Source organism: Lemur catta, chromosome 9 (genome assembly GCF_020740605.2).
Source record: "Lemur catta isolate mLemCat1 chromosome 9, mLemCat1.pri, whole genome shotgun sequence".
NCBI classification, from domain to species: domain Eukaryota; kingdom Metazoa; phylum Chordata; class Mammalia; order Primates; family Lemuridae; genus Lemur; species Lemur catta.
The window spans coordinates 19912683-19971071 of record NC_059136.1 but is presented as its reverse complement, the minus strand read 5'-3'; the positions used below and the strand labels follow the sequence as shown (position 1 = coordinate 19971071).

General features: G+C 39.2%; 16 non-coding genes across 16 annotated transcripts; all 16 read right to left on the bottom strand.

The window, feature by feature from the left end:
* Positions 1-3296: 3296 nt before the first annotated feature.
* Positions 3297-3362, bottom strand: LOC123645556. Its single transcript, XR_006737670.1, has one exon. It is a non-coding gene; the product is annotated as a small nucleolar RNA SNORD109A (small nucleolar RNA).
* A 3571-nt stretch (positions 3363-6933) lies between these two features.
* Positions 6934-6999, bottom strand: LOC123645555. The gene has a single exon (XR_006737669.1). It is a non-coding gene; the product is annotated as a small nucleolar RNA SNORD109A (small nucleolar RNA).
* Positions 7000-10568: 3569 nt separating this feature from the next.
* Positions 10569-10634, bottom strand: LOC123645554. Its single transcript, XR_006737668.1, has one exon. It is a non-coding gene; the product is annotated as a small nucleolar RNA SNORD109A (small nucleolar RNA).
* Positions 10635-14204: 3570 nt separating this feature from the next.
* LOC123645553 lies at positions 14205-14270 on the bottom strand. Its single transcript, XR_006737666.1, has one exon. It is a non-coding gene; the product is annotated as a small nucleolar RNA SNORD109A (small nucleolar RNA).
* A 3570-nt stretch (positions 14271-17840) lies between these two features.
* Positions 17841-17906, bottom strand: LOC123645552. The gene has a single exon (XR_006737665.1). It is a non-coding gene; the product is annotated as a small nucleolar RNA SNORD109A (small nucleolar RNA).
* Positions 17907-21477: 3571 nt separating this feature from the next.
* On the bottom strand, positions 21478-21543 carry LOC123645551. Its single transcript, XR_006737664.1, has one exon. It is a non-coding gene; the product is annotated as a small nucleolar RNA SNORD109A (small nucleolar RNA).
* Positions 21544-25112: 3569 nt separating this feature from the next.
* Positions 25113-25178, bottom strand: LOC123645550. Its single transcript, XR_006737663.1, has one exon. It is a non-coding gene; the product is annotated as a small nucleolar RNA SNORD109A (small nucleolar RNA).
* A 3572-nt stretch (positions 25179-28750) lies between these two features.
* On the bottom strand, positions 28751-28816 carry LOC123645549. The gene has a single exon (XR_006737662.1). It is a non-coding gene; the product is annotated as a small nucleolar RNA SNORD109A (small nucleolar RNA).
* Positions 28817-32388: 3572 nt separating this feature from the next.
* Positions 32389-32454, bottom strand: LOC123645548. Its single transcript, XR_006737660.1, has one exon. It is a non-coding gene; the product is annotated as a small nucleolar RNA SNORD109A (small nucleolar RNA).
* A 3572-nt stretch (positions 32455-36026) lies between these two features.
* On the bottom strand, positions 36027-36092 carry LOC123645547. The gene has a single exon (XR_006737659.1). It is a non-coding gene; the product is annotated as a small nucleolar RNA SNORD109A (small nucleolar RNA).
* A 3572-nt stretch (positions 36093-39664) lies between these two features.
* LOC123645546 lies at positions 39665-39730 on the bottom strand. The gene has a single exon (XR_006737658.1). It is a non-coding gene; the product is annotated as a small nucleolar RNA SNORD109A (small nucleolar RNA).
* A 3572-nt stretch (positions 39731-43302) lies between these two features.
* On the bottom strand, positions 43303-43368 carry LOC123645545. The gene has a single exon (XR_006737657.1). It is a non-coding gene; the product is annotated as a small nucleolar RNA SNORD109A (small nucleolar RNA).
* Positions 43369-46940: 3572 nt separating this feature from the next.
* LOC123645544 lies at positions 46941-47006 on the bottom strand. The gene has a single exon (XR_006737656.1). It is a non-coding gene; the product is annotated as a small nucleolar RNA SNORD109A (small nucleolar RNA).
* A 3572-nt stretch (positions 47007-50578) lies between these two features.
* Positions 50579-50644, bottom strand: LOC123645543. Its single transcript, XR_006737654.1, has one exon. It is a non-coding gene; the product is annotated as a small nucleolar RNA SNORD109A (small nucleolar RNA).
* A 3572-nt stretch (positions 50645-54216) lies between these two features.
* LOC123645542 lies at positions 54217-54282 on the bottom strand. Its single transcript, XR_006737653.1, has one exon. It is a non-coding gene; the product is annotated as a small nucleolar RNA SNORD109A (small nucleolar RNA).
* Positions 54283-57854: 3572 nt separating this feature from the next.
* Positions 57855-57920, bottom strand: LOC123645541. Its single transcript, XR_006737652.1, has one exon. It is a non-coding gene; the product is annotated as a small nucleolar RNA SNORD109A (small nucleolar RNA).
* Between the last annotated feature and the right edge of the window lie 469 nt (positions 57921-58389).

Below are 58389 nucleotides of genomic sequence, written 5' to 3'. Positions count from 1 at the left end.
ACCGAACAAAGATGAACAAAAACCTCTATCTTGGGAAGGTGCCAGATAAATATTAAAAAATTTAATATTCAGTACACGAGAAATCCATTGCAAGATTATTCTCCCTCTTCAGAAAATGGTCAAAAAGAGAAATACGTAAGTCATTCCCCAAAATCTTGTTGGTTACTTCAAAAAGATATCGAAAGAAAAGGGAAGAAACAAAAAAAGAAGATTCCTTGGACAGGGAAGACACATCCACGGGCAAATATATGTACTGTAAAAAGAATCTCCTTTAAGCCGCCGAAGGAATGAACACATAGATCTTGAAGTTTTGACTTCACCAGCCCCAGACACACAGAAGAATGGCAAAAGTAACAAAGTGGTTGCTCACCTCTCTTCCCTGACGTACAACAACATGTTCTCATTCTTAACCTGTAACAAAGCATCACATGAAAATATATATCAGGTCAGAAATGCGCCAAATTATTTAGAAACAAAGTGCCACACTAGGTCTTCTTTAATTACTTATCATACAGGCATCCGAGGATCCTAGTCCTTCTGATAAACATCAGAGTGGATCCTTTGTCACCTTTGTCATTGCATTTATTCACTTGCTTCCTCCCTGAATTCTTAACCTGCAGTTTCCACGATACCAAGCTATCTGGGTTAGTGACACAGCAGATTTTGCTGGAACGCAAAGTTCTAAAGCTGTATTCAACCAAAAAGATTTTATGAGAATACCCTGTGGTGCGAAAAATGGAAGGTACAGGGTCATGGCAGTGTGAGATCTTTGAGGAGAAGATCAATTGGGCCAGTGCAGAAGGAGTTATTTGTCCTGTTCTAGTAGAATAAATGGCCACTCGGCTGCACCTCAACATCCTCAGGTACTTGTGCTTATCCTGGATCCAGACAAGTCCACTTCCAGTAAATAAGGATTCCTCACACCACACCAACGCCCCAAAACCTTTATCCCTTACATTCAGCTCATAGCGGATTACACCACAGGTGGGCCTTTCAGTTGACTTTAGTGAAGCTTGCCCTAATGGCAACAGCAGAAGTATCTCAGGACCCTTTGGTCTGGAGCAGTACTTGAAGTGATACTGCAGTGGGACAGTTGTCAATGATGATGTAGTACTCAATAAAACAGAATCCTGGAGTTCACTGTGAACTTGGATTGTATCATTTCAAAGACTATTAATATTTGCCAGGACGTCTGTGACATAAGTATCCAGTGTGGGAATTTTCCTGTCAGATTGGTTTCTAGTCCCTAACCAAACAATATACATGCGTTCGTGTTACACGCATAGGAAAATTCCCCACGTGACTCTATTTAAGGACTAGGAGTAACATGATTTCAACATAATCCAAATCCAGGCTAGCCAATTCTCCTTCAGGAATCCTTGGCTTCCATAACCAATAAATACAGCAAAATACCTCAGTATTTTCTTATTCGGTCCTCATTAGTATTGTGCAATATACATTTCCTTTCAGAAGCTGTGTAAAATCTCCCGGTCAAAGAAAACTTTACTTATTTTCCTGATTTGGCCCACTTTTCAACATCTTGTCAGTTTCGTTTAATGCTCTATTATTGGCAAGCGCAAGAAATATTAATGGCAAATGACTGAAAATCATAAGTAGATAAGTATAGTATGTGCAAGAACAATACACGCAGACTACTAAGCACTACAGCGAACTCACAATCAACAGCTCTTATTGAAGATTCTATCTACATTAATTAAGATCTTATAAATACATATTGAATTGAAATCTCTCACCCAGGAAGAGAGGTGAGGAGTTTAGGTTCTATTTTGATATATACAACATACACCCAGCAGAACAGACACTTCAATACGTGTAGATGGCATAATGTTAACTGTATGATTCCATTTCACCACGACTTGACTTATGGGAAAGTTAAAGGATCATTTCTTTCTCACTACCCTCCAAGTTCTGTCTGAAACCAAAAAAGAAGCCGAGAGAAAATCAGCCTTCACTCTCATTCCACTCGAAACGTCTGATACACAGAAAAATAGAAGTAAGACAAGATGAAGCAAGAAAATGGAATCCAGAATCCTGATAAACTAACAGGCGGATGACCCATTTTCAGAAAGAGCAGAGAAATAATAAAAACTCTGTCATAAACAATGAAAAGAAGACAATGGCAGGAATGTGTTAATAGATGGTAGATTCATAAGGAAAATGGAAATTATGAAAGGGAACCAAGTGGGAATTCCAGGACATAAAGTAATATCTTCAATAAAAAGATTTCACATGAGCTGATACATGCTGACAACATGGATGAACTTCAAAGAATTTAGGCTAAGTAAAACAAACAACAACCAAAGTACTACATATGGTATGATGCCAGGTATATAAAATTTCTGGATAAGGCAAATCCATATAGACAGAAAGCTGCATAGCGGTTACCTGGGGCTAGGGAACAAAGTATACATTGATTATAAGTGAGGATGGGGCAACTTTTAGGGATGATGCACAGTTTCTAAATGTGAATTGTGGAGATGGGCACACAACTCTGTCGACTTAGTAAAAAATCATTGACTTGTACACTGAATGTGTCCTTGTTTGGGAAGGGGTAATGAAGAGTTGTTGGTGAAGGGGTAACTCTGTTCAAAGGAAGGAAAAATTCTAGTGTTCAATAGTGAAATAGGGCAAGTAGAGTTAACAATAATTTATCATATTTCAGAAGAGCTAGAATTTTTCAAATGTTCCCAACAGAGAGCGATGATAAAGGTTTCAGGTCAATCATGACCCAATTACCCAGGTCATGACACATAATGATGCGTCATCTGCCCGTATTAAAATATAACGTGTACTCCTTGAATATGTACAATTACTACGCTTCAACAAAAGTTATTTTAAACAGTCACAAGTTTAGCTACTCACCCCATTCTCTGACGTGGAGGACCACATGGCAGGCTTTCTATCTGGGCAAAACATGACAGGGGAAAAAAAGAAAAGAAAAACAGCGAAGGCAAACTCTTAGAAAATCCTCAACAGTGAAAGTAACAAAGCACTGATATTGCTTTCTTCCTGAGCGGTTCTATTGTCATTATTGAAAACAGGCATAGCGTTCCCTCCCTATTGGCATTAACACACCAACGAGATTTCCAGTACGTATCACTGTTGCTGGACCCTTCCTTAGTACAATCATTTTAATGTCCTCATGTCAAGGAAATATGTCCAGAACACGGTGAAAACACACACGTGCTCCCAGTGCTATTACGCTGTCCCTGAGGGCTTACCAAATAAGCCAGCATCTCAAAGTCTTACTTGTCCTACCAGAGGGCCACTCATCTGGACCTCAGATGTACATCTGCCATGTGTCGTCACCGTCCTCGGACACTTAGGCTCATCATCGATCCAGACAATACCCCTTCCAACAAGCAAGTATATTCCACAGCCAGGCTTATTTTGTGCAGGCTAATCTCATGCTTTACCAATGGAGAAAAGTAAATGTACAGTGGATGTTTTGTTTAGTACCTGCTTACTGAAATGCTCATACAAAAAACAAGAAAAAAATGACCTTCAACTGTTCTAATAAAATTAGATAAGAAGTACGAGGGAAATTTCAGTAAACCAGTAAATCCACTAAAACTTTAAGGAATAAGTCAGGTACCGAAGTAACATATGGTATCATTACAGAACAAAGATGAACAAAAACCTCTATCTTGGGAAGGTGCCAGATAAATATTAAAAAATTTAATATTCAGTACATGAGAATTCCATTACAAGATTATTCTCCCTCTTCAGAAAATGGTCAAAAAGAGAAATACGTAAGTCATTCCCCAAAATCTTGTTGGTTACGTCAAAAAGATATCGAAAGAAAAGGGAAGAAACAAAAAAAGAAGATTCCTTGGACAGGGAAGACACATCCACGGGCAAATATATGTACTGTAAAAAGAATCTCCTTTAAGCCGCCGAAGGAATGAACACATCGACCTTGAAGTTCTGACTTCATCAGCCCCAGACACCCAGAAGAATGGCAAAAGTACCAAAGTGGTTGCTCACCTCTCTTCCCTGAAGTACAACAACTTGTTCTCATTCTTAACCTGCAACAAAGCATCATATGAAAATATAAATCAGTTCAGAAATGCGCCCAATTATTTAGAAACAAAGTGCCACACTAGGTCTTCTTTAATTACTTATCATACAGGCATCCCAGCATCCTAGTCCTTTTGATAAACATCAGAGTGGATCTTTTGTCACCTTTGTCATTTCATTTATTCACTTGCTTCCTCCCTGAACTCTTAACCTGCAGTTTCCTCGATACCAAGCTATCTGAGTTAGTGACACAGCAGTTTTTGCTCGAATGCAAAGTTCTAAAGCTGTATTCAACCAAAAAGATTTTATGAGAATACCCTGTGGTGCGAAAATGGAAGGTACAGGGTCATGGCAGTGTGAGATCTTTGAGGAGGACATCAATTGGGCCAGTGCAGAAGGGGTCATTTGTCCTGTTCTAGTAGAATAAATGGCCACTCGGCTGCACCTCAACATCCTCAGGTACTTGTGCTTATCCTGGATCCAGACAAGTCCACTTCCAGTAAATAAGGATTCCTCACACCACACTAACGCCCCAGAACCTTTATCCCCTACATTCAGCTCATAGCGGATTACAGCACAGGTGGGCCTTTCAGTTGACTTTAGTGAAGCTTGCCATAATGGCAACGGCAGAAGTATCGCGGGACACTTTGGTCTGGAGCAATACTTGAAGAGATGCTGCAGTGGGACAGTTGTCAATGATGATGTAGTACTCAATAGAATAGAATCCTGGAGTTCACTGGGAACTTGGATTGTATCATTTCCAAGACTATTAATATTTGCCAGGACGTATGTGACATAAGTATCCAGTGTGGGAATTTTCCTGTCAGATTGGTTTCTAGTCCCTAACCAAAGCATATACATGTGTTCGTGTTACACGCATAGGACAATTCCCCACGTGACTCTATTTAAGGACTAGGAGTAACATGATTTCAACATAATCCAAATCCAGGCTAGCCAATTCTCCTTCAGGAATCCTTGCCTTCCATAACCAACAAATACAGCAAAATACCTCAGTATTTTCTTATTCGGTCCTCATTAGTATTGTGCAAAATACATTTGCTTTCAGAAGCTGTGTAAAATCTCCCGGTCAAAGAAGACTTTACTTATTTTCCTGATTTGCCCCACTTTTCAACATCTTGTCAGTTTCGTTTAATGCTCTATTATTGGCAAGCGCAAGAAATATTAATCGCAAATGACTGAAAATCATAAGTAGATAAGTATAGTATATGCAATAACACTACACGCAAACTACGAAGCACTACAGCGAACTCACAATCAACAGCTCTTATTGAAGATTCAATCTGCATTAATAAAGATCTTAATTATAGATTTTGAATTGAAATCTCTCACCCAGGAAGAGAGGTGAGGGGTCTAGGTTCTATTTTGATATATACAGAATACACCCAGAGGAACAGACACTTCAATACGTGTAGATGGCATAATGTTAACTTTATGATTCCATTTCACCACGACTTGACTTATGGGAAAGTTAAAGGATCATTTCTTTCTCACTACCCTCCAAGTTCTGTCTGAAACCAAAAAAGAAGCCGAGAGAAAATCAGCCTTCACTCTCATTCCACTCGAAACGTCTGATACACAGAAAAATACAAGTAAGGCAAGATGAAGCAAGAAAATGGAATCCAGAATCCTGATAAACTAACAGGTGGATGACCCATTTTCAGAAAGAGCAGAGAAATAATAAAAACTCTGTCATAAACAATGAAAAGAAGACAATGGCAGGAATGTGTTAATAGATGGTAGATTCATAAGGAAAATGGAAATTATGAAAGGCAACCAAGTGGGAATTCCAGGACATAAAGTAATATCTTCAATGAAAAGATTTCACATGAGCTGATACATGCTGACAACATGGATGAACTTCAAAGAATTCAGGCTAAGTAAAACAAACAACAACCAAAGTACTACATATGGCATGATGCCAGGAATATAAAATTTCTGGATAAGGCAAATCCATATAGACAGAAAGCTGCTTAGCGTTTACCTGGGGCTAGGGAACAAAGTATACATTGATTATAAGTGGGGATGGGGCAACTTTTAGTGATGATGCACAGTTTCTAAATGTGAATTTTGGAGATGGGCACACAACTCTGCCGACTTAGTAAAAAATCATTGACTTGTACACTTAATGTGTCCTTGTTTGGGAAGGGGTAATGAAGAGTTGTTGGTGAAGGGGTAACTCTGTTCAAAGGAAGGAAAAATTCTAGTGTTCAATAGTGAAATAGGGCAAGTAGAGTTAACAATAATTTACCATATTTCAGAAGAGCTAGAATTTTTCAAATGTTCCCAACAGAGAGCGATGATAAAGGTTTCAGGTCAATCATGACCCAATTACCCAGGTCATGACACATAATGATGTGTCATCTGCCCGTATTAAAATATAACGTGTACTCCTTGAATATGTACAATTACTACGCTTCAACAAAAGTTATTTTAAACCGTCACAAGTTTAGCTACTCACCCCATTCTCTGACGTGGAGGACCACATGGCAGGCTTTCTATCTGGGCAAAACATGACAGGGGAAAAAAAGAAAAGAAAAACAGCGAAGGCAAACTCTTAGAAAATCCTCAACAGTGAAAGTAACAAAGCACTGATATTGCTTTCTTCCTGAGCGGTTCTATTGTCATTATTGAAAAGAGGCATAGCGTTCCCTCGGTATTGGCATTAACACACCAATGAGATTTCCAGTACATATCACTGTTGCTGGACCCTTCCTTAGTACAGTCATTTTAATGTCCTCATGTCAAGGAAATATGTCCAGAACACGGTGAAAACACACACGTGCTCCCAGTGCTATTACGCTGTCCCTGAGGGCTTCCCAAATAAGCCAGCATCTCAAAGTCTTACTTGTCCTACCAGAGGGCCACTCATCTGGACCTCAGATGTACATCTGCCATGTGTCGTCACCGTCCTCGGACACTTAGGCTCATCATCGATCCAGACAATACCCCTTCCAACAAGCAAGTATATTCCACAGCCAGGCTTATTTTGTGCAGGCTAATCTCATGCTTTACCAATGGAGAAAAGTAAATGTACAGTGGATGTTTTTTTAGTACCTGCTTACTGAAATGCTCATACAAAAAACAAGAAAAAAATGACCTTCAACTGTTCTAATAAAATTAGATAAGAAGTACGAGGGAAATTTCAGTAAACCAGTAAATCCACTAAAACTTTAAGGAATAAGTCAGGTACCGAAGTAACATATGGTATCATTACAGAACAAAGATGAACAAAAACCTCTATCTTGGGAAGGTGCCAGATAAATATTAAAAAATTTAATATTCAGTACATGAGAATTCCATTACAAGATTATTCTCCCTCTTCAGAAAATGGTCAAAAAGAGAAATACGTAAGTCATTCCCCAAAATCTTGTTGGTTACTTCAAAAAGATATCGAAAGAAAAGGGAAGAAACAAAAAAAGAAGATTCCTTGGACAGGGAAGACACATCCACGGGCAAATATATGTACTGTAAAAAGAATCTCCTTTAAGCCGCCGAAGGAATGAACACATAGACCTTGAAGTTCTGACTTCATCAGCCCCAGACACACAGAAGAATGGCAAAAGTACCAAAGTGGTTGCTCACCTCTCTTCCCTGAAGTACAACAACTTGTTCTCATTCTTAACCTGCAACAAAGCATCATATGAAAATATAAATCAGGTCAGAAATGCGCCAAATTATTTAGAAACAAAGTGGCACACTAGGTCTTCTTTAATTACTTATCATACAGGCATCCCAGCATCCTAGTCCTTGTGATAAACATCAGAGTGGATCTTTTGTCACCTTTGTCATTTCATTTATTCACTTGCTTCCTCCCTGAACTCTTAACCTGCAGTTTCCTCGATACCAAGCTATCTGAGTTAGTGACACAGCAGTTTTTGCTCGAATGCAAAGTTCTAAAGCTGTATTCAACCAAAAAGATTTTATGAGAATACCCTGTGGTGCGAAAATGGAAGGTACAGGGTCATGGCAGTGTGAGATCTTTGAGGAGGACATCAATTGGGCCAGTGCAGAAGGGGTCATTTGTCCTGTTCTAGTAGAATAAATGGCCACTCGGCTGCACCTCAACATCCTCAGGTACTTGTGCTTATCCTGGATCCAGACAAGTCCACTTCCAATAAATAAGGATTCCTCACACCACACTAACGCCCCAGAACCTTTATCCCCTACATTCAGCTCATAGCGGATTACAGCACAGGTGGGCCTTTCAGTTGACTTTAGTGAAGCTTGCCGTAATGGCAACGGCAGAAGTATCTCAGGACCCTTTGGTCTGGAGCAATACTTGAAGAGATGCTGCAGTGGGACAGTTGTCAATGATGATGTAGTACTCAATAGAATAGAATCCTGGAGTTCACTGGGAACTTGGATTGTATCATTTCCAAGACTATTAATATATGCCAGGACGTATGTGACATAAGTATCCAGTGTGGGAATTTTCCTGTCAGATTGGTTTCTAGTCCCTAACCAAAGCATATACATGTGTTCGTGCTACACGCATAGGACAATTCCCCACGTGACTCTATTTAAGGACTAGGAGTAACATGATTTCAACATAATCCAAATCCAGGCTAACCAATTCTCCTTCAGGAATCCTTGGCTTCCATAACCAACAAATACAGCAAAATACCTCAGTATTTTCTTATTCGGTCCTCATTAGTATTGTGCAAAATACATTTGCTTTCAGAAGCTGTGTAAAATCTCCCGGTCAAAGAAGACTTTACTTATTTTCCTGATTTGCCCCACTTTTCAACATCTTGTCAGTTTCGTTTAATGCTCTATTATTGGCAAGCGCAAGAAATATTAATCGCAAATGACTGAAAATCATAAGTAGATAAGTATAGTATATGCAATAACACTACACGCAAACTACGAAGCACTACAGCGAACTCACAATCAACAGCTCTTATTGAAGATTCAATCTGCATTAATAAAGATCTTAATTATAGATTTTGAATTGAAATCTCTCACCCAGGAAGAGAGGTGAGGGGTCTAGGTTCTATTTTGATATATACAAAATACACCCAGAGGAACAGACACTTCAATACGCGTAGATGGCATAATGTTAACTTTATGATTCCATTTCACCACGACTTGACTTATGGGAAAGTTAAAGGATCATTTCTTTCTCACTACCCTCCAAGTTCTGTCTGAAACCAAAAAAGAAGCCGAGAGAAAATCAGCCTTCACTCTCATTCCACTCGAAACGTCTGATACACAGAAAAATACAAGTAAGGCAAGATGAAGCAAGAAAATGGAATCCAGAATCCTGATAAACTAACAGGTGGATGACCCATTTTCAGAAAGAGCAGAGAAATAATAAAAACTCTGTCATAAACAATGAAAAGAAGACAATGGCAGGAATGTGTTAATAGATGGTAGATTCATAAGGAAAATGGAAATTATGAAAGGGAACCAAGTGGGAATTCCAGGACATAAAGTAATATCTTCCATAAAAAGTTTCACATGAGCTGATACATGCTGACAACATGGATGAACTTCAAAGAATTCAGGCTAAGTAAAACAAACAACAACCAAAGTACTACATATGGTATGATGCCAGGTATATAAAATTTCTGGATAAGGCAAATCCATATAGACAGAAAGCTGCTTAGCGTTTACCTGGGGCTAGGGAACAAAGTATACATTGATTATAAGTGGGGATGGGGCAACTTTTAGTGATGATGCACAGTTTCTAAATGTGAATTTTGGAGATGGGCACACAACTCTGCCGACTTAGTAAAAAATCATTGACTTGTACACTTAATGTGTCCTTGTTTGGGAAGGGGTAATGAAGAGTTGTTGGTGAAGGGGTAACTCTGTTCAAAGGAAGGAAAAATTCTAGTGTTCAATAGTGAAATAGGGCAAGTAGAGTTAACAATAATTTACCATATTTCAGAAGAGCTAGAATTTTTCAAATGTTCCCAACAGAGAGCGATGATAAAGGTTTCAGGTCAATCATGACCCAATTACCCAGGTCATGACACATAATGATGTGTCATCTGCCCGTATTAAAATATAACGTGTACTCCTTGAATATGTACAATTACTACGCTTCAACAAAAGTTATTTTAAACAGTCACAAGTTTAGCTACTCACCCCATTCTCTGACGTGGAGGACCACATGGCAGGCTTTCTATCTGGGCAAAACATGACAGGGGAAAAAAAGAAAAGAAAAACAGCGAAGGCAAACTCTTAGAAAATCCTCAACAGTGAAAGTAACAAAGCACTGATATTGCTTTCTTCCTGAGCGGTTCTATTGTCATTATTGAAAAGAGGCATAGCGTTCCCTCGGTATTGGCATTAACACACCAATGAGATTTCCAGTACGTATCACTGTTGCTGGACCCTTCCTTAGTACAATCATTTTAATGTCCTCATGTCAAGGAAATATGTCCAGAACACGGTGAAAACACACACGTGCTCCCAGTGCTATTACGCTGTCCCTGAGGGCTTACCAAATAAGCCAGCATCTCAAAGTCTTACTTGTCCTACCAGAGGGCCACTCATCTGGACCTCAGATGTACATCTGCCATGTGTCGTCACCGTCCTCGGACACTTAGGCTCATCATCGATCCAGACAATACCCCTTCCAACAAGCAAGTATATTCCACAGCCAGGCTTATTTTGTGCAGGCTAATCTCATGCTTTACCAATGGAGAAAAGTAAATGTACAGTGGATGTTTTGTTTAGTACCTGCTTACTGAAATGCTCATACAAAAAACAAGAAAAAAATGACCTTCAACTGTTCTAATAAAATTAGATAAGAAGTACGAGGGAAATTTCAGTAAACCAGTAAATCCACTAAAACTTTAAGGAATAAGTCAGGTACCGAAGTAACATATGGTATCATTACAGAACAAAGATGAACAAAAACCTCTATCTTGGGAAGGTGCCAGATAAATATTAAAAAATTTAATATTCAGTACATGAGAATTCCATTACAAGATTATTCTCCCTCTTCAGAAAATGGTCAAAAAGAGAAATACGTAAGTCATTCCCCAAAATCTTGTTGGTTACTTCAAAAAGATATCGAAAGAAAAGGGAAGAAACAAAAAAAGAAGATTCCTTGGACAGGGAAGACACATCCACGGGCAAATATATGTACTGTAAAAAGAATCTCCTTTAAGCCGCCGAAGGAATGAACACATAGACCTTGAAGTTCTGACTTCATCAGCCCCAGACACACAGAAGAATGGCAAAAGTACCAAAGTGGTTGCTCACCTCTCTTCCCTGAAGTACAACAACTTGTTCTCATTCTTAACCTGCAACAAAGCATCATATGAAAATATAAATCAGGTCAGAAATGCGCCAAATTATTTAGAAACAAAGTGCCACACTAGGTCTTCTTTAATTACTTATCATACAGGCATCCCAGCATCCTAGTCCTTGTGATAAACATCAGAGTGGATCTTTTGTCACCTTTGTCATTTCATTTATTCACTTGCTTCCTCCCTGAACTCTTAACCTGCAGTTTCCTCGATACCAAGCTATCTGAGTTAGTGACACAGCAGTTTTTGCTCGAATGCAAAGTTCTAAAGCTGTATTCAACCAAAAAGATTTTATGAGAATACCCTGTGGTGCGAAAATGGAAGGTACAGGGTCATGGCAGTGTGAGATCTTTGAGGAGGACATCAATTGGGCCAGTGCAGAAGGGGTCATTTGTCCTGTTCTAGTAGAATAAATGGCCACTCGGCTGCACCTCAACATCCTCAGGTACTTGTGCTTATCCTGGATCCAGACAAGTCCACTTCCAATAAATAAGGATTCCTCACACCACACTAACGCCCCAGAACCTTTATCCCCTACATTCAGCTCATAGCGGATTACAGCACAGGTGGGCCTTTCAGTTGACTTTAGTGAAGCTTGCCGTAATGGCAACGGCAGAAGTATCTCAGGACCCTTTGGTCTGGAGCAATACTTGAAGAGATGCTGCAGTGGGACAGTTGTCAATGATGATGTAGTACTCAATAGAATAGAATCCTGGAGTTCACTGGGAACTTGGATTGTATCATTTCCAAGACTATTAATATATGCCAGGACGTATGTGACATAAGTATCCAGTGTGGGAATTTTCCTGTCAGATTGGTTTCTAGTCCCTAACCAAAGCATATACATGTGTTCGTGCTACACGCATAGGACAATTCCCCACGTGACTCTATTTAAGGACTAGGAGTAACATGATTTCAACATAATCCAAATCCAGGCTAACCAATTCTCCTTCAGGAATCCTTGGCTTCCATAACCAACAAATACAGCAAAATACCTCAGTATTTTCTTATTCGGTCCTCATTAGTATTGTGCAAAATACATTTGCTTTCAGAAGCTGTGTAAAATCTCCCGGTCAAAGAAGACTTTACTTATTTTCCTGATTTGCCCCACTTTTCAACATCTTGTCAGTTTCGTTTAATGCTCTATTATTGGCAAGCGCAAGAAATATTAATCGCAAATGACTGAAAATCATAAGTAGATAAGTATAGTATATGCAATAACACTACACGCAAACTACGAAGCACTACAGCGAACTCACAATCAACAGCTCTTATTGAAGATTCAATCTGCATTAATAAAGATCTTAATTATAGATTTTGAATTGAAATCTCTCACCCAGGAAGAGAGGTGAGGGGTCTAGGTTCTATTTTGATATATACAAAATACACCCAGAGGAACAGACACTTCAATACGCGTAGATGGCATAATGTTAACTTTATGATTCCATTTCACCACGACTTGACTTATGGGAAAGTTAAAGGATCATTTCTTTCTCACTACCCTCCAAGTTCTGTCTGAAACCAAAAAAGAAGCCGAGAGAAAATCAGCCTTCACTCTCATTCCACTCGAAACGTCTGATACACAGAAAAATACAAGTAAGGCAAGATGAAGCAAGAAAATGGAATCCAGAATCCTGATAAACTAACAGGCGGATGACCCATTTTCAGAAAGAGCAGAGAAATAATAAAAACTCTGTCATAAACAATGAAAAGAAGACAATGGCAGGAATGTGTTAATAGATGGTAGATTCATAAGGAAAATGGAAATTATGAAAGGGAACCAAGTGGGAATTCCAGGACATAAAGTAATATCTTCCATAAAAAGTTTCACATAAGCTGATACATGCTGACAACATGGATGAACTTCAAAGAATTCAGGCTAAGTAAAACAAACAACAACCAAAGTACTACATATGGTATGATGCCAGGTATATAAAATTTCTGGATAAGGCAAATCCATATAGACAGAAAGCTGCTTAGCGTTTACCTGGGGCTAGGGAACAAAGTATACATTGATTATAAGTGGGGATGGGGCAACTTTTAGTGATGATGCACAGTTTCTAAATGTGAATTTTGGAGATGGGCACACAACTCTGCCGACTTAGTAAAAAATCATTGACTTGTACACTTAATGTGTCCTTGTTTGGGAAGGGGTAATGAAGAGTTGTTGGTGAAGGGGTAACTCTGTTCAAAGGAAGGAAAAATTCTAGTGTTCAATAGTGAAATAGGGCAAGTAGAGTTAACAATAATTTACCATATTTCAGAAGAGCTAGAATTTTTCAAATGTTCCCAACAGAGAGCGATGATAAAGGTTTCAGGTCAATCATGACCCAATTACCCAGGTCATGACACATAATGATGTGTCATCTGCCCGTATTAAAATATAACGTGTACTCCTTGAATATGTACAATTACTACGCTTCAACAAAAGTTATTTTAAACAGTCACAAGTTTAGCTACTCACCCCATTCTCTGACGTGGAGGACCACATGGCAGGCTTTCTATCTGGGCAAAACATGACAGGGGAAAAAAAGAAAAGAAAAACAGCGAAGGCAAACTCTTAGAAAATCCTCAACAGTGAAAGTAACAAAGCACTGATATTGCTTTCTTCCTGAGCGGTTCTATTGTCATTATTGAAAACAGGCATAGCGTTCCCTCGGTATTGGCATTAACACACCAATGAGATTTCCAGTACGTATCACTGTTGCTGGACCCTTCCTTAGTACAATCATTTTAATGTCCTCATGTCAAGGAAATATGTCCAGAACACGGTGAAAACACACACGTGCTCCCAGTGCTATTACGCTGTCCCTGAGGGCTTCCCAAATAAGCCAGCATCTCAAAGTCTTACTTGTCCTACCAGAGGGCCACTCATCTGGACCTCAGATGTACATCTGCCATGTGTCGTCACCGTCCTCGGACACTTAGGCTCATCATCGATCCAGACAATACCCCTTCCAACAAGCAAGTATATTCCACAGCCAGGCTTATTTTGTGCAGGCTAATCTCATGCTTTACCAATGGAGAAAAGTAAATGTACAGTGGATGTTTTTTTAGTACCTGCTTACTGAAATGCTCATACAAAAAACAAGAAAAAAATGACCTTCGACTGTTCTAATAAAATTAGATAAGAAGTACGAGGGAAATTTCAGTAAACCAGTAAATCCACTAAAACTTTAAGGAATAAGTCAGGTACCGAAGTAACATATGGTATCATTACAGAACAAAGATGAACAAAAACCTCTATCTTGGGAAGGTGCCAGATAAATATTAAAAAATTTAATATTCAGTACATGAGAATTCCATTACAAGATTATTCTCCCTCTTCAGAAAATGGTCAAAAAGAGAAATACGTAAGTCATTCCCCAAAATCTTGTTGGTTACTTCAAAAAGATATCGAAAGAAAAGGGAAGAAACAAAAAAAGAAGATTCCTTGGACAGGGAAGACACATCCACGGGCAAATATATGTACTGTAAAAAGAATCTCCTTTAAGCCGCCGAAGGAATGAACACATAGACCTTGAAGTTCTGACTTCACCAGCCCCAGACACACAGAAGAATGGCAAAAGTACCAAAGTGGTTGCTCACCTCTCTTCCCTGAAGTACAACAACTTGTTCTCATTCTTAACCTGCAACAAAGCATCATATGAAAATATAAATCAGGTCAGAAATGCGCCAAATTATTTAGAAAAAAGTGCCACACTAGGTCTTCTTTAATTACTTATCATACAGGCATCCCAGCATCCTAGTCCTTGTGATAAACATCAGAGTGGATCTTTTGTCACCTTTGTCATTTCATTTATTCACTTGCTTCCTCCCTGAACTCTTAACCTGCAGTTTCCTCGATACCAAGCTATCTGAGTTAGTGACACAGCAGTTTTTGCTCGAATGCAAAGTTCTAAAGCTGTATTCAACCAAAAAGATTTTATGAGAATACCCTGTGGTGCGAAAAATGGAAGGTACAGGGTCATGGCAGTGTGAGATCTTTGAGGAGGACATCAATTGGGCCAGTGCAGAAGGGGTCATTTGTCCTGTTCTAGTAGAATAAATGGCCACTCGGCTGCACCTCAACATCCTCAGGTACTTGTGCTTATCCTGGATCCAGACAAGTCCACTTCCAATAAATAAGGATTCCTCACACCACACTAACGCCCCAGAACCTTTATCCCCTACATTCAGCTCATAGCGGATTACAGCACAGGTGGGCCTTTCAGTTGACTTTAGTGAAGCTTGCCGTAAGGGCAACGGCAGAAGTATCGCGGGACACTTTGGTCTGGAGCAATACTTGAAGAGATGCTGCAGTGGGACAGTTGTCAATGATGATGTAGTACTCAATAGAATAGAATCCTGGAGTTCACTGGGAACTTGGATTGTATCATTTCCAAGACTATTAATATATGCCAGGACGTATGTGACATAAGTATCCAGTGTGGGAATTTTCCTGTCAGATTGGTTTCTAGTCCCTAACCAAAGCATATACATGTGTTCGTGCTACACGCATAGGACAATTCCCCACGTGACTCTATTTAAGGACTAGGAGTAACATGATTTCAACATAATCCAAATCCAGGCTAACCAATTCTCCTTCAGGAATCCTTGGCTTCCATAACCAACAAATACAGCAAAATACCTCAGTATTTTCTTATTCGGTCCTCATTAGTATTGTGCAAAATACATTTGCTTTCAGAAGCTGTGTAAAATCTCCCGGTCAAAGAAGACTTTACTTATTTTCCTGATTTGGCCCACTTTTCAACATCTTGTCAGTTTCGTTTAATGCTCTATTATTGGCAAGCGCAAGAAATATTAATCGCAAATGACTGAAAATCATAAGTAGATAAGTATAGTATATGCAATAACACTACACGCAAACTACGAAGCACTACAGCGAACTCACAATCAACAGCTCTTATTGAAGATTCAATCTGCATTAATAAAGATCTTAATTATAGATTTTGAATTGAAATCTCTCACCCAGGAAGAGAGGTGAGGGGTCTAGGTTCTATTTTGATATATACAAAATACACCCAGAGGAACAGACACTTCAATACGCGTAGATGGCATAATGTTAACTTTATGATTCCATTTCACCACGACTTGACTTATGGGAAAGTTAAAGGATCATTTCTTTCTCACTACCCTCCAAGTTCTGTCTGAAACCAAAAAAGAAGCCGAGAGAAAATCAGCCTTCACTCTCATTCCACTCGAAACGTCTGATACACAGAAAAATACAAGTAAGGCAAGATGAAGCAAGAAAATGGAATCCAGAATCCTGATAAACTAACAGGTGGATGACCCATTTTCAGAAAGAGCAGAGAAATAATAAAAACTCTGTCATAAACAATGAAAAGAAGACAATGGCAGGAATGTGTTAATAGATGGTAGATTCATAAGGAAAATGGAAATTATGAAAGGCAACCAAGTGGGAATTCCAGGACATAAAGTAATATCTTCCATAAAAAGATTTCACATGAGCTGATACATGCTGACAACATGGATGAACTTCAAAGAATTCAGGCTAAGTAAAACAAACAACAACCAAAGTACTACATATGGTATGATGCCAGGTATATAAAATTTCTGGATAAGGCAAATCCATATAGACAGAAAGCTGCTTAGCGTTTACCTGGGGCTAGGGAACAAAGTATACATTGATTGTAAGTGGGGATGGGGCAACTTTTAGTGATGATGCACAGTTTCTAAATGTGAATTTTGGAGATGGGCACACAACTCTGCCGACTTAGTAAAAAATCATTGACTTGTACACTTAATGTGTCCTTGTTTGGGAAGGGGTAATGAAGAGTTGTTGGTGAAGGGGTAACTCTGTTCAAAGGAAGGAAAAATTCTAGTGTTCAATAGTGAAATAGGGCAAGTAGAGTTAACAATAATTTACCATATTTCAGAAGAGCTAGAATTTTTCAAATGTTCCCAACAGAGAGCGATGATAAAGGTTTCAGGTCAATCATGACCCAATTACCCAGGTCATGACACATAATGATGTGTCATCTGCCCGTATTAAAATATAACGTGTACTCCTTGAATATGTACAATTACTACGCTTCAACAAAAGTTATTTTAAACAGTCACAAGTTTAGCTACTCACCCCATTCTATGACGTGGAGGACCACATGGCAGGCTTTCTATCTGGGCAAAACATGACAGGGGAAAAAAAGAAAAGAAAAACAGCGAAGGCAAACTCTTAGAAAATCCTCAACAGTGAAAGTAACAAAGCACTGATATTGCTTTCTTCCTGAGCGGTTCTATTGTCATTATTGAAAAGAGGCATAGCGTTCCCTCGGTATTGGCATTAACACACCAATGAGATTTCCAGTACGTATCACTGTTGCTGGACCCTTCCTTAGTACAGTCATTTTAATGTCCTCATGTCAAGGAAATATGTCCAGAACACGGTGAAAACACACACGTGCTCCCAGTGCTATTACGCTGTCCCTGAGGGCTTCCCAAATAAGCCAGCATCTCAAAGTCTTACTTGTCCTACCAGAGGGCCACTCATCTGGACCTCAGATGTACATCTGCCATGTGTCGTCACCGTCCTCGGACACTTAGGCTCATCATCGATCCAGACAATACCCCTTCCAACAAGCAAGTATATTCCACAGCCAGGCTTATTTTGTGCAGGCTAATCTCATGCTTTACCAATGGAGAAAAGTAAATGTACAGTGGATGTTTTGTTTAGTACCTGCTTACTGAAATGCTCATACAAAAAACAAGAAAAAAATGACCTTCGACTGTTCTAATAAAATTATATAAGAAGTACGAGGGAAATTTCAGTAAACCAGTAAATCCACTAAAACTTTAGGGAATAAGTCAGGTACCGAAGTAACATATGGTATCATTACAGAACAAAGATGAACAAAAACCTCTATCTTGGGAAGGTGCCAGATAAATATTAAAAAATTTAATATTCAGTACATGAGAATTCCATTACAAGATTATTCTCCCTCTTCAGAAAATGGTCAAAAAGAGAAATACGTAAGTCATTCCCCAAAATCTTGTTGGTTACTTCAAAAAGATATCGAAAGAAAAGGGAAGAAACAAATAAAGAAGATTCCTTGGACAGGGAAGACACATCCACGGGCAAATATATGTACTGTAAAAAGAATCTCCTTTAAGCCGCCGAAGGAATGAACACATAGACCTTGAAGTTCTGACTTCACCAGCCCCAGACACACAGAAGAATGGCAAAAGTAACAAAGTGGTTGCTCACCTCTCTTCCCTGAAGTACAACAAATTGTTCTCATTCTTAACCTGCAACAAAGCATCATATGAAAATATAAATCAGGTCAGAAATGCGCCAAATTATTTAGAAAAAAGTGCCACACTAGGTCTTCTTTAATTACTTATCATACAGGCATCCCAGCATCCTAGTCCTTGTGATAAACATCAGAGTGGATCTTTTGTCACCTTTGTCATTTCATTTATTCACTTGCTTCCTCCCTGAACTCTTAACCTGCAGTTTCCTCGATACCAAGCTATCTGAGTTAGTGACACAGCAGTTTTTGCTCGAATGCAAAGTTCTAAAGCTGTATTCAACCAAAAAGATTTTATGAGAATACCCTGTGGTGCGAAAAATGGAAGGTACAGGGTCATGGCAGTGTGAGATCTTTGAGGAGGACATCAATTGGGCCAGTGCAGAAGGGGTTATTTGTCCTGTTCTAGTAGAATAAATGGCCACTCGGCTGCACCTCAACATCCTCAGGTACTTGTGCTTATCCTGGATCCAGACAAGTCCACTTCCAATAAATAAGGATTCCTCACACCACACTAACGCCCCAGAACCTTTATCCCCTACATTCAGCTCATAGCGGATTACAGCACAGGTGGGCCTTTCAGTTGACTTTAGTGAAGCTTGCCGTAAGGGCAACGGCAGAAGTATCGCGGGACACTTTGGTCTGGAGCAATACTTGAAGAGATGCTGCAGTGGGACAGTTGTCAATGATGATGTAGTACTCAATAGAATAGAATCCTGGAGTTCACTGGGAACTTGGATTGTATCATTTCCAAGACTATTAATATTTGCCAGGACGTATGTGACATAAGTATCCAGTGTGGGAATTTTCCTGTCAGATTGGTTTCTAGTCCCTAACCAAAGCATATACATGTGTTCGTGTTACACGCATAGGACAATTCCCCACGTGACTCTATTTAAGGACTAGGAGTAACATGATTTCAACATAATCCAAATCCAGGCTAGCCAATTCTCCTTCAGGAATCCTTGCCTTCCATAACCAACAAATACAGCAAAATACCTCAGTATTTTCTTATTCGGTCCTCATTAGTATTGTGCAAAATACATTTGCTTTCAGAAGCTGTGTAAAATCTCCCGGTCAAAGAAGACTTTACTTATTTTCCTGATTTGGCCCACTTTTCAACATCTTGTCAGTTTCGTTTAATGCTCTATTATTGGCAAGCGCAAGAAATATTAATCGCCAATGACTGAAAATCATAAGTAGATAAGTATAGTATATGCAATAACACTACACGCAAACCACGAAGCACTACAGCGAACTCACAATCAACAGCTCTTATTGAAGATTCAATCTGCATTAATAAAGATCTTAATTATAGATTTTGAATTGAAATCTCTCACCCAGGAAGAGAGGTGAGGGGTCTAGGTTCTATTTTGATATATACAAAATACACCCAGAGGAACAGACACTTCAATACGCGTAGATGGCATAATGTTAACTTTATGATTCCATTTCACCACGACTTGACTTATGGGAAAGTTAAAGGATCATTTCTTTCTCACTACCCTCCAAGTTCTGTCTGAAACCAAAAAAGAAGCCGAGAGAAAATCAGCCTTCACTCTCATTCCACTCGAAACGTCTGATACACAGAAAAATACAAGTAAGGCAAGATGAAGCAAGAAAATGGAATCCAGAATCCTGATAAACTAACAGGTGGATGACCCATTTTCAGAAAGAGCAGAGAAATAATAAAAACTCTGTCATAAACAATGAAAAGAAGACAATGGCAGGAATGTGTTAATAGATGGTAGATTCATAAGGAAAATGGAAATTATGAAAGGCAACCAAGTGGGAATTCCAGGACATAAAGTAATATCTTCCATAAAAAGATTTCACATGAGCTGATACATGCTGACAACATGGATGAACTTCAAAGAATTCAGGCTAAGTAAAACAAACAACAACCAAAGTACTACATATGGTATGATGCCAGGTATATAAAATTTCTGGATAAGGCAAATCCATATAGACAGAAAGCTGCTTAGCGTTTACCTGGGGCTAGGGAACAAAGTATACATTGATTATAAGTGGGGATGGGGCAACTTTTAGTGATGATGCACAGTTTCTAAATGTGAATTTTGGAGATGGGCACACAACTCTGCCGACTTAGTAAAAAATCATTGACTTGTACACTTAATGTGTCCTTGTTTGGGAAGGGGTAATGAAGAGTTGTTGGTGAAGGGGTAACTCTGTTCAAAGGAAGGAAAAATTCTAGTGTTCAATAGTGAAATAGGGCAAGTAGAGTTAACAATAATTTACCATATTTCAGAAGAGCTAGAATTTTTCAAATGTTCCCAACAGAGAGCGATGATAAAGGTTTCAGGTCAATCATGACCCAATTACCCAGGTCATGACACATAATGATGTGTCATCTGCCCGTATTAAAATATAACGTGTACTCCTTGAATCTGTACAATTACTACGCTTCAACAAAAGTTATTTTAAACCGTCACAAGTTTAGCTACTCACCCCATTCTCTGACGTGGAGGACCCCATGGCAGGCTTTCTATCTGGGCAAAACATGACAGGGGAAAAAAAGAAAAGAAAAACAGCGAAGGCAAACTCTTAGAAAATCCTCAATAGTGAAAGTAACAAAGCACTGATATTGCTTTCTTCCTGAGCGGTTCTATTGTCATTATTGAAAACAGGCATAGCGTTCCCTCGGTATTGGCATTAACACACCAATGAGATTTCCAGTACGTATCACTGTTGCTGGACCCTTCCTTAGTACAATCATTTTAATGTCCTCATGTCAAGGAAATATGTCCAGAACACGGTGAAAACACACACGTGCTCCCAGTGCTATTACGCTGTCCCTGAGGGCTTACCAAATAAGCCAGCATCTCAAAGTCTTACTTGTCCTACCAGAGGGCCACTCATCTGGACCTCAGATGTACATCTGCCATGTGTCGTCACCGTCCTCGGACACTTAGGCTCATCATCGATCCAGACAATACCCCTTCCAACAAGCAAGTATATTCCACAGCCAGGCTTATTTTGTGCAGGCTAATCTCATGCTTTACCAATGGAGAAAAGTAAATGTACAGTGGATGTTTTTTTAGTACCTGCTTACTGAAATGCTCATACAAAAAACAAGAAAAAAATGACCTTCGACTGTTCTAATAAAATTAGATAAGAAGTACGAGGGAAATTTCAGTAAACCAGTAAATCCACTAAAACTTTAAGGAATAAGTCAGGTACCGAAGTAACATATGGTATCATTACAGAACAAAGATGAACAAAAACCTCTATCTTGGGAAGGTGCCAGATAAATATTAAAAAATTTAATATTCAGTACACGAGAATTCCATTACAAGATTATTCTCCCTCTTCAGAAAATGGTCAAAAAGAGAAATACGTCAGTCATTCCCCAAAATCTTGTTGGTTACTTCAAAAAGATATCGAAAGAAAAGGGAAGAAACAAAAAAAGAAGATTCCTTGGACAGGGAAGACACATCCACGGGCAAATATATGTACTGTAAAAAGAATCTCCTTTAAGCCGCCGAAGGAATGAACACATAGACCTTGAAGTTCTGACTTCACCAGCCCCAGACACACAGAAGAATGGCAAAAGTACCAAAGTGCTTGCTCACCTCTCTTCCCTGAAGTACAACAACTTGTTCTCATTCTTAACCTGCAACAAAGCATCATATGAAAATATAAATCAGGTCAGAAATGCGCCAAATTATTTAGAAAAAATTCCACACTAGGTCTTCTTTAATTACTTATCATACAGGCATCCCAGCATCCTAGTCCTTGTGGTAAACATCAGAGCGGATCTTTTGTCACCTTTGTCATTTCATTTATTCACTTGCTTCCTCCCTGAACTCTTAACCTGCAGTTTCCTCGATACCAAGCTATCTGAGTTAGTGACACAGCAGTTTTTGCTCGAATGCAAAGTTCTAAAGCTGTATTCAACCAAAAAGATTTTATGAGAATACCCTGTGGTGCGAAAAATGGAAGGTACAGGGTCATGGCAGTGTGAGATCTTTGAGGAGGACATCAATTGGGTCAGTGCACAAGGGGTCATTTGTCCTGTTCTAGTAGAATAAATGGCCACTCGGCTGCACCTCAACATCCTCAGGTACTTGTGCTTATCCTGGATCCAGACAAGTCCACTTCCAATAAATAAGGATTCCTCACACCACACTAACGCCCCAGAACCTTTATCCCCTACATTCAGCTCATAGCGGATTACAGCACAGGTGGGCCTTTCAGTTGACTTTAGTGAAGCTTGCCGTAACGGCAACTGCAGAAGTATCTCGGGACACTTTGGTCTGGAGCAATACTTGAAGAGATGCTGCAGTGGGACAGTTGTCAATGATGATGTAGTACTCAATAGAATAGAATCCTGGAGTTCACTGGGAACTTGGATTGTATCATTTCCAAGACTATTAATATGTGCCAGGACGTATGTGACATAAGTATCCAGTGTGGGAATTTTCCTGTCAGATTGGTTTCTAGTCCCTAACCAAAGCATATACATGTGTTCGTGTTACACGCATAGGAAAATTCCCCACGTGACTCTATTTAAGGACTAGGAGTAACATGATTTCAACATAACCCAAATGCAGGCTAGCCAATTCTCCTTCAGGAATCCTTGCCTTCCATAACCAACAAATACAGCAAAATACCTCAGTATTTTCTTATTCGGTCCTCATTAGTATTGTGCAAAATACATTTGTTTTCAGAAGCTGTGTAAAATCTCCCGGTCAAAGAAGACTTTACTTATTTTCCTGATTTGGCCCACTTTTCAACATCTTGTCAGTTTCGTTTAATGCTCTATTATTGGCAAGCGCAAGAAATATTAATCGCAAATGACTGAAAATCATAAGTAGATAAGTATAGCATATGCAATAACACTACACGCAAACTACGAAGCACTACAGCGAACTCACAATCAACAGCTCTTATTGAAGATTCAATCTGCATTAATAAAGATCTTAATTATAGATTTTGAATTGAAATCTCTCACCCAGGAAGAGAGGTGAGGGGTCTAGGTGCTATTTTGATATATACAAAATACACCCAGAGGAACAGACACTTCAATACGCGTAGATGGCATAATGTTAACTTTATGATTCCATTTCACCACGACTTGACTTATGGGAAAGTTAAAGGATCATTTCTTTCTCACTACCCTCCAAGTTCTGTCTGAAACCAAAAAAGAAGCCGAGAGAAAATCAGCCTTCACTCTCATTCCACTCGAAACGTCTGATACACAGAAAAATACAAGTAAGGCAAGATGAAGCAAGAAAATGGAATCCAGAATCCTGATAAACTAACAGGTGGATGACCCATTTTCAGAAAGAGCAGAGAAATAATAAAAACTCTGTCATAAACAATGAAAAGAAGACAATGGCAGGAATGTGTTAATAGATGGTAGATTCATAAGGAAAATGGAAATTATGAAAGGGAACCAAGTGGGAATTCCAGGACATAAAGTAATATCTTCAATGAAAAGATTTCACATGAGCTGATACATGCTGACAACATGGATGAACTTCAAAGAATTCAGGCTAAGTAAAACAAACAACAACCAAAGTACTACATATGGTATGATGCCAGGTATATAAAATTTCTGGATAAGGCAAATCCATATAGACAGAAACCTGCTTAGCGGTTACCTGGGGCTAGAGAACAAAGTATACATTGATTATAAGTGGGGATGGGGCAACTTTTAGGGATGATGCACAGTTTCTAAATGTGAATTTTGGAGATGCGCACACAACTCTGTCGACTTAGTAAAAAATCATTGACTTGTACACTTAATGTGTCCTTGTTTGGGAAGGGGTAATGAAGAGTTGTTGGTGAAGGGGTAACTCTGTTCAAAGGAAGGAGAAATTCTAGTGTTCAATAGTGAAATAGGGCAAGTAGAGTTAACAATAATTTACCATATTTCAGAAGAGCTAGAATTTTTCAAATGTTCCCAACAGAGAGCGATGATAAAGGTTTCAGGTCAATCATGACCCAATTACCAAGGTCATGACACATAATGCTGTGTCATCTGCCCGTATTAAAATATAACGTGTACTCCTTGAATATGTACAATTACTACGCTTCAACAAAAGTTATTTTAAACCGTCACAAGTTTAGCTACTCACCCCATTCTCTGACGTGGAGGACCACATGGCAGGCTTTCTATCTGGGCAAAACATGACAGGGGAAATAAAGAAAAGAAAAAAAGCGAAGGCAAACTCTTAGAAAATCCTCAACAGTGAAAGTAACAAAGCACTGATATTGCTTTCTTCCTGAGCGGTTCCATTGTCATTATTGAAAAGAGGCATAGCGTTCCCTCGGTATTGGCATTAACACACCAATGAGATTTCCAGTACGTATCACTGTTGCTGGACCCTTCCTTAATACAATCATTTTAATGTCCTCATGTCAAGGTAATATGTCCAGAACACGGTGAAAACACACACGTGCTCCCAGCGCTATTACGCTGTCCCTGTGGCCTTACCAAATAAGCCAGCATCTCAAAGTCTTACTTGTCCTACCAGAGGGCCACTCATCTGGACCTCAGATGTACATCTGCCATGTGTCGTCACCGTCCTCGGACACTTAGGCTCATCATCGATCCAGACAATACCCCTTCCAACAAACAAGTATATTCCACAGCCAGGCTTATTTTGTGCAGGCTAATCTCATGCTTTACCAATGGAGAAAAGTAAATGTACAGTGGATGTTTTGTTTAGTACCTGCTTACTGGAATGCTCACACAAAAAACAAGAAAAAAATGACCTTCGATTGTTCTAATAAAATTAGATAAGAAGTACGAGGGAAATTTCAGTAAACCAGTAAATCCACTAAAACTTTAAGGAATAAGTCAGGTACCGAAGTAACATATGGTATCATTACCGAACAAAGATGAACAAAAACCTCTATCTTGGGAAGGTGCCAGATAAATATTAAAAAATTTAATATTCAGTACACGAGAATTCCATTACAAGATTATTCTCCCTCTTCAGAAAATGGTCAAAAAGAGAAATACGTAAGTCATTCCCCAAAATCTTCTTGGTTACTTCAAAAACATATCGAAAGAAAAGGGAAGAAACAAATAAAGAAGATTCCTTGGACAGGGAAGACACATCCACGGGCAAATATATGTACTGTAGAAAGAATCTCCTTTAAGCCGCCGAAGGAATGAACACATAGACCTTGAAGTTCTGACTTCACCAGCCCCAGACACACAGAAGAATGGCAAAAGTACCAAAGGGGTTGCTCACCTCTCTTCCCTGAAGTACAACAACTTGTTCTCATTCTTAACCTGCAACAAAGCATCATATGAAAATATAAATCAGGTCAGAAATGCGCCAAATTATTTAGAAACAAAGTGCCACACTAGGTCTTCTTTAATTACTTATCATACAGGCATCCCAGCATCCTAGTCCTTGTGATAAACATCAGAGTGGATCTTTTGTCACCTTTGTCATTTCATTTATTCACTTGCTTCCTCCCTGAATTCTTAACCTGCAGTTTCCTCGATACCAAGCTATCTGAGTTAGTGACACAGCAGTTTTTGCTCGAATGCAAAGTTCTAAAGCTGTATTCAACCAAAAAGATTTTATGAGAATACCCTGTGGTGCGAAAAATGGAAGGTACAGGGTCATGGCAGTGTGAGATCCTTGAGGAGGACATCAATTGGGCCAGTGCAGAAGGGGTCATTTGTCCTGTTCTAGTAGAATAAATGGCCACTCGGCTGCACCTCAACATCCTCAGGTACTTGTGCTTATCCTGGATCCAGACAAGTCCACTTCCAGTAAATAAGGATTCCTCACACCACACTAACGCCCCAGAACCTTTATCCCCTACATTCAGCTCATAGCGGATTACAGCACAGGTGGGCCTTTCAGGTGACTTTAGTGAAGCTTGCCGTAATGGCAACAGCAGAAGTATCTCAGGACCCTTTGGTCTGGAGCAATACTTGAAGAGATGCTGCAGTGGGACAGTTGTCAATGATGATGTAGTACTCAATAGAATAGAATCCTGGAGTTCACTGGGAACTTGGATTGTATCATTTCCAAGACTATTAATATGTGCCAGGACGTATGTGACATAAGTATCCAGTGTGGGAATTTTCCTGTCAGATTGGTTTCTAGTCCCTAACCAAAGCATATACATGTGTTCGTGTTACACGCATAGGACAATTCCCCACGTGACTCTATTTAAGGACTAGGAGTAACATGATTTCAACATAATCCAAATCCAGGCTAGCCAATTCTCCTTCAGGAATCCTTGCCTTCCATAACCAACAAATACAGCAAAATACCTCAGTATTTTCTTATTCGGTCCTCATTACTATTGTGCAAAATACATTTGCTTTCAGAAGCTGTGTAAAATCTCCCGGTCAAAGAAGACTTTACTTATTTTCCTGATTTGGCCCACTTTTCAACATCTTGTCAGTTTCGTTTAATGCTCTATTATTGGCAAGCGCAAGAAATATTAACCGCAAATGACTGAAAATCATAAGTAGATAAGTATAGTATATGCAAGAACAATACACGCAAACTACGAAGCACTACAGCGAACTCACAATCAACAGCTCTCATTGAAGATTCAATCTACATTAATAAAGATCTTATTAATAAATTTTGAATTGAAATCTCTCACCCAGGAAGAGAGGTGAGGAGTCTAGGTTCTATTTCGATATATACAACATACACCCAGCGGAACAGACACTTCAATACGTGTAGATGGCATAATGTTAACTGTATGATTCCATTTCACCACGACTTGACTTATGGGAAAGTTAAAGGATCATTTCTTTCTCACTACCCTCCAAGTTCTGTCTGAAACCAAAAACGAAGCCGAGAGAAAATCAGCCTTCACTCTCATTCCACTCGAAACGTCTGATACACAGAAAAATACAAGTAAGGCAAGATGAAGCAAGAAAATGGAATCCAGAATCCTGATAAACTAACAGGCGGATGACCCATTTTCAGAAAGAGCAGAGAAATAATAAAAACTCTGTCATAAACAATGAAAAGAAGACAATGGCAGGAATGTGTTAATAGATGGTAGATTCATAAGGAAAATGGAAATTATGAAAGGGAACCAAGTGGGAATTCCAGGACATAAAGTAATATCTTCCATAAAAAGATTTCACATGAGCTGATACATGCTGACAACATGGATGAACTTCAAAGAATTTAGGCTAAGTAAAACAAACAACAACCAACGTACTACATATGGTATGATGCCAGGTATATAAAATTTCTGAATAAGGCAAATCCATATAGACAGAAACCTGCTTAGCGGTTACCTGGGGCTAGGGAACAAAGTATACATTGATTATAAGTGGGGATGGGGCAACTTTTAGGGATGATGCACAGTTTCTAAATGTGAATTTTGGAGATGCGCACACAACTCTGTCGACTTAGTAAAAAATCATTGACTTGTACACTTAATGTGTCCTTGTTTGGGAAGGGGTAATGAAGAGTTGTTGGTGAAGGGGTAACTCTGTTCAAAGGAAGGAGAAATTCTAGTGTTCAATAGTGAAATAGGGCAAGTAGAGTTAACAATAATTTACCATATTTCAGAAGAGCTAGAATTTTTCAAATGTTCCCAACAGAGAGCGATGATAAAGGTTTCAGGTCAATCATGACCCAATTACCAAGGTCATGACACATAATGCTGTGTCATCTGCCCGTATTAAAATATAACGTGTACTCCTTGAATATGTACAATTACTACGCTTCAACAAAAGTTATTTTAAACCGTCACAAGTTTAGCTACTCACCCCATTCTCTGACGTGGAGGACCACATGGCAGGCTTTCTATCTGGGCAAAACATGACAGGGGAAAAAAAGAAAAGAAAAACAGCGAAGGCAAACTCTTAGAAAATCCTCAACAGTGAAAGTAACAAAGCACTGATATTGCTTTCTTCCTGAGCGGTTCTATTGTCATTATTGAAAACAGGCATAGCGTTCCCTCGGTATTGGCATTAACACACCAATGAGATTTCCAGTACGTATCACTGTTGCTGGACCCTTCCTTAATACAATCATTTTAATGTCCTCATGTCAAGGTAATATGTCCAGAACACGGTGAAAACACACACGTGCTCCCAGCGCTATTACGCTGTCCCTGTGGCCTTACCAAATAAGCCAGCATCTCAAAGTCTTACTTGTCCTACCAGAGGGCCACTCATCTGGACCTCAGATGTACATCTGCCATGTGTCGTCACCGTCCTCGGACACTTAGGCTCATCATCGATCCAGACAATACCCCTTCCAACAAACAAGTATATTCCACAGCCAGGCTTATTTTGTGCAGGCTAATCTCATGCTTTACCAATGGAGAAAAGTAAATGTACAGTGGATGTTTTGTTTAGTACCTGCTTACTGGAATGCTCACACAAAAAACAAGAAAAAAATGACCTTCGATTGTTCTAATAAAATTAGATAAGAAGTACGAGGGAAATTTCAGTAAACCAGTAAATCCACTAAAACTTTAAGGAATAAGTCAGGTACCGAAGTAACATATGGTATCATTACCGAACAAAGATGAACAAAAACCTCTATCTTGGGAAGGTGCCAGATAAATATTAAAAAATTTAATATTCAGTACACGAGAATTCCATTACAAGATTATTCTCCCTCTTCAGAAAATGGTCAAAAAGAGAAATACGTAAGTCATTCCCCAAAATCTTCTTGGTTACTTCAAAAACATATCGAAAGAAAAGGGAAGAAAAAAATAAAGAAGATTCCTTGGACAGGGAAGACACATCCACGGGCAAATATATGTACTGTAAAAAGAATCTCCTTTAAGCCGCCGAAGGAATGAACACATAGACCTTGAAGTTCTGACTTCACCAGCCCCAGACACACAGAAGAATGGCAAAAGTACCAAAGGGGTTGCTCACCTCTCTTCCCTGAAGTACAACAACTTGTTCTCATTCTTAACCTGCAACAAAGCATCATATGAAAATATAAATCAGGTCAGAAATGCGCCAAATTATTTAGAAACAAAGTGCCACACTAGGTCTTCTTTAATTACTTATCATACAGGCATCCCAGCATCCTAGTCCTTGTGATAAACATCAGAGTGGATCTTTTGTCACCTTTGTCATTTCATTTATTCACTTGCTTCCTCCCTGAATTCTTAACCTGCAGTTTCCTCGATACCAAGCTATCTGAGTTAGTGACACAGCAGTTTTTGCTCGAATGCAAAGTTCTAAAGCTGTATTCAACCAAAAAGATTTTATGAGAATACCCTGTGGTGCGAAAAATGGAAGGTACAGGGTCATGGCAGTGTGAGATCTTTGAGGAGGACATCAATTGGGCCAGTGCAGAAGGGGTCATTTGTCCTGTTCTAGTAGAATAAATGGCCACTCGGCTGCACCTCAACATCCTCAGGTACTTGTGCTTATCCTGGATCCAGACAAGTCCACTTCCAGTAAATAAGGATTCCTCACACCACACTAACGCCCCAGAACCTTTATCCCCTACATTCAGCTCATAGCGGATTACAGCACAGGTGGGCCTTTCAGGTGACTTTAGTGAAGCTTGCCGTAATGGCAACAGCAGAAGTATCTCAGGACCCTTTGGTCTGGAGCAATACTTGAAGAGATGCTGCAGTGGGACAGTTGTCAATGATGATGTAGTACTCAATAGAATAGAATCCTGGAGTTCACTGGGAACTTGGATTGTATCATTTCCAAGACTATTAATATTTGCCAGGACGTATGTGACATAAGTATCCAGTGTGGGAATTTTCCTGTCAGATTGGTTTCTAGTCCCTAACCAAAGCATATACATGCGTTCGTGTTACACGCATAGGACAATTCCCCACGTGACTCTATTTAAGGACTAGGAGTAACATGATTTCAACATAATCCAAATCCAGGCTAGCCAATTCTCCTTCAGGAATCCCTGCCTTCCATAACCAACAAATACAGCAAAATACCTCAGTATTTTCTTATTCGGTCCTCATTAGTATTGTGCAAAATACATTTGCTTTCAGAAGCTGTGTAAAATCTCCCGGTCAAAGAAGACTTTTCTTATTTTCCTGATTTGGCCCACTTTTCAACATCTTGTCAGTTTCGTTTAATGCTCTATTATTGGCAAGCGCAAGAAATATTAATCGCAAATGACTGAAAATCATAAGTAGATAAGTATAGTATATGCAATAACACTACAAGCAAACTACGAAGCACTACAGCGATCTCACAATCAACAGCTCTTATTGAAGATTCAATCTACATTAATAAAGATCTTATTAATAAATTTTGAATTGAAATCTCTCACCCAGGAAGAGAGGTGAGGAGTCTAGGTTCTATTTTGATATATACAACATACACCCAGCGGAACAGACACTTCAATACGTGTAGATGGCATAATGTTAACTGTTTGATTCCATTTCACCACGACTTGACTTATGGGAAAGTTAAAGGATCATTTCTTTCTCACTACCCTCCAAGTTCTGTCTGAAACCAAAAACGAAGCCGAGAGAAAATCAGCCTTCACTCTCATTCCACTCGAAACGTCTGATACACAGAAAAATACAAGTAAGGCAAGATGAAGCAAGAAAATGGAATCCAGAATCCTGATAAACTAACAGGCGGATGACCCATTTTCAGAAAGAGCAGAGAAATAATAAAAACTCTGTCATAAACAATGAAAAGAAGACAATGGCAGGAATGTGTTAATAGATGGTAGATTCATAAGGAAAATGGAAATTATGAAAGGGAACCAAGTGGGAATTCCAGGACATAAAGTAATATCTTCCATAAAAAGATTTCACATGAGCTGATACATGCTGACAACATGGATGAACTTCAAAGAATTTAGGCTAAGTAAAACAAACAACAACCAACGTACTACATACGGTATGATGCCAGGTATATAAAATTTCTGAATAAGGCAAATCCATATAGACAGAAACCTGCTTAGCGGTTACCTGGGGCTAGGGAACAAAGTATACATTGATTATAAGTGGGGATGGGGCAACTTTTAGGGATGATGCACAGTTTCTAAATGTGAATTTTGGAGATGCGCACACAACTCTGTCGACTTAGTAAAAAATCATTGACTTGTACACTTAATGTGTCCTTGTTTGGGAAGGGGTAATGAAGAGTTGTTGGTGAAGGGGTAACTCTGTTCAAAGGAAGGAGAAATTCTAGTGTTCAATAGTGAAATAGGGCAAGTAGAGTTAACAATAATTTACCATATTTCAGAAGAGCTAGAATTTTTCAAATGTTCCCAACAGAGAGCGATGATAAAGGTTTCAGGTCAATCATGACCCAATTACCAAGGTCATGACACATAATGCTGTGTCATCTGCCCGTATTAAAATATAACGTGTACTCCTTGAATATGTACAATTACTACGCTTCAACAAAAGTTATTTTAAACCGTCACAAGTTTAGCTACTCACCCCATTCTCTGACGTGGAGGACCACATGGCAGGCTTTCTATCTGGGCAAAACATGACAGGGGAAATAAAGAAAAGAAAAAAAGCGAAGGCAAACTCTTAGAAAATCCTCAACAGTGAAAGTAACAAAGCACTGATATTGCTTTCTTCCTGAGCGGTTCCATTGTCATTATTGAAAAGAGGCATAGCGTTCCCTCGGTATTGGCATTAACACACCAATGAGATTTCCAGTACGTATCACTGTTGCTGGACCCTTCCTTAATACAATCATTTTAATGTCCTCATGTCAAGGTAATATGTCCAGAACACGGTGAAAACACACACGTGCTCCCAGCGCTATTACGCTGTCCCTGTGGCCTTACCAAATAAGCCAGCATCTCAAAGTCTTACTTGTCCTACCAGAGGGCCACTCATCTGGACCTCAGATGTACATCTGCCATGTGTCGTCACCGTCCTCGGACACTTAGGCTCATCATCGATCCAGACAATACCCCTTCCAACAAACAAGTATATTCCACAGCCAGGCTTATTTTGTGCAGGCTAATCTCATGCTTTACCAATGGAGAAAAGTAAATGTACAGTGGATGTTTTGTTTAGTACCTGCTTACTGGAATGCTCACACAAAAAACAAGAAAAAAATGACCTTCGATTGTTCTAATAAAATTAGATAAGAAGTACGAGGGAAATTTCAGTAAACCAGTAAATCCACTAAAACTTTAAGGAATAAGTCAGGTACCGAAGTAACATATGGTATCATTACCGAACAAAGATGAACAAAAACCTCTATCTTGGGAAGGTGCCAGATAAATATTAAAAAATTTAATATTCAGTACACGAGAATTCCATTACAAGATTATTCTCCCTCTTCAGAAAATGGTCAAAAAGAGAAATACGTAAGTCATTCCCCAAAATCTTCTTGGTTACTTCAAAAACATATCGAAAGAAAAGGGAAGAAAAAAATAAAGAAGATTCCTTGGACAGGGAAGACACATCCACGGGCAAATATATGTACTGTAAAAAGAATCTCCTTTAAGCCGCCGAAGGAATGAACACATAGACCTTGAAGTTCTGACTTCACCAGCCCCAGACACACAGAAGAATGGCAAAAGTACCAAAGGGGTTGCTCACCTCTCTTCCCTGAAGTACAACAACTTGTTCTCATTCTTAACCTGCAACAAAGCATCATATGAAAATATAAATCAGGTCAGAAATGCGCCAAATTATTTAGAAACAAAGTGCCACACTAGGTCTTCTTTAATTACTTATCATACAGGCATCCCAGCATCCTAGTCCTTGTGATAAACATCAGAGTGGATCTTTTGTCACCTTTGTCATTTCATTTATTCACTTGCTTCCTCCCTGAATTCTTAACCTGCAGTTTCCTCGATACCAAGCTATCTGAGTTAGTGACACAGCAGTTTTTGCTCGAATGCAAAGTTCTAAAGCTGTATTCAACCAAAAAGATTTTATGAGAATACCCTGTGGTGCGAAAAATGGAAGGTACAGGGTCATGGCAGTGTGAGATCCTTGAGGAGGACATCAATTGGGCCAGTGCAGAAGGGGTCATTTGTCCTGTTCTAGTAGAATAAATGGCCACTCGGCTGCACCTCAACATCCTCAGGTACTTGTGCTTATCCTGGATCCAGACAAGTCCACTTCCAGTAAATAAGGATTCCTCACACCACACTAACGCCCCAGAACCTTTATCCCCTACATTCAGCTCATAGCGGATTACAGCACAGGTGGGCCTTTCAGGTGACTTTAGTGAAGCTTGCCGTAATGGCAACAGCAGAAGTATCTCAGGACCCTTTGGTCTGGAGCAATACTTGAAGAGATGCTGCAGTGGGACAGTTGTCAATGATGATGTAGTACTCAATAGAATAGAATCCTGGAGTTCACTGTGAACTTGGATTGTATCATTTCCAAGACTATTAATATGTGCCAGGACGTATGTGACATAAGTATCCAGTGTGGGAATTTTCCTGTCAGATTGGTTTCTAGTCCCTAACCAAAGCATATACATGTGTTCGTGTTACACGCATAGGACAATTCCCCACGTGACTCTATTTAAGGACTAGGAGTAACATGATTTCAACATAATCCAAATCCAGGCTAGCCAATTCTCCTTCAGGAATCCTTGGCTTCCATAACCAACAAATACAGCAAAATACCTCAGTATTTTCTTATTCGGTCCTCATTACTATTGTGCAAAATACATTTGCTTTCAGAAGCTGTGTAAAATCTCCCGGTCAAAGAAGACTTTACTTATTTTCCTGATTTGGCCCACTTTTCAACATCTTGTCAGTTTCGTTTAATGCTCTATTATTGGCAAGCGCAAGAAATATTAACCGCAAATGACTGAAAATCATAAGTAGATAAGTATAGTATATGCAAGAACAATACACGCAAACTACGAAGCACTACAGCGAACTCACAATCAACAGCTCTCATTGAAGATTCAATCTACATTAATAAAGATCTTATTAATAAATTTTGAATTGAAATCTCTCACCCAGGAAGAGAGGTGAGGAGTCTAGGTTCTATTTCGATATATACAACATACACCCAGCGGAACAGACACTTCAATACGTGTAGATGGCATAATGTTAACTGTATGATTCCATTTCACCACGACTTGACTTATGGGAAAGTTAAAGGATCATTTCTTTCTCACTACCCTCCAAGTTCTGTCTGAAACCAAAAACGAAGCCGAGAGAAAATCAGCCTTCACTCTCATTCCACTCGAAACGTCTGATACACAGAAAAATACAAGTAAGGCAAGATGAAGCAAGAAAATGGAATCCAGAATCCTGATAAACTAACAGGCGGATGACCCATTTTCAGAAAGAGCAGAGAAATAATAAAAACTCTGTCATAAACAATGAAAAGAAGACAATGGCAGGAATGTGTTAATAGATGGTAGATTCATAAGGAAAATGGAAATTATGAAAGGGAACCAAGTGGGAATTCCAGGACATAAAGTAATATCTTCCATAAAAAGATTTCACATGAGCTGATACATGCTGACAACATGGATGAACTTCAAAGAATTTAGGCTAAGTAAAACAAACAACAACCAACGTACTACATACGGTATGATGCCAGGTATATAAAATTTCTGAATAAGGCAAATCCATATAGACAGAAACCTGCTTAGCGGTTACCTGGGGCTAGGGAACAAAGTATACATTGATTATAAGTGGGGATGGGGCAACTTTTAGGGATGATGCACAGTTTCTAAATGTGAATTTTGGAGATGCGCACACAACTCTGTCGACTTAGTAAAAAATCATTGACTTGTACACTTAATGTGTCCTTGTTTGGGAAGGGGTAATGAAGAGTTGTTGGTGAAGGGGTAACTCTGTTCAAAGGAAGGAGAAATTCTAGTGTTCAATAGTGAAATAGGGCAAGTAGAGTTAACAATAATTTACCATATTTCAGAAGAGCTAGAATTTTTCAAATGTTCCCAACAGAGAGCGATGATAAAGGTTTCAGGTCAATCATGACCCAATTACCAAGGTCATGACACATAATGCTGTGTCATCTGCCCGTATTAAAATATAACGTGTACTCCTTGAATATGTACAATTACTACGCTTCAACAAAAGTTATTTTAAACCGTCACAAGTTTAGCTACTCACCCCATTCTCTGACGTGGAGGACCACATGGCAGGCTTTCTATCTGGGCAAAACATGACAGGGGAAATAAAGAAAAGAAAAACAGCGAAGGCAAACTCTTAGAAAATCCTCAACAGTGAAAGTAACAAAGCACTGATATTGCTTTCTTCCTGAGCGGTTCTATTGTCATTATTGAAAACAGGCATAGCGTTCCCTCGGTATTGGCATTAACACACCAATGAGATTTCCAGTACGTATCACTGTTGCTGGACCCTTCCTTAATACAATCATTTTAATGTCCTCATGTCAAGGTAATATGTCCAGAACACGGTGAAAACACACACGTGCTCCCAGCGCTATTACGCTGTCCCTGTGGCCTTACCAAATAAGCCAGCATCTCAAAGTCTTACTTGTCCTACCAGAGGGCCACTCATCTGGACCTCAGATGTACATCTGCCATGTGTCGTCACCGTCCTCGGACACTTAGGCTCATCATCGATCCAGACAATACCCCTTCCAACAAACAAGTATATTCCACAGCCAGGCTTATTTTGTGCAGGCTAATCTCATGCTTTACCAATGGAGAAAAGTAAATGTACAGTGGATGTTTTGTTTAGTACCTGCTTACTGGAATGCTCACACAAAAAACAAGAAAAAAATGACCTTCGATTGTTCTAATAAAATTAGATAAGAAGTACGAGGGAAATTTCAGTAAACCAGTAAATCCACTAAAACTTTAAGGAATAAGTCAGGTACCGAAGTAACATATGGTATCATTACCGAACAAAGATGAACAAAAACCTCTATCTTGGGAAGGTGCCAGATAAATATTAAAAAATTTAATATTCAGTACACGAGAATTCCATTACAAGATTATTCTCCCTCTTCAGAAAATGGTCAAAAAGAGAAATACGTAAGTCATTCCCCAAAATCTTCTTGGTTACTTCAAAAACATATCGAAAGAAAAGGGAAGAAACAAATAAAGAAGATTCCTTGGACAGGGAAGACACATCCACGGGCAAATATATGTACTGTAAAAAGAATCTCCTTTAAGCCGCCGAAGGAATGAACACATAGACCTTGAAGTTCTGACTTCACCAGCCCCAGACACACAGAAGAATGGCAAAAGTACCAAAGGGGTTGCTCACCTCTCTTCCCTGAAGTACAACAACTTGTTCTCATTCTTAACCTGCAACAAAGCATCATATGAAAATATAAATCAGGTCAGAAATGCGCCAAATTATTTAGAAACAAAGTGCCACACTAGGTCTTCTTTAATTACTTATCATACAGGCATCCCAGCATCCTAGTCCTTGTGATAAACATCAGAGTGGATCTTTTGTCACCTTTGTCATTTCATTTATTCACTTGCTTCCTCCCTGAATTCTTAACCTGCAGTTTCCTCGATACCAAGCTATCTGAGTTAGTGACACAGCAGTTTTTGCTCGAATGCAAAGTTCTAAAGCTGTATTCAACCAAAAAGATTTTATGAGAATACCCTGTGGTGCGAAAAATGGAAGGTACAGGGTCATGGCAGTGTGAGATCTTTGAGGAGGACATCAATTGGGCCAGTGCAGAAGGGGTCATTTGTCCTGTTCTAGTAGAATAAATGGCCACTCGGCTGCACCTCAACATCCTCAGGTACTTGTGCTTATCCTGGATCCAGACAAGTCCACTTCCAGTAAATAAGGATTCCTCACACCACACTAACGCCCCAGAACCTTTATCCCCTACATTCAGCTCATAGCGGATTACAGCACAGGTGGGCCTTTCAGGTGACTTTAGTGAAGCTTGCCGTAATGGCAACAGCAGAAGTATCTCAGGACCCTTTGGTCTGGAGCAATACTTGAAGAGATGCTGCAGTGGGACAGTTGTCAATGATGATGTAGTACTCAATAGAATAGAATCCTGGAGTTCACTGGGAACTTGGATTGTATCATTTCCAAGACTATTAATATTTGTCAGGACGTATGTGACATAAGTATCCAGTGTGGGAATTTTCCTGTCAGATTGGTTTCTAGTCCCTAACCAAAGCATATACATGCGTTCGTGTTACACGCATAGGACAATTCCCCACGTGACTCTATTTAAGGACTAGGAGTAACATGATTTCAACATAATCGAAATCCAGGCTAGCCAATTCTCCTTCAGGAATCCCTGCCTTCCATAACCAACAAATACAGCAAAATACCTCAGTATTTTCTTATTCGGTCCTCATTAGTATTGTGCAAAATACATTTGCTTTCAGAAGCTGTGTAAAATCTCCCGGTCAAAGAAGACTTTACTTATTTTCCTGATTTGGCCCACTTTTCAACATCTTGTCAGTTTCGTTTAATGCTCTATTATTGGCAAGCGCAAGAAATATTAATCGCAAATGACTGAAAATCATAAGTAGATAAGTATAGTATATGCAATAACACTACAAGCAAACTACGAAGCACTACAGCGATCTCACAATCAACAGCTCTTATTGAAGATTCAATCTACATTAATAAAGATCTTATTAATAAATTTTGAATTGAAATCTCTCACCCAGGAAGAGAGGTGAGGAGTCTAGGTTCTATTTTGATATATACAACATACACCCAGCGGAACAGACACTTCAATACGTGTAGATGGCATAATGTTAACTGTTTGATTCCATTTCACCACGACTTGACTTATGGGAAAGTTAAAGGATCATTTCTTTCTCACTACCCTCCAAGTTCTGTCTGAAACCAAAAACGAAGCCGAGAGAAAATCAGCCTTCACTCTCATTCCACTCGAAACGTCTGATACACAGAAAAATACAAGTAAGGCAAGATGAAGCAAGAAAATGGAATCCAGAATCCTGATAAACTAACAGGCGGATGACCCATTTTCAGAAAGAGCAGAGAAATAATAAAAACTCTGTCATAAACAATGAAAAGAAGACAATGGCAGGAATGTGTTAATAGATGGTAGATTCATAAGGAAAATGGAAATTATGAAAGGGAACCAAGTGGGAATTCCAGGACATAAAGTAATATCTTCCATAAAAAGATTTCACATGAGCTGATACATGCTGACAACATGGATGAACTTCAAAGAATTTAGGCTAAGTAAAACAAACAACAACCAACGTACTACATACGGTATGATGCCAGGTATATAAAATTTCTGAATAAGGCAAATCCATATAGACAGAAACCTGCTTAGCGGTTACCTGGGGCTAGGGAACAAAGTATACATTGATTATAAGTGGGGATGGGGCAACTTTTAGGGATGATGCACAGTTTCTAAATGTGAATTTTGGAGATGCGCACACAACTCTGTCGACTTAGTAAAAAATCATTGACTTGTACACTTAATGTGTCCTTGTTTGGGAAGGGGTAATGAAGAGTTGTTGGTGAAGGGGTAACTCTGTTCAAAGGAAGGAGAAATTCTAGTGTTCAATAGTGAAATAGGGCAAGTAGAGTTAACAATAATTTACCATATTTCAGAAGAGCTAGAATTTTTCAAATGTTCCCAACAGAGAGCGATGATAAAGGTTTCAGGTCAATCATGACCCAATTACCAAGGTCATGACACATAATGCTGTGTCATCTGCCCGTATTAAAATATAACGTGTACTCCTTGAATATGTACAATTACTACGCTTCAACAAAAGTTATTTTAAACCGTCACAAGTTTAGCTACTCACCCCATTCTCTGACGTGGAGGACCACATGGCAGGCTTTCTATCTGGGCAAAACATGACAGGGGAAATAAAGAAAAGAAAAAAAGCGAAGGCAAACTCTTAGAAAGTCCTCAACAGTGAAAGTAACAAAGCACTGATATTGCTTTCTTCCTGAGCAGTTCCATTGTCATTATTGAAAAGAGGCATAGCGTTCCCTCGGTATTGGCATTAACACACCAATGAGATTTCCAGTACGTATCACTGTTGCTGGACCCTTCCTTAATACAATCATTTTAATGTCCTCATGTCAAGGTAATATGTCCAGAACACGGTGAAAACACACACGTGCTCCCAGCGCTATTACGCTGTCCCTGTGGCCTTACCAAATAAGCCAGCATCTCAAAGTCTTACTTGTCCTACCAGAGGGCCACTCATCTGGACCTCAGATGTACATCTGCCATGTGTCGTCACCGTCCTCGGACACTTAGGCTCATCATCGATCCAGACAATACCCCTTCCAACAAACAAGTATATTCCACAGCCAGGCTTATTTTGTGCAGGCTAATCTCATGCTTTACCAATGGAGAAAAGTAAATGTACAGTGGATGTTTTGTTTAGTACCTGCTTACTGGAATGCTCACACAAAAAACAAGAAAAAAATGACCTTCGATTGTTCTAATAAAATTAGATAAGAAGTACGAGGGAAATTTCAGTAAACCAGTAAATCCACTAAAACTTTAAGGAATAAGTCAGGTACCGAAGTAACATATGGTATCATTACCGAACAAAGATGAACAAAAACCTCTATCTTGGGAAGGTGCCAGATAAATATTAAAAAATTTAATATTCAGTACACGAGAATTCCATTACAAGATTATTCTCCCTCTTCAGAAAATGGTCAAAAAGAGAAATACGTAAGTCATTCCCCAAAATCTTCTTGGTTACTTCAAAAACATATCGAAAGAAAAGGGAAGAAACAAATAAAGAAGATTCCTTGGACAGGGAAGACACATCCACGGGCAAATATATGTACTGTAAAAAGAATCTCCTTTAAGCCGCCGAAGGAATGAACACATAGACCTTGAAGTTCTGACTTCACCAGCCCCAGACACACAGAAGAATGGCAAAAGTACCAAAGGGGTTGCTCACCTCTCTTCCCTGAAGTACAACAACTTGTTCTCATTCTTAACCTGCAACAAAGCATCATATGAAAATATAAATCAGGTCAGAAATGCGCCAAATTATTTAGAAACAAAGTGCCACACTAGGTCTTCTTTAATTACTTATCATACAGGCATCCCAGCATCCTAGTCCTTGTGATAAACATCAGAGTGGATCTTTTGTCACCTTTGTCATTTCATTTATTCACTTGCTTCCTCCCTGAATTCTTAACCTGCAGTTTCCTCGATACCAAGCTATCTGAGTTAGTGACACAGCAGTTTTTGCTCGAATGCAAAGTTCTAAAGCTGTATTCAACCAAAAAGATTTTATGAGAATACCCTGTGGTGCGAAAAATGGAAGGTACAGGGTCATGGCAGTGTGAGATCCTTGAGGAGGACATCAATTGGGCCAGTGCAGAAGGGGTCATTTGTCCTGTTCTAGTAGAATAAATGGCCACTCGGCTGCACCTCAACATCCTCAGGTACTTGTGCTTATCCTGGATCCAGACAAGTCCACTTCCAGTAAATAAGGATTCCTCACACCACACTAACGCCCCAGAACCTTTATCCCCTACATTCAGCTCATAGCGGATTACAGCACAGGTGGGCCTTTCAGGTGACTTTAGTGAAGCTTGCCGTAATGGCAACAGCAGAAGTATCTCAGGACCCTTTGGTCTGGAGCAATACTTGAAGAGATGCTGCAGTGGGACAGTTGTCAATGATGATGTAGTACTCAATAGAATAGAATCCTGGAGTTCACTGTGAACTTGGATTGTATCATTTCCAAGACTATTAATATGTGCCAGGACGTATGTGACATAAGTATCCAGTGTGGGAATTTTCCTGTCAGATTGGTTTCTAGTCCCTAACCAAAGCATATACATGTGTTCGTGTTACACGCATAGGACAATTCCCCACGTGACTCTATTTAAGGACTAGGAGTAACATGATTTCAACATAATCCAAATCCAGGCTAGCCAATTCTCCTTCAGGAATCCTTGGCTTCCATAACCAACAAATACAGCAAAATACCTCAGTATTTTCTTATTCGGTCCTCATTACTATTGTGCAAAATACATTTGCTTTCAGAAGCTGTGTAAAATCTCCCGGTCAAAGAAGACTTTACTTATTTTCCTGATTTGGCCCACTTTTCAACATCTTGTCAGTTTCGTTTAATGCTCTATTATTGGCAAGCGCAAGAAATATTAACCGCAAATGACTGAAAATCATAAGTAGATAAGTATAGTATATGCAAGAACAATACACGCAAACTACGAAGCACTACAGCGAACTCACAATCAACAGCTCTCATTGAAGATTCAATCTACATTAATAAAGATCTTATTAATAAATTTTGAATTGAAATCTCTCACCCAGGAAGAGAGGTGAGGAGTCTAGGTTCTATTTCGATATATACAACATACACCCAGCGGAACAGACACTTCAATACGTGTAGATGGCATAATGTTAACTGTATGATTCCATTTCACCACGACTTGACTTATGGGAAAGTTAAAGGATCATTTCTTTCTCACTACCCTCCAAGTTCTGTCTGAAACCAAAAACGAAGCCGAGAGAAAATCAGCCTTCACTCTCATTCCACTCGAAACGTCTGATACACAGAAAAATACAAGTAAGGCAAGATGAAGCAAGAAAATGGAATCCAGAATCCTGATAAACTAACAGGCGGATGACCCATTTTCAGAAAGAGCAGAGAAATAATAAAAACTCTGTCATAAACAATGAAAAGAAGACAATGGCAGGAATGTGTTAATAGATGGTAGATTCATAAGGAAAATGGAAATTATGAAAGGGAACCAAGTGGGAATTCCAGGACATAAAGTAATATCTTCCATAAAAAGATTTCACATGAGCTGATACATGCTGACAACATGGATGAACTTCAAAGAATTTAGGCTAAGTAAAACAAACAACAACCAACGTACTACATACGGTATGATGCCAGGTATATAAAATTTCTGAATAAGGCAAATCCATATAGACAGAAACCTGCTTAGCGGTTACCTGGGGCTAGGGAACAAAGTATACATTGATTATAAGTGGGGATGGGGCAACTTTTAGGGATGATGCACAGTTTCTAAATGTGAATTTTGGAGATGCGCACACAACTCTGTCGACTTAGTAAAAAATCATTGACTTGTACACTTAATGTGTCCTTGTTTGGGAAGGGGTAATGAAGAGTTGTTGGTGAAGGGGTAACTCTGTTCAAAGGAAGGAGAAATTCTAGTGTTCAATAGTGAAATAGGGCAAGTAGAGTTAACAATAATTTACCATATTTCAGAAGAGCTAGAATTTTTCAAATGTTCCCAACAGAGAGCGATGATAAAGGTTTCAGGTCAATCATGACCCAATTACCAAGGTCATGACACATAATGCTGTGTCATCTGCCCGTATTAAAATATAACGTGTACTCCTTGAATATGTACAATTACTACGCTTCAACAAAAGTTATTTTAAACCGTCACAAGTTTAGCTACTCACCCCATTCTCTGACGTGGAGGACCACATGGCAGGCTTTCTATCTGGGCAAAACATGACAGGGGAAATAAAGAAAAGAAAAAAAGCGAAGGCAAACTCTTAGAAAATCCTCAACAGTGAAAGTAACAAAGCACTGATATTGCTTTCTTCCTGAGCGGTTCCATTGTCATTATTGAAAAGAGGCATAGCGTTCCCTCGGTATTGGCATTAACACACCAATGAGATTTCCAGTACGTATCACTGTTGCTGGACCCTTCCTTAATACAATCATTTTAATGTCCTCATGTCAAGGTAATATGTCCAGAACACGGTGAAAACACACACGTGCTCCCAGCGCTATTACGCTGTCCCTGTGGCCTTACCAAATAAGCCAGCATCTCAAAGTCTTACTTGTCCTACCAGAGGGCCACTCATCTGGACCTCAGATGTACATCTGCCATGTGTCGTCACCGTCCTCGGACACTTAGGCTCATCATCGATCCAGACAATACCCCTTCCAACAAACAAGTATATTCCACAGCCAGGCTTATTTTGTGCAGGCTAATCTCATGCTTTACCAATGGAGAAAAGTAAATGTACAGTGGATGTTTTGTTTAGTACCTGCTTACTGGAATGCTCACACAAAAAACAAGAAAAAAATGACCTTCGATTGTTCTAATAAAATTAGATAAGAAGTACGAGGGAAATTTCAGTAAACCAGTAAATCCACTAAAACTTTAAGGAATAAGTCAGGTACCGAAGTAACATATGGTATCATTACCGAACAAAGATGAACAAAAACCTCTATCTTGGGAAGGTGCCAGATAAATATTAAAAAATTTAATATTCAGTACACGAGAATTCCATTACAAGATTATTCTCCCTCTTCAGAAAATGGTCAAAAAGAGAAATACGTAAGTCATTCCCCAAAATCTTCTTGGTTACTTCAAAAACATATCGAAAGAAAAGGGAAGAAAAAAATAAAGAAGATTCCTTGGACAGGGAAGACACATCCACGGGCAAATATATGTACTGTAAAAAGAATCTCCTTTAAGCCGCCGAAGGAATGAACACATAGACCTTGAAGTTCTGACTTCACCAGCCCCAGACACACAGAAGAATGGCAAAAGTACCAAAGGGGTTGCTCACCTCTCTTCCCTGAAGTACAACAACTTGTTCTCATTCTTAACCTGCAACAAAGCATCATATGAAAATATAAATCAGGTCAGAAATGCGCCAAATTATTTAGAAACAAAGTGCCACACTAGGTCTTCTTTAATTACTTATCATACAGGCATCCCAGCATCCTAGTCCTTGTGATAAACATCAGAGTGGATCTTTTGTCACCTTTGTCATTTCATTTATTCACTTGCTTCCTCCCTGAATTCTTAACCTGCAGTTTCCTCGATACCAAGCTATCTGAGTTAGTGACACAGCAGTTTTTGCTCGAATGCAAAGTTCTAAAGCTGTATTCAACCAAAAAGATTTTATGAGAATACCCTGTCGTGCGAAAAATGGAAGGTACAGGGTCATGGCAGTGTGAGATCCTTGAGGAGGACATCAATTGGGCCAGTGCAGAAGGGGTCATTTGTCCTGTTCTAGTAGAATAAATGGCCACTCGGCTGCACCTCAACATCCTCAGGTACTTGTGCTTATCCTGGATCCAGACAAGTCCACTTCCAGTAAATAAGGATTCCTCACACCACACTAACGCCCCAGAACCTTTATCCCCTACATTCAGCTCATAGCGGATTACAGCACAGGTGGGCCTTTCAGGTGACTTTAGTGAAGCTTGCCGTAATGGCAACAGCAGAAGTATCTCAGGACCCTTTGGTCTGGAGCAATACTTGAAGAGATGCTGCAGTGGGACAGTTGTCAATGATGATGTAGTACTCAATAGAATAGAATCCTGGAGTTCACTGGGAACTTGGATTGTATCATTTCCAAGACTATTAATATGTGCCAGGACGTATGTGACATAAGTATCCAGTGTGGGAATTTTCCTGTCAGATTGGTTTCTAGTCCCTAACCAAAGCATATACATGTGTTCGTGTTACACGCATAGGACAATTCCCCACGTGACTCTATTTAAGGACTAGGAGTAACATGATTTCAACATAATCCAAATCCAGGCTAGCCAATTCTCCTTCAGGAATCCTTGGCTTCCATAACCAACAAATACAGCAAAATACCTCAGTATTTTCTTATTCGGTCCTCATTACTATTGTGCAAAATACATTTGCTTTCAGAAGCTGTGTAAAATCTCCCGGTCAAAGAAGACTTTACTTATTTTCCTGATTTGGCCCACTTTTCAACATCTTGTCAGTTTCGTTTAATGCTCTATTATTGGCAAGCGCAAGAAATATTAACCGCAAATGACTGAAAATCATAAGTAGATAAGTATAGTATATGCAAGAACAATACACGCAAACTACGAAGCACTACAGCGATCTCACAATCAACAGCTCTTATTGAAGATTCAATCTACATTAATAAAGATCTTATTAATAAATTTTGAATTGAAATCTCTCACCCAGGAAGAGAGGTGAGGAGTCTAGGTTCTATTTTGATATATACAACATACACCCAGCGGAACAGACACTTCAATACGTGTAGATGGCATAATGTTAACTGTTTGATTCCATTTCACCACGACTTGACTTATGGGAAAGTTAAAGGATCATTTCTTTCTCACTACCCTCCAAGTTCTGTCTGAAACCAAAAACGAAGCCGAGAGAAAATCAGCCTTCACTCTCATTCCACTCGAAACGTCTGATACACAGAAAAATACAAGTAAGGCAAGATGAAGCAAGAAAATGGAATCCAGAATCCTGATAAACTAACAGGCGGATGACCCATTTTCAGAAAGAGCAGAGAAATAATAAAAACTCTGTCATAAACAATGAAAAGAAGACAATGGCAGGAATGTGTTAATAGATGGTAGATTCATAAGGAAAATGGAAATTATGAAAGGGAACCAAGTGGGAATTCCAGGACATAAAGTAATATCTTCCATAAAAAGATTTCACATGAGCTGATACATGCTGACAACATGGATGAACTTCAAAGAATTTAGGCTAAGTAAAACAAACAACAACCAACGTACTACATACGGTATGATGCCAGGTATATAAAATTTCTGAATAAGGCAAATCCATATAGACAGAAACCTGCTTAGCGGTTACCTGGGGCTAGGGAACAAAGTATACATTGATTATAAGTGGGGATGGGGCAACTTTTAGGGATGATGCACAGTTTCTAAATGTGAATTTTGGAGATGCGCACACAACTCTGTCGACTTAGTAAAAAATCATTGACTTGTACACTTAATGTGTCCTTGTTTGGGAAGGGGTAATGAAGAGTTGTTGGTGAAGGGGTAACTCTGTTCAAAGGAAGGAGAAATTCTAGTGTTCAATAGTGAAATAGGGCAAGTAGAGTTAACAATAATTTACCATATTTCAGAAGAGCTAGAATTTTTCAAATGTTCCCAACAGAGAGCGATGATAAAGGTTTCAGGTCAATCATGACCCAATTACCAAGGTCATGACACATAATGCTGTGTCATCTGCCCGTATTAAAATATAACGTGTACTCCTTGAATATGTACAATTACTACGCTTCAACAAAAGTTATTTTAAACCGTCACAAGTTTAGCTACTCACCCCATTCTCTGACGTGGAGGACCACATGGCAGGCTTTCTATCTGGGCAAAACATGACAGGGGAAATAAAGAAAAGAAAAAAAGCGAAGGCAAACTCTTAGAAAATCCTCAACAGTGAAAGTAACAAAGCACTGATATTGCTTTCTTCCTGAGCGGTTCCATTGTCATTATTGAAAAGAGGCATAGCGTTCCCTCGGTATTGGCATTAACACACCAATGAGATTTCCAGTACGTATCACTGTTGCTGGACCCTTCCTTAATACAATCATTTTAATGTCCTCATGTCAAGGTAATATGTCCAGAACACGGTGAAAACACACACGTGCTCCCAGCGCTATTACGCTGTCCCTGTGGCCTTACCAAATAAGCCAGCATCTCAAAGTCTTACTTGTCCTACCAGAGGGCCACTCATCTGGACCTCAGATGTACATCTGCCATGTGTCGTCACCGTCCTCGGACACTTAGGCTCATCATCGATCCAGACAATACCCCTTCCAACAAACAAGTATATTCCACAGCCAGGCTTATTTTGTGCAGGCTAATCTCATGCTTTACCAATGGAGAAAAGTAAATGTACAGTGGATGTTTTGTTTAGTACCTGCTTACTGGAATGCTCACACAAAAAACAAGAAAAAAATGACCTTCGATTGTTCTAATAAAATTAGATAAGAAGTACGAGGGAAATTTCAGTAAACCAGTAAATCCACTAAAACTTTAAGGAATAAGTCAGGTACCGAAGTAACATATGGTATCATTACCGAACAAAGATGAACAAAAACCTCTATCTTGGGAAGGTGCCAGATAAATATTAAAAAATTTAATATTCAGTATACGAGAATTCCATTACAAGATTATTCTCCCTTTTCAGAAAATGGTCAAAAAGAGAAATACGTAAGTCATTCCCCAAAATCTTCTTGGTTACTTCAAAAACATATCGAAAGAAAAGGGAAGAAACAAATAAAGAAGATTCCTTGGACAGGGAAGACACATCCACGGGCAAATATATGTACTGTAAAAAGAATCTCCTTTAAGCCGCCGAAGGAATGAACACATAGACCTTGAAGTTCTGACTTCACCAGCCCCAGACACACAGAAGAATGGCAAAAGTACCAAAGGGGTTGCTCACCTCTCTTCCCTGAAGTACAACAACTTGTTCTCATTCTTAACCTGCAACAAAGCATCATATGAAAATATAAATCAGGTCAGAAATGCGCCAAATTATTTAGAAACAAAGTGCCACACTAGGTCTTCTTTAATTACTTATCATACAGGCATCCCAGCATCCTAGTCCTTGTGATAAACATCAGAGTGGATCTTTTGTCACCTTTGTCATTTCATTTATTCACTTGCTTCCTCCCTGAATTCTTAACCTGCAGTTTCCTCGATACCAAGCTATCTGAGTTAGTGACACAGCAGTTTTTGCTCGAATGCAAAGTTCTAAAGCTGTATTCAACCAAAAAGATTTTATGAGAATACCCTGTGGTGCGAAAAATGGAAGGTACAGGGTCATGGCAGTGTGAGATCTTTGAGGAGGACATCAATTGGGCCAGTGCAGAAGGGGTCATTTGTCCTGTTCTAGTAGAATAAATGGCCACTCGGCTGCACCTCAACATCCCCAGGTACTTGTGCTTATCCTGGATCCAGACAAGTCCACTTCCAGTAAATAAGGATTCCTCACACCACACTAACGCCCCAGAACCTTTATCCCCTACATTCAGCTCATAGCGGATTACAGCACAGGTGGGCCTTTCAGTTGACTTTAGTGAAGCTTGCCGTAATGGCAACAGCAGAAGTATCTCAGGACCCTTTGGTCTGGAGCAATACTTGAAGAGATGCTGCAGTGGGACAGTTGTCAATGATGATGTAGTACTCAATAGAATAGAATCCTGGAGTTCACTGGGAACTTGGATTGTATCATTTCCAAGACTATTAATATTTGTCAGGACGTATGTGACATAAGTATCCAGTTTGGGAATTTTCCTGTCAGATTGGTTTCTAGTCCCTAACCAAAGCATATACATGCGTTCGTGTTACACGCATAGGACAATTCCCCACGTGACTCTATTTAAGGACTAGGAGTAACATGATTTCAACATAATCCAAATCCAGGCTAGCCAATTCTCCTTCAGGAATCCTTGCCTTCCATAACCAACAAATACAGCAAAATACCTCAGTATTTTCTTATTCGGTCCTCATTAGTATTGTGCAAAATACATTTGCTTTCAGAAGCTGTGTAAAATCTCCCGGTCAAAGAAGACTTTACTTATTTTCCTGATTTGGCCCACTTTTCAACATCTTGTCAGTTTCGTTTAATGCTCTATTATTGGCAAGCGCAAGAAATATTAATCGCAAATGACTGAAAATCATAAGTAGATAAGTATAGTATATGCAATAACACTACAAGCAAACTACGAAGCACTACAGCGATCTCACAATCAACAGCTCTTATTGAAGATTCAATCTACATTAATAAAGATCTTATTAATAAATTTTGAATTGAAATCTCTCACCCAGGAAGAGAGGTGAGGAGTCTAGGTTCTATTTTGATATATACAACATACACCCAGCGGAACAGACACTTCAATACGTGTAGATGGCATAATGTTAACTGTTTGATTCCATTTCACCACGACTTGACTTATGGGAAAGTTAAAGGATCATTTCTTTCTCACTACCCTCCAAGTTCTGTCTGAAACCAAAAACGAAGCCGAGAGAAAATCAGCCTTCACTCTCATTCCACTCGAAACGTCTGATACACAGAAAAATACAAGTAAGGCAAGATGAAGCAAGAAAATGGAATCCAGAATCCTGATAAACTAACAGGCGGATGACCCATTTTCAGAAAGAGCAGAGAAATAATAAAAACTCTGTCATAAACAATGAAAAGAAGACAATGGCAGGAATGTGTTAATAGATGGTAGATTCATAAGGAAAATGGAAATTATGAAAGGGAACCAAGTGGGAATTCCAGGACATAAAGTAATATCTTCCATAAAAAGATTTCACATGAGCTGATACATGCTGACAACATGGATGAACTTCAAAGAATTTAGGCTAAGTAAAACAAACAACAACCAACGTACTACATACGGTATGATGCCAGGTATATAAAATTTCTGAATAAGGCAAATCCATATAGACAGAAACCTGCTTAGCGGTTACCTGGGGCTAGGGAACAAAGTATACATTGATTATAAGTGGGGATGGGGCAACTTTTAGGGATGATGCACAGTTTCTAAATGTGAATTTTGGAGATGCGCACACAACTCTGTCGACTTAGTAAAAAATCATTGACTTGTACACTTAATGTGTCCTTGTTTGGGAAGGGGTAATGAAGAGTTGTTGGTGAAGGGGTAACTCTGTTCAAAGGAAGGAGAAATTCTAGTGTTCAATAGTGAAATAGGGCAAGTAGAGTTAACAATAATTTACCATATTTCAGAAGAGCTAGAATTTTTCAAATGTTCCCAACAGAGAGCGATGATAAAGGTTTCAGGTCAATCATGACCCAATTACCAAGGTCATGACACATAATGCTGTGTCATCTGCCCGTATTAAAATATAACGTGTACTCCTTGAATATGTACAATTACTACGCTTCAACAAAAGTTATTTTAAACCGTCACAAGTTTAGCTACTCACCCCATTCTCTGACGTGGAGGACCACATGGCAGGCTTTCTATCTGGGCAAAACATGACAGGGGAAAAAAAGAAAAGAAAAACAGCGAAGGCAAACTCTTAGAAAATCCTCAACAGTGAAAGTAACAAAGCACTGATATTGCTTTCTTCCTGAGCGGTTCTATTGTCATTATTGAAAAGAGGCATAGCGTTCCCTCGGTATTGGCATTAACACACCAATGAGATTTCCAGTACGTATCACTGTTGCTGGACCCTTCCTTAATACAATCATTTTAATGTCCTCATGTCAAGGTAATATGTCCAGAACACGGTGAAAACACACACGTGCTCCCAGCGCTATTACGCTGTCCCTGTGGCCTTACCAAATAAGCCAGCATCTCAAAGTCTTACTTGTCCTACCAGAGGGCCACTCATCTGGACCTCAGATGTACATCTGCCATGTGTCGTCACCGTCCTCGGACACTTAGGCTCATCATCGATCCAGACAATACCCCTTCCAACAAACAAGTATATTCCACAGCCAGGCTTATTTTGTGCAGGCTAATCTCATGCTTTACCAATGGAGAAAAGTAAATGTACAGTGGATGTTTTGTTTAGTACCTGCTTACTGGAATGCTCACACAAAAAACAAGAAAAAAATGACCTTCGATTGTTCTAATAAAATTAGATAAGAAGTACGAGGGAAATTTCAGTAAACCAGTAAATCCACTAAAACTTTAAGGAATAAGTCAGGTACCGAAGTAACATATGGTATCATTACCGAACAAAGATGAACAAAAACCTCTATCTTGGGAAGGTGCCAGATAAATATTAAAAAATTTAATATTCAGTACACGAGAATTCCATTACAAGATTATTCTCCCTCTTCAGAAAATGGTCAAAAAGAGAAATACGTAAGTCATTCCCCAAAATCTTGTTGGTTACTTCAAAAACATATCGAAAGAAAAGGGAAGAAACAAATAAAGAAGATTCCTTGGACAGGGAAGACACATCCACGGGCAAATATATGTACTGTAAAAAGAATCTCCTTTAAGCCGCCGAAGGAATGAACACATAGACCTTGAAGTTCTGACTTCACCAGCCCCAGACACACAGAAGAATGGCAAAAGTACCAAAGGGGTTGCTCACCTCTCTTCCCTGAAGTACAACAACTTGTTCTCATTCTTAACCTGCAACAAAGCATCATATGAAAATATAAATCAGGTCAGAAATGCGCCAAATTATTTAGAAACAAAGTGCCACACTAGGTCTTCTTTAATTACTTATCATACAGGCATCCCAGCATCCTAGTCCTTGTGATAAACATCAGAGTGGATCTTTTGTCACCTTTGTCATTTCATTTATTCACTTGCTTCCTCCCTGAATTCTTAACCTGCAGTTTCCTCGATACCAAGCTATCTGAGTTAGTGACACAGCAGTTTTTGCTCGAATGCAAAGTTCTAAAGCTGTATTCAACCAAAAAGATTTTATGAGAATACCCTGTGGTGCGAAAAATGGAAGGTACAGGGTCATGGCAGTGTGAGATCTTTGAGGAGGACATCAATTGGGCCAGTGCAGAAGGGGTCATTTGTCCTGTTCTAGTAGAATAAATGGCCACTCGGCTGCACCTCAACATCCTCAGGTACTTGTGCTTATCCTGGATCCAGACAAGTCCACTTCCAGTAAATAAGGATTCCTCACACCACACTAACGCCCCAGAACCTTTATCCCCTACATTCAGCTCATAGCGGATTACAGCACAGGTGGGCCTTTCAGTTGACTTTAGTGAAGCTTGCCGTAATGGCAACAGCAGAAGTATCTCAGGACCCTTTGGTCTGGAGCAATACTTGAAGAGATGCTGCAGTGGGACAGTTGTCAATGATGATGTAGTACTCAATAGAATAGAATCCTGGAGTTCACTGGGAACTTGGATTGTATCATTTCCAAGACTATTAATATTTGCCAGGACGTATGTGACATAAGTATCCAGTGTGGGAATTTTCCTGTCAGATTGGTTTCTAGTCCCTAACCAAAGCATATACATGCGTTCGTGTTACACGCATAGGACAATTCCCCACGTGACTCTATTTAAGGACTAGGAGTAACATGATTTCAACATAATCCAAATCCAGGCTAGCCAATTCTCCTTCAGGAATCCTTGCCTTCCATAACCAACAAATACAGCAAAATACCTCAGTATTTTCTTATTCGGTCCTCATTAGTATTGTGCAAAATACATTTGCTTTCAGAAGCTGTGTAAAATCTCCCGGTCAAAGAAGACTTTTCTTATTTTCCTGATTTGGCCCACTTTTCAACATCTTGTCAGTTTCGTTTAATGCTCTATTATTGGCAAGCGCAAGAAATATTAATCGCAAATGACTGAAAATCATAAGTAGATAAGTATAGTATATGCAATAACACTACAAGCAAACTACGAAGCACTACAGCGATCTCACAATCAACAGCTCTTATTGAAGATTCAATCTACATTAATAAAGATCTTATTAATAAATTTTGAATTGAAATCTCTCACCCAGGAAGAGAGGTGAGGAGTCTAGGTTCTATTTTGATATATACAACATACACCCAGCGGAACAGACACTTCAATACGTGTAGATGGCATAATGTTAACTGTTTGATTCCATTTCACCACGACTTGACTTATGGGAAAGTTAAAGGATCATTTCTTTCTCACTACCCTCCAAGTTCTGTCTGAAACCAAAAACGAAGCCGAGAGAAAATCAGCCTTCACTCTCATTCCACTCGAAACGTCTGATACACAGAAAAATACAAGTAAGGCAAGATGAAGCAAGAAAATGGAATCCAGAATCCTGATAAACTAACAGGCGGATGACCCATTTTCAGAAAGAGCAGAGAAATAATAAAAACTCTGTCATAAACAATGAAAAGAAGACAATGGCAGGAATGTGTTAATAGATGGTAGATTCATAAGGAAAATGGAAATTATGAAAGGGAACCAAGTGGGAATTCCAGGACATAAAGTAATATCTTCCATAAAAAGATTTCACATGAGCTGATACATGCTGACAACATGGATGAACTTCAAAGAATTTAGGCTAAGTAAAACAAACAACAACCAACGTACTACATACGGTATGATGCCAGGTATATAAAATTTCTGAATAAGGCAAATCCATATAGACAGAAACCTGCTTAGCGGTTACCTGGGGCTAGGGAACAAAGTATACATTGATTATAAGTGGGGATGGGGCAACTTTTAGGGATGATGCACAGTTTCTAAATGTGAATTTTGGAGATGCGCACACAACTCTGTCGACTTAGTAAAAAATCATTGACTTGTACACTTAATGTGTCCTTGTTTGGGAAGGGGTAATGAAGAGTTGTTGGTGAAGGGGTAACTCTGTTCAAAGGAAGGAGAAATTCTAGTGTTCAATAGTGAAATAGGGCAAGTAGAGTTAACAATAATTTACCATATTTCAGAAGAGCTAGAATTTTTCAAATGTTCCCAACAGAGAGCGATGATAAAGGTTTCAGGTCAATCATGACCCAATTACCAAGGTCATGACACATAATGCTGTGTCATCTGCCCGTATTAAAATATAACGTGTACTCCTTGAATATGTACAATTACTACGCTTCAACAAAAGTTATTTTAAACCGTCACAAGTTTAGCTACTCACCCCATTCTCTGACGTGGAGGACCACATGGCAGGCTTTCTATCTGGGCAAAACATGACAGGGGAAATAAAGAAAAGAAAAAAAGCGAAGGCAAACTCTTAGAAAATCCTCAACAGTGAAAGTAACAAAGCACTGATATTGCTTTCTTCCTGAGCGGTTCCATTGTCATTATTGAAAAGAGGCATAGCGTTCCCTCGGTATTGGCATTAACACACCAATGAGATTTCCAGTACGTATCACTGTTGCTGGACCCTTCCTTAATACAATCATTTTAATGTCCTCATGTCAAGGTAATATGTCCAGAACACGGTGAAAACACACACGTGCTCCCAGCGCTATTACGCTGTCCCTGTGGCCTTACCAAATAAGCCAGCATCTCAAAGTCTTACTTGTCCTACCAGAGGGCCACTCATCTGGACCTCAGATGTACATCTGCCATGTGTCGTCACCGTCCTCGGACACTTAGGCTCATCATCGATCCAGACAATACCCCTTCCAACAAACAAGTATATTCCACAGCCAGGCTTATTTTGTGCAGGCTAATCTCATGCTTTACCAATGGAGAAAAGTAAATGTACAGTGGATGTTTTGTTTAGTACCTGCTTACTGGAATGCTCACACAAAAAACAAGAAAAAAATGACCTTCGATTGTTCTAATAAAATTAGATAAGAAGTACGAGGGAAATTTCAGTAAACCAGTAAATCCACTAAAACTTTAAGGAATAAGTCAGGTACCGAAGTAACATATGGTATCATTACCGAACAAAGATGAACAAAAACCTCTATCTTGGGAAGGTGCCAGATAAATATTAAAAAATTTAATATTCAGTATACGAGAATTCCATTACAAGATTATTCTCCCTTTTCAGAAAATGGTCAAAAAGAGAAATACGTAAGTCATTCCCCAAAATCTTGTTGGTTACTTCAAAAAGATATCGAAAGAAAAGGGAAGAAACAAATAAAGAAGATTCCTTGGACAGGGAAGACACATCCACGGGCAAATATATGTACTGTAAAAAGAATCTCCTTTAAGCCGCCGAAGGAATGAACACATAGACCTTGAAGTTCTGACTTCACCAGCCCCAGACACACAGAAGAATGGCAAAAGTACCAAAGGGGTTGCTCACCTCTCTTCCCTGAAGTACAACAACTTGTTCTCATTCTTAACCTGCAACAAAGCATCATATGAAAATATAAATCAGGTCAGAAATGCGCCAAATTATTTAGAAACAAAGTGCCACACTAGGTCTTCTTTAATTACTTATCATACAGGCATCCCAGCATCCTAGTCCTTGTGATAAACATCAGAGTGGATCTTTTGTCACCTTTGTCATTTCATTTATTCACTTGCTTCCTCCCTGAATTCTTAACCTGCAGTTTCCTCGATACCAAGCTATCTGAGTTAGTGACACAGCAGTTTTTGCTCGAATGCAAAGTTCTAAAGCTGTATTCAACCAAAAAGATTTTATGAGAATACCCTGTGGTGCGAAAAATGGAAGGTACAGGGTCATGGCAGTGTGAGATCTTTGAGGAGGACATCAATTGGGCCAGTGCAGAAGGGGTCATTTGTCCTGTTCTAGTAGAATAAATGGCCACTCGGCTGCACCTCAACATCCCCAGGTACTTGTGCTTATCCTGGATCCAGACAAGTCCACTTCCAGTAAATAAGGATTCCTCACACCACACTAACGCCCCAGAACCTTTATCCCCTACATTCAGCTCATAGCGGATTACAGCACAGGTGGGCCTTTCAGTTGACTTTAGTGAAGCTTGCCGTAATGGCAACAGCAGAAGTATCTCAGGACCCTTTGGTCTGGAGCAATACTTGAAGAGATGCTGCAGTGGGACAGTTGTCAATGATGATGTAGTACTCAATAGAATAGAATCCTGGAGTTCACTGGGAACTTGGATTGTATCATTTCCAAGACTATTAATATTTGTCAGGACGTATGTGACATAAGTATCCAGTTTGGGAATTTTCCTGTCAGATTGGTTTCTAGTCCCTAACCAAAGCATATACATGCGTTCGTGTTACACGCATAGGACAATTCCCCACGTGACTCTATTTAAGGACTAGGAGTAACATGATTTCAACATAATCCAAATCCAGGCTAGCCAATTCTCCTTCAGGAATCCTTGCCTTCCATAACCAACAAATACAGCAAAATACCTCAGTATTTTCTTATTCGGTCCTCATTAGTATTGTGCAAAATACATTTGCTTTCAGAAGCTGTGTAAAATCTCCCGGTCAAAGAAGACTTTACTTATTTTCCTGATTTGGCCCACTTTTCAACATCTTGTCAGTTTCGTTTAATGCTCTATTATTGGCAAGCGCAAGAAATATTAATCGCAAATGACTGAAAATCATAAGTAGATAAGTATAGTATATGCAATAACACTACAAGCAAACTACGAAGCACTACAGCGATCTCACAATCAACAGCTCTTATTGAAGATTCAATCTACATTAATAAAGATCTTATTAATAAATTTTGAATTGAAATCTCTCACCCAGGAAGAGAGGTGAGGAGTCTAGGTTCTATTTCGATATATACAACATACACCCAGCGGAACAGACACTTCAATACGTGTAGATGGCATAATGTTAACTGTTTGATTCCATTTCACCACGACTTGACTTATGGGAAAGTTAAAGGATCATTTCTTTCTCACTACCCTCCAAGTTCTGTCTGAAACCAAAAACGAAGCCGAGAGAAAATCAGCCTTCACTCTCATTCCACTCGAAACGTCTGATACACAGAAAAATACAAGTAAGGCAAGATGAAGCAAGAAAATGGAATCCAGAATCCTGATAAACTAACAGGCGGATGACCCATTTTCAGAAAGAGCAGAGAAATAATAAAAACTCTGTCATAAACAATGAAAAGAAGACAATGGCAGGAATGTGTTAATAGATGGTAGATTCATAAGGAAAATGGAAATTATGAAAGGGAACCAAGTGGGAATTCCAGGACATAAAGTAATATCTTCCATAAAAAGATTTCACATGAGCTGATACATGCTGACAACATGGATGAACTTCAAAGAATTTAGGCTAAGTAAAACAAACAACAACCAACGTACTACATACGGTATGATGCCAGGTATATAAAATTTCTGAATAAGGCAAATCCATATAGACAGAAACCTGCTTAGCGGTTACCTGGGGCTAGGGAACAAAGTATACATTGATTATAAGTGGGGATGGGGCAACTTTTAGGGATGATGCACAGTTTCTAAATGTGAATTTTGGAGATGCGCACACAACTCTGTCGACTTAGTAAAAAATCATTGACTTGTACACTTAATGTGTCCTTGTTTGGGAAGGGGTAATGAAGAGTCGTTGGTGAAGGGGTAACTCTGTTCAAAGGAAGGAGAAATTCTAGTGTTCAATAGTGAAATAGGGCAAGTAGAGTTAACAATAATTTACCATATTTCAGAAGAGCTAGAATTTTTCAAATGTTCCCAACAGAGAGCGATGATAAAGGTTTCAGGTCAATCATGACCCAATTACCAAGGTCATGACACATAATGCTGTGTCATCTGCCCGTATTAAAATATAACGTGTACTCCTTGAATATGTACAATTACTACGCTTCAACAAAAGTTATTTTAAACCGTCACAAGTTTAGCTACTCACCCCATTCTCTGACGTGGAGGACCACATGGCAGGCTTTCTATCTGGGCAAAACATGACAGGGGAAAAAAAGAAAAGAAAAACAGCGAAGGCAAACTCTTAGAAAATCCTCAACAGTGAAAGTAACAAAGCACTGATATTGCTTTCTTCCTGAGCGGTTCCATTGTCATTATTGAAAAGAGGCATAGCGTTCCCTCGGTATTGGCATTAACACACCAATGAGATTTCCAGTACGTATCACTGTTGCTGGACCCTTCCTTAATACAATCATTTTAATGTCCTCATGTCAAGGTAATATGTCCAGAACACGGTGAAAACACACACGTGCTCCCAGCGCTATTACGCTGTCCCTGTGGCCTTACCAAATAAGCCAGCATCTCAAAGTCTTACTTGTCCTACCAGAGGGCCACTCATCTGGACCTCAGATGTACATCTGCCATGTGTCGTCACCGTCCTCGGACACTTAGGCTCATCATCGATCCAGACAATACCCCTTCCAACAAACAAGTATATTCCACAGCCAGGCTTATTTTGTGCAGGCTAATCTCATGCTTTACCAATGGAGAAAAGTAAATGTACAGTGGATGTTTTGTTTAGTACCTGCTTACTGGAATGCTCACACAAAAAACAAGAAAAAAATGACCTTCGATTGTTCTAATAAAATTAGATAAGAAGTACGAGGGAAATTTCAGTAAACCAGTAAATCCACTAAAACTTTAAGGAATAAGTCAGGTACCGAAGTAACATATGGTATCATTACCGAACAAAGATGAACAAAAACCTCTATCTTGGGAAGGTGCCAGATAAATATTAAAAAATTTAATATTCAGTACACGAGAATTCCATTACAAGATTATTCTCCCTCTTCAGAAAATGGTCAAAAAGAGAAATACGTAAGTCATTCCCCAAAATCTTCTTGGTTACTTCAAAAACATATCGAAAGAAAAGGGA